Source organism: Oncorhynchus kisutch, linkage group LG26 (genome assembly GCF_002021735.2).
Source record: "Oncorhynchus kisutch isolate 150728-3 linkage group LG26, Okis_V2, whole genome shotgun sequence".
Classification (NCBI taxonomy): domain Eukaryota; kingdom Metazoa; phylum Chordata; class Actinopteri; order Salmoniformes; family Salmonidae; genus Oncorhynchus; species Oncorhynchus kisutch.
The window spans coordinates 29,295,888-29,367,976 of record NC_034199.2 but is presented as its reverse complement, the minus strand read 5'-3'; the positions used below and the strand labels follow the sequence as shown (position 1 = coordinate 29,367,976).

The 72,089-nt window shown below is 43.4% G+C and overlaps 3 protein-coding genes across 5 annotated transcripts; 2 read left to right on the top strand and 1 right to left on the bottom strand.

Moving 5' to 3' along the window:
* Nucleotides 1–19,655: 19,655 nt before the first annotated feature.
* pou1f1 (POU class 1 homeobox 1) lies at nt 19,656–24,011 on the top strand. Its single transcript, XM_031805998.1, has 7 exons — nt 19,656–19,993; nt 21,093–21,254; nt 21,356–21,454; nt 21,550–21,789; nt 21,886–22,050; nt 22,122–22,182; nt 22,327–24,011. The coding sequence occupies exons 1-7, from the start codon at nt 19,855–19,857 to the stop codon at nt 22,532–22,534; spliced, it is 1,074 nt and encodes a 357-aa protein (XP_031661858.1). The 5' UTR covers nt 19,656–19,854; the 3' UTR covers nt 22,535–24,011.
* Nucleotides 24,012–24,102: 91 nt separating this feature from the next.
* On the bottom strand, nt 24,103–38,128 carry LOC109877794 (charged multivesicular body protein 2b). Of its 3 annotated transcripts, none has more exons than XR_004205669.1 (7): nt 37,965–38,121; nt 34,752–34,843; nt 29,443–29,637; nt 28,295–28,397; nt 27,956–28,062; nt 25,250–25,417; nt 24,103–24,988 (listed from the first exon to the last, which is right to left on the bottom strand). XR_004205669.1 is itself a non-coding variant. In XM_020470003.2 (6 exons), the coding sequence occupies exons 1-6, from the start codon at nt 37,996–37,998 to the stop codon at nt 25,304–25,306; spliced, it is 645 nt and encodes a 214-aa protein (XP_020325592.2). In that variant the 5' UTR covers nt 37,999–38,128; the 3' UTR covers nt 24,103–25,303. The 3 variants fall into 3 exon arrangements, 1 of the variants encoding a protein (XP_020325592.2); XR_004205670.1 differs by having other exon boundaries at nt 25,254–25,417; XM_020470003.2 differs by having other exon boundaries at nt 24,103–25,417; nt 37,965–38,128.
* Nucleotides 38,129–51,981: 13,853 nt separating this feature from the next.
* On the top strand, nt 51,982–59,998 carry LOC109877773 (transcription cofactor vestigial-like protein 3). Its single transcript, XM_031806310.1, has 4 exons — nt 51,982–52,967; nt 53,695–54,058; nt 57,438–58,028; nt 59,099–59,998. Exons 1-4 carry the CDS (start codon nt 52,845–52,847, stop codon nt 59,134–59,136), a joined length of 1,116 nt encoding a protein of 371 aa, XP_031662170.1. The 5' UTR covers nt 51,982–52,844; the 3' UTR covers nt 59,137–59,998.
* The last annotated feature ends 12,091 nt before the right edge of the window (nt 59,999–72,089 follow it).

The window sequence follows — 72,089 nt, the reverse complement described above, 5'->3', positions numbered from 1 at the left end:
AGTGGTATTTTTCTAACCTGAAAAGATTCATTTTGTTCACCCTCTAGCCACATCTTCCTAGATCTGACAAAAGCTCCCTCTGCTTTCAGTTTATACATATCATCCAACTTGTTTTGTTGCTCAAACAGAACAGATTTGTCCTCCTCTGAGAGACTTTCAACAGGCTTTTGAACAAGAGAGGTGATCTTTGTAATTACACTTTCGTCTTCAGCTCTCCTCATCTTGGCAAGAATATTCCCATATTTTCCAACCTCATATTTTAAAAGCTCCCAGTTATTACTGTATGAATTGTCAGTTATAGCTTTGTTCCAAAAGTGTGTAATTAAATAGTTTATCTCCATCATGACTGATTCATGTTTTAATAGAGCTATTAATCTTCCAGTAGGATGCTCTGTCAAGGCCATTATCAGAGAGAAAAGTTTCATGTCTATATAAATAGCTCTATGCTCAGTAAGGGGAGTGGCCAGGATGTTAACAGAAATACCCTGTTTATCAAAGCATTTAGACACCAGACAAACATCTATGAATGATTGTCTGGAGCATGCCTCATTACTCCATGTGAAAGACTTGTTATTTGGAAACTTTACTCTCCAAATATCTATAATATCAAACCTTTCCATAAACTGCCTCAAACTTGTATTCATAGAAGTGGACTGTCCTGGAGGTCATCTATCAATGAACTTATTCTGAGAAATATTAAAATCCCCATCTACTATAAGTAAAACATTCAGGAACTTGGTTAGCCAACGGAGAATACGTTTTTCTAAAGATTCAAGTGATCATTTTCAAGTTTGGAATTATAACCATAAATGTTGGTAATAATAATGATGATGTTGTTACAGTTGATAACAAGACAAAGAAAGTGACCAAAAGGGTCACAGTCGGAGTGCAAAATACTTCCATTGAAATGATTCTTTCGAGTGATAACTCCAGCAGAGAGTTCAGAGCCATAAGAGAGCCTTACATCATTACCCCACTGAGATCTCCAGAAATTGACGTCGGTAGCAACTAAATGAAACTCTTGAATAAAACAAATCTGTTTTAAGCTGTTTGGCAAATAAAAATAAATGCTTTGCGCTTTACATTATTTCTTAACCCCCTAGCATTGAGTGAAACTATAAACAACGACAAAGTGGAATATAGGACAAAGTACTGAGCTAAACAACAATCGCAAATCTAAAAATAATGAATAGATCCCTCACTTCCAAGGCAGTTAAAGTCAACAAACTAATCACTGATCATAACCTTGATGTGATTGGCCTGGCTGAAACCTGGCTTAAACCTGATTAATTTACTGTGTTAAATGAGGCCTCACCTCCTGGTTACACTAGTGACCATATCACCCAAAGGCGGAGGTGTTGCTATCATTTACAATAGCAAATTTCAATTCACCCCCCTCCCCTCCCAAAAAATTACTGTGTTTTTATCTTTTGAGCTTCTAGTCATGAAATCAGCCCACTCAATCACTTTTTATAGCTACTGTTTACAGTACTGTTCCCTGAATTCCTATCGGACCTTCTAGTCATGGCAGATAATATCCCATTTTTGGGGGACTTGAATATTCACATGGAAAAGTCCACAGACGCACTCAAAGGCTTTCGGAGTCATCATCGACTCCGGGACCTACTCACTGCCACAGTCATACTCTGGGCCTAGTTTTGTCTTGTGGAATAAATATTATGGATCTTAATGTTTTTCCACATAATCCTGGACTATCGGACCACGGTGCTTCTACGCCTGCATTGCTTGCTGTTTGGGGTTTCAAGCTGGGTTTCTGTATAGCACTTTGTGACATCAACTGATGGCGTGAAACAATGCACCTCACAGTAACGTTAGGCTTACAAAAGACAAGCTTTCTATGGGCACGGCACCGACATGGCTAGTTAGCTAGCCAAACTTCAACAAAAGCCTAAAATGTTTGCTTCCACACAGAGCACAGGAATATAGCTTGCTTACTAGCAAGCAAAGTTAAGTTAGCAAACATTTGCTAAGTAGCTAGCTAGCTAATGCTCAAGCTAGCATGCATGGGTTGTTTGCTAACTAGATAAGATTATCTAAAATTGTCACTGACAGAGATAATATGTGGATAATGGATAATTCGTCATGTTATCTAGCTAGCTTTTTACTCACAGTTTTTGGCCAGCCACAATGCCTGTTGAAAAGATATTCCACTCAGTGCTGACTGCACTGTCTGGTATACTTGCTACACAACTGCAAGAATCCTCATTCACGAGCATCATGATTTTAAAATACAAAGACTGCATGGGGGCATTACCTCGCATTACAACATAATTCAAAACTATCATGTAATACGTACAGAGGGACCTGTTAGCAGAAAACGTATTTTATTAACAAATGGTAAATAAATGTTTGCTTTACTATACTTTTTATTGTTGTTGCAGTTTTACAACAAACGTCCTGCAATTCTACATTTTGCCATGGGGTCGGGAGACATTTTTGCAGTTTTAAAAGCAAATTTCCTGCAATTCTACACATGACTTATGACCATGACTTAGGTCATGTTAATATCTGAGTGAGACTGACTAACAAAGTCAATGGGGGCCCCCTGGGCACATGGCCGGTCTGTAATTTGGCCATGATTACTACAAGTGGCTAGACTAACTAGACTGATTTACTAATCACATTAATTTTACTTTTTTTTGGGCTGAGTGACTGCCAGTAAGTGACATATAACAAGAAGAAAACTGCTGATGCACAACCAAGTTTCAAAATGGCACCTTGTGTATTCTACTATTCTAACTCTCAACAGTAAATAGTTTTTATTCTAAAATAGTTCCGAACCTCAGTGTCCTCATGTAGCTATGGCCTTGCATGGACTCACTCTGTGTGAAATAAAAACATATTTTTGACTACCCCTTCCTCTGCCCCCATACATACAACACCTGTAAGGTCCCTCAGTCAAGTATTGAATTTCAAGCACAGGTTCACTACAAAGACCAGGGAGCTTTTCGGAAGCCTAATAAATTAGGGCAGTGATTGGAGATGGTTAACAGTAACAAATCAGATACTGAATATCTCTTTAAGCATGGTCAAGTTAATAATTATGCTGTGGATTATGTATTAAACCACCCAGACACATCAAAGATAGTCATCCTTCTGATCTGAGCAGCAGGAAAGGATGGAAACCACTCAGGGATGTCACCATGAGGCCATTGATGATTTTAAATTTACATTTTAGTTCAATGGCTGTGATAAGAGAAAACTGAGGATGGCTAAAAACATTGTAATGACTTCACAAAAATGACTTAAATGTCAGAGTGAAAAGAAGAATACAAATATACAGAATACCAAAACATGCATCCTGTATGCAACAAGGCACTAAAGTAATACTGGAAAAAAACACAGCAAAGGAATACACCTAAATGCAAAGCCTTATGTTTGGGCCAAATCCAACACAACACATCACTATGTAACTGCCTCCTTATTTTCAAGCATGGTGGTGGCTCCACCATGGTATCGGTATGCTTGACATCGGCAAATATTGTGGAGTTTTTCAGGATAAAAAGAAATGGGATGGAGCTTAGCAGTCAAAATACTAGGGGGAAACCTGCTTCAGTCTGCTTTACACCAGACACTGGGAGAGGAATTTATCTTTCAGCAGGACAATAATCGACAACAAAATGCCAAATATACACGGACATTGTCTACCAATAAACAGTGAATGTTCCTGAGTTGCCAAGTTACAGTTATGACTTGAATCTGCTTGAAAGTCTACGGCAAGAATTGAACATTTCTGTCCTAGCCACACCTTGACATAGCTTGAAGAATTTTGAAAAGAATAATGAGCCAAAAAATTGCACAATCCAGGTGGGTAAAGCTCTTAGAATTACCCAAGAAGACTCACAGCTGTAATCACTGCCAACATTCTTTCTAACATGTATTGACTCAGGGGTAATCAAGGTATATTTGTGTTTCATTTTTCTTTAAAAAGCCTGGTGAAGCCTGGTGTGTGGAGCTTGCACAGGATGTACTGGGCTGTGAAGGTACACTGGAGACCTGGTGCATATAGCCGGCATCAATTGTACCGGAACTATGACACACTTCGCACGGCGAGTGCGAGGAGCTGGCACAGGGCGTACTGGTCTGTGGAGGTGCACTGGAGACCTGGTGCGTAGAACCGGCGCACATGGCACCAGACAAAAGACACGCTCCTCAAGGCGAGTGTGGAGAGCTGGCACAGGACTTACTGGGCTTTGGATGCGTACTGGAGAGCTGCTGCGTAGAGCCGGCACAGATTTCACCAGACTAATAGCACGACGAGCACGGGGAACTGACTCAGGTGGCATTAAACTGATTACACGCTCCTTAGGGCAAATGTTGTGCATCTTCCACCAACTCAACAACTCTCTCAGCTCTTTCTCCTCTAGTACCTCCATCCACTCTCTGACGGTCTCTGACTCTCTCCTTTCACTCTCCTCCAGTTTCTCCCTCTTCTCCCAGACTGGTACTGGTTCACTTCTCGGCTCCGTCGACCACCCTTTGTGCCCCCCGTCCAAAATACTTTTGGGCTTTTTATGTGGTCGCGAACCCCAGCGTCGTCGCCGTCCTCCCTTCTCTCCTGTCGTCTGTTTCCACGGCAGGCTTTCGTGTCTTGCCAAGACTTCCTCCCAAGTCCAGGATATTCTCTCCTCGATCTCCTCCAAAGACCAGGATGCCATCTCCTCCCGGGCACGCTGCTTGGTCCCGTTGTGGTGGGATATTCTGTCACGATCGTTGGAAGCATAGTCGGACCAACGTGCAGCATGATCTGGGTTCCTCATCTTTTATTTAAAGTAAGTGACCCACACAACAAAACAATAAAGACTAAATGAAATGTGACGACAATGGAGTGCTAACATGTAACTACACATAAACAATATCCCACAAACACAGGTGGAAAAAAGCTACCTAAATATGATCCCCAATTAGAGACAACGATACCAACTGCCTCTAATTGGGAATCATAAAACATCACCAACATAGATAAACAAAACTAGAACCCCACATAGAAATAATAAACTAAACTAACCCCCAGTCACGCCCTGACCTACTCTACCATAGAAAATAAGGGCTCTCTATGGTCAGGACGTGACAGTGGATTTAGATGGGCTGTGTTTAGGTCAAATTAAAGAATGCCACAGATTCATCTTTGTTCTCATATGCTCTGTCACACTGACCATCACACTGCAGACCATGCAGGAGAAGGGCCATTGTCCTATGACTGGTGCATGGTGTCACCATGTCACTCCTACACAACCCCAGTCCTTCCACACAGTATAGACAAGTCACACAATATAAAATCAGAGCTCATGAAGGTGGCTGAAGAAAAGACAGGTGACTGAAAGGCAATATTTTCTGAAAGATTAACCTGAAGCTAACACTCCCTTGTTGGGTTTGGGATACACAGTAATTCCCCTATTAAAATGTCATTTCCATGGTCCAGTGCAGTTACATCTTTGATTTTCTATTCATAACTCCCAACTGAGTAAGGAGTGGGCACATACTGGTAAAATCAACGTTGTTTCCACGTTATTTCAATGAAATGGCATTGAACCAACGTGGACTAGGATTTGAGTTGATGTCTATGCCCAGTGGGTAAGGAGTGGGCGTAGAACAGCGAAGTAGGGCATAGAGACTGCAAAAGTCTAGGAAGTCTACCAAAACAATCTGGGCTCCTTCTACAAAGACTCAGAACTATTTGACAGACAACAATGATGAATTATGCAGTTCTCAATTCCCTTTCAACAAACCCTGCACAAGTTTCCTTGAATTGTAATGAAACTCAGACTTGCCAGTGAGTTTCTTCAGTCAGTTATTCAGAATGTGTGGGTGTTCTGAGCTCCTGTTTAAGGGAAAATCCACTCAACAACTACGTTACATGGCCAAAAGGATATGGACACCTGCTCGTCGAACATCTCATTCCAAAATCATGGGCATTAATATGGAGTTAGTCCCCCCTTTTCTGCCATAACAGCCTCCACTCTTCTGGGAAGGCGTTCCACTAGATGTTGGAACATTGCTTCGGTGACTTGCTTCCATTCAGCCACAAGAGCATTAGTGAGTTCGGGCACTGATGTTGGCCGATTTGAGCTTGGGTCGCAGTCGGCGTTCCAATTCATCCCAAAGGTGTTCAATGTGGTTGATGTCAGCGCTCTGTCATACCGATCGACAAACCATTTCTGTATGGACCTGGCTTTGTGCACGGGGGCATTGTCATGCTGAAACAGGAAAGGGCCTTCCCCAAACTGATGACACAAAGTTAGAAGGAAAAAGGGGGAGGCAAATTAAAAAATATATATTATCTGACTTGCTTAGTTAAATATAGGTTAAAACAATGTAATTGTATGCTGTGGCGTTAAGATTTCCCAGTATGTATACGTGTGTGTGTGTTTCTGTGTGTGTGTGTACAGTATGTATACGTGTGTGTGTGTTTCTGTATGTGTACAGTATGTATACGTGTGTACAGTATGTATACTTGTGTGTGTGTTTCTGTATGTGTGTGTACAGTATGTATACTTGTGTGTGTGTTTCTGTATGTGTGTGTACAGTATGTATACTTGTGTGTGTGTTTCTGTATGTGTGTGTGTACAGTATGTATACGTGTGTGTGTGTACAGTATGTATACGTGTGTGTACAGTATGTATACGTGTGTGCATCCTGCCAACTACATAAGTAATGATGACGATCTGCATAGTGATGATGAGTGCCTCCTGGGTGGAAACATTCCTTCTCTGCAGTCGCAATCCTTTCATCTGACAAACGCACACACACACACACACACACACAAAATAACCTTTCGCATGCCCCTGTTTCATCAGGAAAGGGATACTGAAAAAAGGAACTGAACTGCCACTGCCATTATATTCCATCCCTTTCATTCCTGTCAGTGACTCTGACTGTTAGAGCAGCATGGGGCTTACAGTAACCATATCTACATATGGAACTAATCAGATCAAACAAGCCTCCTCATTTCTCATAAATAATAAAGTGTTATGTGATGAGTAACCTCATCCCCAGGTTCAGTTGCTAGACAGCCAGCTGGGGACAAGTTGATGTGATGAGGGGTGGATGAAGTGTGGTGGTTGGGGTGGAAAACACAACAACATGGCATTCCAAAATGAACAATTAATAAACTAGTAGTAATTTAACAAACAGTTTTATATACTATGGCAGAACATTCTCAAATAACCTACACAAGTGCCCATTTTGTTCCTGTCACGCTCTTCAGATAAATCCTCCTACGACACAAGTGTATTCACTTTGTCAAAAGTAACACTGAAGGCATAAAAATTATTCCTCTCCTTTTGAGTAAAGAACAGAAAATTCATAAAGAAACCTCAACTTAACTACTACTATATACCATTATGAATAAGGCACATCTCTTTAATAGTAATACGGTTTTGAAATATTCATAAATGGAGACACACTGTCAACAGGCAAACCCTCCGCGGTCTGTCTCAGGGGCCACGGGAGGCATGTTTTGAACCATTAGAAACCTGCCCACTCATCTGACACCACACTGGTCCCCTACACAAGCATATGTTGTAAGTCATCCATGCAATTACATGACTTAAAATATTTTTTCCTGTCTACTCTAACATGTAACGATTATGTAGAAATAAATTGATAAAAGACCATTCTGAGCCAGCACTGGAGATAGTTTTGTAAATATTGGCTTAAATGGTTGCCAAACTGTGCCATGGGGCCAGATTCATTTATTGATAGACAAGTTAGAGTGATTGTTTCCTTTCTAAATTCATCATGACACAGAGAGAGACAATATTATGATGTAAATAGACACTACCTCTGCAGCCCGCACTTCAGTAGCTAAATAGGATAATAGCTTGGCTCAGTCTGCTCTCCAAAACACACACATGCACACACACGCGCGCATGGGCACACACACACACACATTGCGCAGGAACCGACACGTTTCTGTCAAAAGGGAAATTAGTCAGAGAGAAGGCCAACTCCAGTCAACTCAGCCAGCCAAGCCATTACACCAGTTCTCACATAGCCAGACTCAGGCAACGAGAACAAGTGAACCCAGCCAAGCGATTATACCAGCAAGCGAGTCCACAGATAGTCAGACTCAGACCCAGCCAGGCAACAATACACCAACATGGACCAGACTGTCAGATGATGGGGTTAAAGATAGAGGCTGCACAAAAAAAAAGCTGCACAAAGAAGCTGCAAAATAACAGAATCTTTTAGAGTTATTTGCTGGATATAGTAACTTAAACCTCGAAACTGACGTCACCCTTTTCCCTCTGCTGGGGAGAAGAGTTGTTGGTGGAAAGATGACGATATTGATTAAACCATGGTGGAGATATGGTAATCTGACAGACAGGAGCAGTCATTCATGTTGACACATTCAGTGAAGGTCATGGCTAGAAGGGATCCAGTTACCTGTTAGTTACTGTAAAATAATAATACAGTATGTTACCGTAAATTCCAACTAAACTTTGTTTTAACAGTACACTATTGAAACGTTTGTTGCATTTTATCTAACCCTAACACTTTTCCTAACCGTAACCTACTTCTCCTAACCTGCTATGTTAATACTCCTAACCTGCTTCGAAAAGTCAACTGATGTTAATTTGACATTTGCTGGAGAGCTTCTAGACATGATTGTCAGTCAGTCAATAGACAAAGAGATATTCAGACACTGTGGAGACAAAGTGTAAGTGAATTAAGTGTTTCATTGTTAGCAAAGCCACATGTATCGACTTTAAAAGCCTTTGTCAGGGTACATAAATGTGAATGCTGTGTGTGTGTGTACATGTAAAGGGGTTGCTGTGAATTTGACAGTAACTTACAAGCAGCTCAGTGGCAGGTAAAATTCTGTATTTCATATTACAGTACACCTACTGTAATATAAATACGGTATCAAAGCAAGTACTGTGTAATGACACACAGTACAATTATGTGAAAAAGTCAATGCTACCGTACTCACAGTGAATTCATCAATGGATGGATGAATGGAATTCATTGGTATATGATATTTTATTAGGATCCCCATTAGCTGTTGTGATAGAAGCAGCTACTCTTCCTGGGGTCCACACAGAACATGAAACATGACATAATACAGAACATTAATGGACAGGAACAGCTCAAGGACAGAACTAGATAAATGTAAAACAAGAAAAATATAACTAAAAGGTTCTATACTGACTCAATACTGATAGAAAAAACACAGAGCTACCATTCTATACCTACATTTATCATTTCCATGTTCATATATTGTATTTTCATTCAGTAGCATTTATCAGTACATTTAGGTCAAAATTGGGGGAGGCGTTGTACTGGGAGGTGTTGTTTTATCTGTTTTTTTAGGTTTGCTGTTCACTTGAACAATATGAAATGGAAAGGAGTTCCATGCAATCTTGGATCTATATACTACTATACGATTCCTTGAATTCGTTCTGCATATGGGGACTGTGAAAAGACCCATGGTTTTATGTCTGGTGGGGTAAGTGTGTGTGTCGGTGCTGTGTGCAAGTCGACTGCAAACCATTTTTAATTTTCAACACATTAATGTTCCTTCTAAAAACATTGGGGGAAAGAAACTTAGAGCATATTATTCATATTTAGTGTTTTATATCACTTACACTTCTAGAGGCCTTAACAAGAGCTTCCACACTGTCAACAACTACAGGGCCAAACAGAACAAAAGGTCATGGCAAAAATACTCAACCATTAAAGGTTTAAAACCTGCTTCCACTCCAATTTGGACCCTATACCTTTTACATAGATGGGGCACTATAACCACATAGGAGTTAAATTGGTACAGCATTCTCACTCACAGGAGCAACAAATATAGCCTTAAAAATATGTTATAATATATAATAATGGTCATAGGGTAAGATAGTGAATTCTGTGGGGTGGAATTACGGTACACTGTAAAAAAAAATATCCTGTTGTTTCTACAGTAACTTACTGACACCCAATATGTTACTGTAAAACCTTGGTATAACAAAGAACGCACTCTCCTCTCCTCCCCTCCCCTCCCATCCCTTCCCTGGACAGACGTGGAGGCTGGTAACAACAGGATAATGACTCAGATATTCTGCTACCGGAGTGGAATAACTGCTAGTGGGTTTATCAGACTCTGAGGGGGGAAAAGAGGGGATTTAGAACTACACAGCACTTCCTGCTTCCTTCCTTCTCACAGGGCAACTGTCTACACCAGCTGGTCCTGGTCCATGATAGAGGGGAATGGAACCTCACCCTCATGTCTGACTACACTAACATCACTCTACAGAGATGAGCACAGAGCCTAAACATCCTGACACACAAGTATCAAATCAATTTGCATCAAATACAATTTCACCTTACAGTGAAATGCTTACTTATGAGCCACTAACAGTGCAATTTAAAAAAAAATGAGGATAAGAAGAGATATAAGTAACAAGTAATTAAAGAGCAGCAGTAAAAAATAACTATATATATATAAGGGGGTGCTGGTACAGAGTCAATGTGTGGGGGCACCGGTTAGTTGAGGTAGTATGCACAGTACATGTAGGTAGAGTTATTAAAATAGTGTGTGTGTGTGTGCGTGCGTGCGTGCGTGAGTGACTAATAGGTCAATAGTACATGTGAATCACGTGTGATGATCAGCAGGCAGTCAGGATGTGACATGTGGATTACGCAAGCTACCTCAATCACAATGATTTTAGCAGGTTATCCAACTGTGATTCCTATATAAACAATGAAACCACATCACCCTTTTCTCTCCTATAGTTTAGCTTTGTTAGTTATTAGTGTGGTGTTAGGTGGAAGTAAGTCTGGTGGACACAGGAAGTTCATGGGTGATAGAATACACTTATTCTCTTGGCAGTCACAGACCTCTGTAAAAAGTATTTCTCCAACACCATACAGGGAGACACAGTTTCACAGCTAATTAAAACTTTGAAACTCTCCACATTCATTATGTTATGATCTCAGTGGGGGACCAAACAATCCCGGATTTCTGTGTGTGAATGTGCATGTGCATGCGTGTGTGTTCACACTAAAGACCTGTGCTAATTGGTTCGAAGTTGGTTGTTGCAGACTAGACATGGGTTGTAGCAGACTGTTAGCAGTATGAAGTGTGATCTGCAGGGACTTTGGGAGGGGAAGGGCTGCATGTTAGCTCAAAAAGCCTCCTGACCCCGTGGAATACATAGTTACATAGGGTGAATGTATGTTAATGAACTGGATTAGCAGTGGCTATAGCCTCATTAACTGGGAATCTGTCCCACATTTGATAAAATTGTCAACTAATGTGAATTCTAAGTGAAATCAACAAAAATGTAACCATCTCATTGGATTTAGAGTCAAAGATAGATGAAAAAAGATTCCTTTACGTTGATGACTTTTTGCAAATCCAAACAAGTTTTCCACGCTGATTCACCGTCATCACATTATATTTTTGTTGTTGTTGAAATGATGTGAAAACAAAATGGATTCAAGCAGTATGTGCCCAGTGGGATGTGTGTTTACAGACTCTTGCTGTTAGAGGTATCCAGGGGGATGTGTGTTTACAGACTCTTGCTGTTAGAGGTATCCAGGGGGATGTTAACATGTTCATACAGTGGCTTACTTTACAAACACAGATGACAGTTTAACCATAATGTTAGACACCTGCTGATACAAGCCATACCACGGAGGCAGTTTCACATCTCTGCTAAAGAGCCCCCCCCCCCACCCCCACGCGTAGCTTAGCGACGTGGGTCTTTTATCAGCGACAAAGAGCAGTGGTCTGTTTGATCTGGATCTCCTGTTCTCTGTCTGAATGAGCCCAGCCCGATTCTACAGTATCAGTCCTGGACCACTAGAAAGAGCCCACCACAGCCCTGTCCCTTATCATCATCCTCAGCCTGACCAGTATAAATACCCAGTTCTCCCATCCCCAGTCCTGTCATTAGTGCTGCCCATGTCATCATTCATCTGCTTCGGCATATTAAAAACCCTAAAGACCCTACACACCACTGATCAACGACAGCTCCCTAATCAGGCTATTTAGTCATGGTTGTCATTCTATACATGCAGCAAGGACAGTCTCTCTCTCTTTGTTATGTGTCCCTCTGGTGGTCAGGTAGGGAAATTGCTCTTGAATCCCCTATTGTTATATTGAGCACTCTGAATGATGTTGTAGTTCCTTTTGAAAACATTTGACCTGCCCATCCATCTATCATATTGCTGTAATAACGACGTACAGAAACCCTAAGCGTATCGTGGGTAGTATGGAGCTCATTCAGCCAGCACACCATGTGGACACAGTTTCCCTAGAGCGCCTGTTGCTTAGCTACAATCAGGCCCGTGAGTGAGTGAGTGAGTGAGTGAGTGAGTGAGTGAGTGAGTGAGTGAGTGAGTGAGTGAGTGAGTGAGTGAGTGAGTGAGTGAGTGAGTGAGTGAGTGAGTGAGTGAGTGAGTGAGTGAGTGAGTGAGTGAGTGAGTGAGTGACTCTCTCTCTCTCTCTCTCTCTCTCTCTCTCTCTCTCTCTCTCTCTCTCTCTCTCTCTCTCTCTCTCTCTCTCTCTCTCTCTCTCTCTCTCTCTCTCTCTCTCTCTCTCTCTCTCTCTCTCTCTCTCTCTCTCTCTCTCTCTCTCTCTCTCTCTCTCTCTCTCTCTCTCTCTCTCTCTCTCTCTCTCTCTCTCTCTCTCTCTCTCTCTCGCCGCCTCTCTCTCTCTCTCTCTAGCCGCCTCTCTCTCTCTCTAGCCGCCTCTCTCTCTAGCCGCCTCTCTCTCTCTAGCCGCCTCTCTCTCTCTCTAGCCGCCTCTCTCTCTCTAGCCGCCTCTCTCTCTCTCTCTAGCCGCCTCTCTCTCTAGCCGCCTCTCTCTCTCTAGCCGCCTCTCTCTCTCTAGCCGCCTCTCTCTCTCTCTCTCTCTCTCTCTCTCTCTCTAGCCGCCTCTCTCTCTCTAGCCGCCTCTCTCTCTCTAGCCGCCTCTCTCTCTCTAGCCGCCTCTCTCTCTCTAGCCGCCTCTCTCTCTCTCTAGCCGCCTCTCTCTCTCTAGCCGCCTCTCTCTCTCTAGCCGCCTCTCTCTCTCTAGCCGCCTCTCTCTCTCTAGCCGCCTCTCTCTCTCTAGCCGCCTCTCTCTCTAGCCGCCTCTCTCTAGCCGCCTCTCTCTCTAGCCGCCTCTCTCTCTAGCCGCCTCTCTCTCTAGCCGCCTCTCTCTCTAGCCGCCTCTCTCTCTAGCCGCCTCTCTCTCTAGCCGCCTCTCTCTCTCTCGCCGCCTCTCTCTCTCTTCTCGCCGCCTCTCTCTCTCTCTCTCCTAGCCGCCTCTCTCTCTAGCGCTCTCTCTCTCTCTAGCCGCCTCTCTCTCTCTCTAGCCGCCTCTCTCTCTCTAGCCTCTCTCTCTAGCCGCCTCTCTCTCTCTAGCCGCCTCTCTCTCTCTAGCCGCCTCTCTCTCTCTCTAGCCGCCTCTCTCTCTCTCTAGCCGCCTCTCTCTCTCTCTAGCCGCCCTCTCTCTCTCTAGCCGCCTCTCTCTCTCTAGCCGCCTCTCTCTCTTCTAGCGCCTCTCTCTCTCTCTAGCCGCCTCTCTCTCTCTCTAGCCGCCTCTCTCTCTCTAGCCGCCTCTCTCTCTCTCTAGCCGCCTCTCTCTCTCTCTAGCCGCCTCTCTCTCTCCTCTAGCCTCTAGCCCTCTCTTCTCTCTCTAGCCGCCTCTCTCTCTCTAGCCGCCTCTCTCTCTCTAGCGCCTCTCTCTCTCTCTAGCCGCCTCTCTCTCTCTCTAGCCGCCTCTCTCTCTCTAGCCGCCTCTCTCTCTCTAGCCGCCTCTCTCTCTCTCTAGCCGCCTCTCTCTCTCTCTAGCCGCCTCTCTCTCTCTCTAGCCGCCTCTCTCTCTCTCTAGCCGCCTCTCTCTCTCTCTAGCCGCCTCTCTCTCTCTCTAGCCGCCTCTCTCTCTCTCTAGCCGCCTCTCTCTCTCTTAGCCGCCTCTCTCTCTCTCTAGCCGCCTCTCTCTCTCTCTAGCCGCCTCTCTTCTCTCTAGCCGCCTCTCTCTCTCTCTAGCCGCCTCTCTCTCTCTCTAGCCGCCTCTCTCTCTCTCTAGCCGCCTCTCTCTCTCTCTAGACGCCTCTCTCTCTCTCTAGCCGCCTCTCTCTCTCTCTAGCCGCCTCTCTCTCTCTCTAGCCGCCTCTCTCTCTCTCTCTAGCCGCCTCTCTCTCTCTCTAGCCGCCTCTCTCTCTCTCTAGCCGCCTCTCTCTCTCTCTAGCCGCCTCTCTCTCTCTCTCTAGCCGCCTCTCTCTCTCTCTAGCCGCCCTCTCTCTCTCTCTAGCCGCCTCTCTCTCTCTCTAGCCGCCTCTCTCTCTCTCTAGCCGCCTCTCTCTCTCTAGCCGCCTCTCTCTCTAGCCGCCTCTCTCTCTAGCCGCCCTCTCTCTCTAGCCGCCTCTCTCTCTAGCCGCCTCTCTCTCTAGCCGCCTCTCTCTCTAGGCCGCCTCTCTCTCTAGCCGCCTCTCTCTCTAGCCGCCTCTCTCTCGTAGCCATGACTATAAATGAAAGGCACCGCTTCAGTTCCCCATAAATGTTCAGTGAAAATAAGGCAGCTGAAAGCAATAAGTCTGAAACGATTAAAAAGTTTCCTGTGCATGTTTATTTTAAAGTATATAAATATATGACCCTACACTGCACTCTTTGCATTATCATGATATCATTGTTAGCTGTATTTGTGTATGTAGACGACAGAGAGAAAGCCTATCAGTAAAGTATAGCACCCAGTCAGCTATGACTATGGAGGGAGAGAGGGGGGACTCGGGTGTGTTCGTGGTGTATATTGATAGTAAAATACTTGTATCTTTAAACATTCAGCATTGAGTCCGATAAATATATTTACCAGTCCGATAAATATATATTACCAGTCAGATATATATATATACTACCAGAGCCGTATTCCAGAGGGAGAAGAGAGAGTGTTCAGACTGATGAGGTGCAGTGTCTGGGAGGTCTGGAACTGTAGCTACAAAGGAAAGAGAAAAAGAAAGAGAGAGATAAAATAAACCAGATTGACCAGAGAGATATGCCCTGATGGACTGGTAGGTCATATTCTGATAACTTTCTACATTTCTCCAGGGGAAATTTTCTTTAAAAAGCAGGCTATAACTGAATCGTCTCCTTGCTCACAAGGTTTCTGTGGTAATAGAGAATTTCATGTTCTCAGTAACCAATAGAGCAGTGATCTTCTTGTTTGTTTAACAACAGTATGCGCTAACTGTAGCAGGATGCACATACAACAAAAAGAGGCTAAGATTACATTTTCATGTTGATAATTATCCACAAACATGACTTTCTTTACGTGGCTCACCTTCACTCTACTATATTTGAACCTTTTTCCTCTTATTGTCCAAGTCTTACCGTAGTGACAGAAGGACAAATCCAACAGATATGACACCAGTAAAATGTAAACTGACCAAGGAATCACCACCAATGCACTTCCTGTAATCTGTGCAGTTGGGGACAAACAAACAAACAAAAACATGCAATCTCGTTTGGCCGGAAAACATTTGGCTGTGACATTTACTAAATGAGAGCAGATGAATGGAGCAGAGTTGTATATCCAGGCTAACCTTTAGCTTGTTGAATATGTTGATGAAATTAGCCTCATGCCCTGGTGCTGCGTGTTTATGCAGTAGAGCTCAGAAGCAATGAGCGCTCAGGGCAGATGCTGCATGATGGAAGCATAGGGTAGCTCTCTATATTCATCAGTTGGCGAGGCGCTCTGCTATAGTTCAGGTTTGCATAATGGAAACAGGAGTTAAACATGACTCTGCTGTTTGGCCTCGTAGGGAAACCACTGAAACCACTTCAGTTTCAGGTGACATTAATGTCCCAGTTCAATATAATTAAGTTTTGCTTGCGTAAAGAAAGTACCATTTTTATGTAAACTACGTACGCTTCATCTGCTTTATATAACTGTACTGTATGAGATGACATTATAACGTCCCAGGAAATTATTTTGTTACTTCATTGTAAATTGTATGAAAGCTACCAACATCCTTAACCACACACAAACAACCACACACACACCTACCCACAGATCACCTGGCCTCAGTACTGTACGGGTGCATGTGTGTATATGATGTGATACCTGTGAGAAGACGTGTATGTGTCCTGTTCCCACTGCTCTGGTAGATCAGGCTGTGTGTGTGTGTCTCAGTGAGGGGTCGGAACAGGGCAGGTGCTGGGGACAGGTCCCTGCCGGCTCATGGTCCAATCACTAATTAGGTTGAGGGTCTTTGTTCCTCCACCATGGGAAAGGCTCCTCTTCACAGCTCCCTAACCCCTCTCTCTTTCCCCCCTCCCTAACCCCTCTCCTTACCCTGCCTAACCCCTCTCTCTACGCTCCCTAACCCCTCTCTCTCCCCTCCCTAACCCCTCTCCTTACCCTGCCTATCCCCTCTCTCTACCCTGCCTATCCCCTCTCTCTACCCTGCCTAACCTCTCCCTCTACCCTGCCTAACCCCTCCCTCTACCCTGCCTAACCCCTCTCCTTACCCTGCCTATCCCCTCTCTCTACCCTGCCTATCCCCTCTCTCTACCCTGCCTAACCCCTCCCTCTACCCTGCCTAACCCCTCGACGCTCCCTATCCCCTCTCTCTCCCCTCCCTAACCCCTCTCCTTACCCTGCCTATCCCCTCTCTCTACCCTGCCTAACCCCTCCCTCTACCCTGCCTAACCCCTCCCTCTACCCTGCCTAACCCCTCCCTCTACCCTGCCTAACCCCTCCCTCTACCCTGCCTAACCCCTCCCTCTACCCTGCCTAACCCCTCCCTCTACCCTGCCTAACCCCTCTCCTTACCCTGCCTATCCCCTCTCTCTACCCTGCCTATCCCCTCTCTACCCTGCCTAACCCCTCCCTCTACCCTGCCTAACCCCTCGACGCTCCCTATCCCCTCTCTCTTCCCTCCCTAACCCCTCTATCTACCCTGCCTAACCCCTCTCTACCAACCCTAACCTCTCTACCCTCCCTAACCCCTCTCTCTACCAACCCTAACCCCTCTCTCTACCCTCCCTAACCCCTCTCTACCCTCCCTAACCCCTCTCTACCCTCCCTAACCCCTCTCTACCCTCCCCTCACTCTACCCTCCCTAACCCTTCACTCTACCCTCCCTAACCCCTCAACTCTACCCTCCCTAACCCCTCAACTCTACCCTCCCTAACCCCTCAACTCTACCCTCCCTAACCCCTCACTCCACCCTCCCTAACCCCTCACTCCACCCTCCCTAACCCCTCACTCCACCCTCCCTAACCCCTCACTCCACCCTCCCTAACCCTCACTCACTCCACCCTCCCTAACCCCTCACTCCACCCTCCCTAACCCCTCTCTCCACCCTCCCTAACCCCTCTCTTTGCCCTCCCTAACCCCTCTCTTTGCCCTTCCTAACCCCTCTCTTTGCCCTTCCTAACCCCTCTTTACCCTCCCTAACCCCTCTCTTTACCCTCCCTAACCCCTCTCTCTACCCTCCCTAACCCCTCTCTCTACCCTCCCTAACCCCTCTCTCTACCCTCCCTAACCCCTCTCTCTACCCTCCCTAACCCCTCTCTCTATCCTCCCTAACCCCTCTCTCTACCCTCCCTAACCCCTCTCTCTACCCTCCCTAACCCCTCTCTCTACCCTCCCTAACCCCTCTCTCTACCCTCCCTAACCCCTCTCTCTACCCTCCCTAACCCCTCTCTCTACCCTCCCTAACCCCTCTCTCTACCCTCCCTAACCCCTCTCTCTACCCTCCTCCTCTCTCCTGTGTACCAGTATTCTTTCTCTCTGCTCCAAGAATCCAGCTCGTTCCGTCCAGACATTAATATTTACAGTAGGGGACATTACCGAGACTATTCACTGTGGTTAAAGGGCCTGCTCCTCTGGAAATGGTTAGACAGCTAAACACCTTGCCGAGGACAGACACACATTTGAACCGCAACTAAGCACCTTGCCAAAGGCATAGAGATAAACCATGATTTATCAATTTTGACCGTTTAAAATGGCATTGCAGTGTGTTCACTGCTTGTTTTATAAGCTTTACAAATCAATTTGATCTATTAGGGTACATCAGTATGGCTTGTGGTGTTGTGAGGCAGGTTGGAGCGTGCCCACATGATGCTCTGACTTCTGGCTAGGTGGTGACATCAGCTCACCTGCTGCCCACCTACTCTCCCTACAACTACAGCTTATTGTCTCTTAAACAACAGTGTGACTTCACTGGTTTAACTCACTATAATCACCACAAAAACAACAGCTGGACTTAAGTCTTTTCACCAGGAGAGTGACTCAGGGCCAGAGAGAAACTCATGCAGGCACGCGTCTCTAGATGAACTACTAATCAGAGATGATGACTTCTGTTGTCTTTCATGCGAACACAGTTAAACACACATAGTCCACACAATACACACCCAATACCAACCTACTTGAAACAATGCTAACACAATACACACCCAATACCAACCTACTTGAAACAATACTAACACAATACACACCCAATACCAACCTACTTGAAACAATACTAACACAATACACACCCAATACCAACCTACTTGAAACAATACTAACACAATACACACCCAATACCAACCTACTTGAAACAATGCTAACACAATACACACCCAATACCAACCTACTTGAAACAATGCTAACACAATACACACCCAATACCAACCTACTTGAAACAATACTAACACAATACACACCCAATACCAACCTATTTGAAACAATGCTAACACAATACACACCCAATACCAACCTACTTGAAACAATGCTAACACAATACACACCCAATACCAATCTACTTGAAACAATACTAACACAATACACACCCAATACCAACCTATTTGATACAATATTAACACAATACACACCCAATACCAACCTATTTGATACAATACTAACACAATACACACCCAATACCAACCTACAGATACAATACTAACATAATATAGACACAATGCCAGAACAATGCCAGGCACATCCTCTCCACTTCCCCTCCTAATCCTGCCAGACAGATGGTTAGAGTACAAACACACACACAAACACACACTGCTTCTTTCACTACAAACCAGGTCAATCACATAAAAAAAGCTTAAAATGTATTGCTAGAAGTTTTCTTAGTCTAGTATTCAGTTCTGCAGGGAGGGACATTGCTAGAAAGCTCATAAAGAAAGTATAAATGAAGTTTAAAACCTATAGATGTGAATGTTTGATACTATTGATGTATGTAGTGTGCCTTCTTTTTCCAGCAGCTCTCATGACTATTCTGTCTTTACACATGTTACCCTAGCACAGTTTCTTCTCATAAACAGAGTTTGAAATGGAATCCGATGGGAATATCTGTTCCCTATAGAGTCTGGTGCTCAGAATATCCATCCACATCATAAAGATAGCATGGAAATAGAGACAGACACCCAGAGAGAGAGAGAAATAAATGGATTGAGAGAGAGGGGGGGACCCAAAGAGACCCACCTAGAGAGAAGATTAAGTTACCCAATTCTCTCTGCTACTAATCCAGGCTTTTCCCGGCACTGGCTGGAGGGGGGGGTCAGATACAACCACAGCTATGGGGGGTTGGGTGGCGGGGCGGGTATTCACAAGGATGAGGTGGCGGTGGTGGGGGGGCAGAGAAGGGTGGGGTATAAATACCTGCAGTAGTGAGGCGGGCGTCACTCAGGTGGGCTCACAGGGAGGCCAGGGAGGAACACAGAGCAGATACTGGCCAGGTGACAGACACATAGGAAGCAGAAGGAGAGGGGACCAGCCAAGCACAGCAGCTTTTACCTGTCCAGGGAAGAAACGACAAGAGGTCAGCACCTGAGTGTCTACCTGAGAACAGCTAAGTGCAGGGAAGGTCATTCTTCCTGATCCTATCCAGGTGAGAAGGAGGTCGTGAGATCATCGTGATGTCGTGCCAGGCGTTCAGCGCGGACTCCTTCACCACCCTGGCAGGAGACTCCCTCCCCCTCCTCATGCACCACGCCTCCGCTGCCGACTGCCTGCCCTCCTCCGCCTCCACACACACACACAACATGGTGTCCGCAGGTAACCTCTCACGCCGACCCCTAACCCCTGATCACACATTATTTCTATCCCTCTGAACCATTTCCAGTCTTCTAACAGTTGTGCTGCTGTGGTGTAACTGTGTTAAAGGATGTATTTTTCCTGTGTGTGTGTGGGTGGATATTAGCAGAGCTGTTATAGCTGAACCCTGAAGATCTCTATTAGATGTTTGTAGATAGAACATCTCCAGCTCTTGGCCTTGGAGAGATTCCACAGAGGTGAATAGAGTTGTGTGTGTGTGTGTGTGTGTGTGTGTGTGTAGAGAGCGTAGGTGGGGTGTTTGTGTGACCCCCACTGCTATCCAGGCTGCAGACTGGATGTATTAACTAACACCCTCACACTGGCACGCGATTGTGTACACACACGCACAGGTAGCAGGTAGCCTAGCATTTAGATCGTTGGGCCAGTAACCGACAGGTTTCTAGTTTGAATCCCTGAGCCGACAAGGTGAAAAATTGGTCAATGTGTCCTTGAGCAAGGCACTTAACCCGAACTGCTCCAGGGTCGCGTTGGCAGACACTGGCCGTGACTTATCTCTCCGAAGGGGGTCTCAGGGAGAGTTGGAAAAAACACTTGAAATAGCACCCACCAAATTATTATTATTATTATTATACGAACACACATCTTACTTTACAGCTGAAGATTAAGATTTTGGACTGCATCTGAACATTGTCTGCACAGTTTCTTATAAGATTCACAGTTTCTCCCTGCTGTGTCTGTCTGTAGAGAAATATTACTGTAGTATGGAGGACAGTAGGAGTGTTATTAGCCTATCCAGTTTGAGAGCTAAATTAACAGTCCACATTCACCATGAGAAAGGACTTCACCAGAAGAACAAACCTGCTAACTGAAGTCCAATGTTCTGTCCATCGTCATTGGAAAGGAACCTACACTACAGCTAATTCAACACAACAGCTTTTACAACGAAGAATGTAAATCAACCACCATTCTATTGCTATCACTCAATACAGTTTCTTCCACAAGCAGGTGCACCCATAGACAATTACACAAGTACAGCAAAAAGCCATGTCTAAACTGATCTACGGTCTCTCTCCCTCGTTCCCCCTCACCCTCTCTCCAGTCCCGTCAGGTCTGTCTCTCCTCCAGTCCTCCAAGCGTTCCCACATGCACCTCTCCACCTCCACCCTTGGCAACGCCCTCAGCAACGGTCCTCCCGGCCTGCACTACCCCGTCACACCCTGTCACTATAGCAACCAACAGACCACTTACGGCATGATGGCAGGTCAGTGATGATGGTGGTGGTGGTGATGATGATGATGGTTGTGGTGGAGATGGTGATGATGGTGGTGGGGATGCTGCTGATGATAAAGGTTTCCTCCCTAGCTCAGGAGATGCTGTCTGCCAGTATATCTCAGACCAGAATCCTCCAGGCCTGCAGTGTCCCGCACCCCAACATGGTCAACGGAGCAAACACACTGCAAGGTACGCACACACACACACAAACACCCTTCATACAGCTACACTCCCCTCTAGTGGCTGTAGCTGGTATCACAGTTGATGTTTCTCCATCTATTTAGGTTCATTGGCCCCTTGTCTGTATAAGTTTCCAGAGCATGGTCTGGGTGGGGGGTCGTGCTCTATGAGCCACAGTTTCCCCCCACTGCCCCCTGCCGTGCTGTCTGAGCCACCCCTGGGGTGCACTAAGGACCTCCGCCTTAGGAGCCGGCCACCAGATGACCCCCCCGACATGGACTCACCTCAGATACGAGAGCTGGAGAAGTTTGCCAACGACTTCAAACTCCGCAGGATCAAACTGGGTGAGTTAGATAGCAACTGTCTTTCTGTCCTGAACTGTTTAAAACAGTTACACATGCACACCCACAGCTGACTGTGTGTGTATGTCTGTTTCAAAGGGTACACCCAAACTAACGTTGGAGAGGCTCTGGCTGCGGTGCATGGCTCAGAGTTCAGCCAGACAACCATCTGTCGCTTTGAGAACCTGCAGCTGAGCTTCAAGAACGCCTGCACGTTAAAGGCCATCCTGGCCAAGTGGCTGGACGAAGCAGAGCAGGCCGGGGGTGAGTGGACAACCATGATCTTATCCTGGGAGAGAGGGACAGCCATGACCTTAATGTTGTTCTTTCCACAGCTCTGTTTAATGAAAAAATGGGCATGAATGAGCGTAAGAGGAAACGAAGAACCACTATCAGGTAACTACCCTCTTCTGCATCAGATACCTACAACATATTTTTCCATCAGGTAACTAACTACACATTACAATTACAGAGATGCTTAAAGCGGTTTGATCAAACACCACCTCCCTCTTTAAACACTGCATCCCTCTCCTCCTGTAGTCTGGGGGCTAAGGAGGCATTGGAGCGTAGTTTCGGGGAGAAGATCAAGCCCTCATCTCAGGAGATCGTCCGTATGGCCGAGGGGCTACACCTGGAGAAGGAGGTGGTCCGGGTCTGGTTCTGTAACCGTCGGCAACGAGAGAAACGGGTCAAGACCAGCCTTCACCACAGCTCCTACCTGATCAAGGACAGTCCTACCTATAGATAACCCTAACCCCTATCTGTCCCCCAATGCCATAAACCCTTGAGTTCGGGTGTGACCTCATTCTTTAATTGGACTAAAAGCCTTTTGATCTTCAAGTGCCTGCAGCCTCTAATACAATTTCTCCCAGAAGTGGCTGGTCGTTGTAAAAACAAATGACACTAATACATTCCCATGTGTCTTTATCATCTATTTATCTCAAATGTAATATATAAACTGAATGATTATGAATGTGAACATCTAATTTATTGACAGATTTGTGTTTTCAAGTCAGAGACATCTTCAACCCAGAGAGAGAGAGAGAACTATATAGAGACATTCTGATATGTAAGAAATCAAAACGTCCCAGTTGCACGTGTCATCTTTCATACGTACTGATTTCATGATGCGTTTCCCATGAATAAATACATACAAACCAACAGTGTGTTGAGGACAGGAGATGATTTAAGTGATGAATATACAAGCACCTGTGTCCCTGTAGCATACTGGAGACATTATACTGCATCAGTGTAGAGCTGGGCTCAAAAGCAGGCCAGAAGTGCCAGTCATCGTCTTACAATCAATCATTCAGTACAGGGTAGATGTATACAAATAAAAAAAGAGTGAAAAAAATATGATTTAATGAAACATTTATCAGAGATGCAATTAATTAATTCATGGATTGTGCACTGACATGCATTTAATGTAATGATTTGTTGATTCATTTATTAAGCAGTTGGTGTTTCCGAGAGCCCAACAAAAGGGAGCTGAGCAGCCTGCACTGTATGACAGTGACATTATTCCCTGATTTATTGACGTGTTTCTGTGAATACAAACATCCGGCCTACTAGTCAACATGTGCATACTGTGCTAAACTCACCCGGTCATTATAACTGTAGAGTGGCTCCTGTCTTACAGCTGCCTGGTGGAGGAACCTCTGAATTCATCTCCATAGCCCCTTCCCCCAGGATCCATTCACTCTCCCATGTCTTCATTTGGATGTACTGGGAGAGCAGAACTGTAGGAATCTAGACAGAGTAATCTCAATAGGACAGGTATGAAATAAGGATAAGATTAGAAGGGAGCTCTGTGGTCTGAGAAAAGGTGGGATGCACTGTGGCACTACTGATACTGAGGTCCCTACATAATGAGCTCTATATGCTAATTCACAGCCTGTGGTATATGGCTGCGCTCTCCAGCGGGACAAAGCGCTGCATGAGTGTGTCAGGGATGGGGTCAATTCAAATTGAAGGCAGTCAATTCAGGAAGTAAACATAAGTAACCATTACAAATTTGAAAAATCTGCATCTATTTTCAATGACTTCTCAATAAACTGAGGAGTAGAAGCTATTTATTTCAACAGTTTTTCCTTTTTCAATTTAAATTAAAATCACTTCCTGAATTGACTCCCTTCAATTGAAATGGTCTCATTGCAGCTCTGGGCCTCCATGCTTCTAATGCGGACTGTCCTCTTCAATGCCTGAATAAAAACACCATTGATATGAAGCAGGTGTGGTTGGCATAGGTCATTGTTTGAGCAGCCGCTAGTAAAACAACATATTTCACTGTACCGATTCAGTGTGACAATAAAACCATTTTTTTGGTACATGATGCTATTTTATTCATTATAAAAGTCATCAAGTCTAAACAGTACAACTGAATAGATAGAGGATACATACATGGTAGAGAAAAAGTGTGACAACAACCTTCATTTATTCACCTTTCCTCTCTGGAGAATTGCACCACAAAATCAAGTTGAAAAGAAACTGCTGTAACAATAGTAAGCCAGTCAATGTTTTCCAGTAACAATCTTTAAGACAATTATTTTAGTATACAGTGATATACTAGTTGACATTAGAAAACCAGAAGAGAACCATGAGAGGGAACATTCTAGAATGCATTAAATGTTTAGTTGATAATGCACAATATGTCATTGTCTCCTTACCTGCTCTTACAGCATGGTAGAGTGAAACAGAGCGAGCGTCAGGAAGACAATGATCCGTCTTCTTCACAAACCCATTGTACACTCTAGAATGTGTGTGTGTGGTGTTTAAAAAAACCAGCTCTAACAACAGATACGATAACTGCACAGCAGCCGAGATAAAAGGAGAGAGATGAGGAGACACAGAGATCAACTAAGACACATAGACAACATCTTCAAATTAGAGTACAACTCTACAGTACAAAACAAGCAATTCAAAATGAACCATTCTTTGAAATATCAAGTTAATGATTATTAGTTTGAATTAGCATTAATTACTCTTTCACACATCGTTTTAAACTGAATCTATTTACGTATCTGACATCCAGCTTGATCCTGCTAATTCCATAGATTCTCATGCAAAATGTTTATTAGTGAAAAAGTCAAGCCCTTACCCTACTCGTAGGGGTTAATGTCAGTAGTTCCTAGAGTTAATGTCAGTGGTTCTAGACAGACACCGTGTCAGTAGGTTGACACCAGCAGCGTCTATAGTACTGTACCTAAAGATGTGAGAGCACAGAGAACAGTCATTACCTCACTCTGTTTCTTTGACTTCATCCTCCTCCCACAGGATTTGTACTCCCAGGACTAATGGAGAAGCCATGAACAAAATATAATGTGAACATAGAGGTCACTTTTCCAGAGTCGACAGTCTGTATGTACATAAAGAAGCCAACCCCTTCAGCAGGCTGCAGCAGAATGTAGTGTGGGTCATAATATTATATTAATCCTTAATTTAGTCATTACATATTCATAATCACCCACACATGGACCACCAGCCTGCTAGTACACAGGCCTAGCCCATGGTGTGTGTGTTATTCCACTCCCAGGGCTCGGAGTTGTCGCTCTATCTCGTCGTCAGAGATCTGCGTTTTGCGTTTAGGAGAAGCAGTAGGGAGACTCTTCCCTGCTGCTGGGGCTCTCACCATCTGAAACACACACACACACACACACATCCCAACAGGTTAACACTGGCCTAACAACACACAGTAGAGTAGCCCTTCTGCATAGAAAGCGGTGGTGTAGTAACACATGCTGTCCCCCAGGGGGAGTGGGTTCCCTGCCAGATGGACAGTCACTGTAACTGCCTTATTTATCGCCACACACAGGACACCTACAGGCACAGTCTACAGCACGTGTCAAACTCATTCCACGGGGGGCCGGGTGTGTGCAGGTTTTCGCTCCACCCTTGTACTGATGGATGAATTAAGGTAACTAATTATTAAAGAACTCCCCTCACCTGTTTGTCTAGTTCTTAATTGAATGGAACAAAATAAACCAGACACTCGGCCCTCAGTGGAATGAGTCCTGGTCTACAGGCTGTCATCTCATAAAGACAGGCAGGCTACAGGCACAGACTGTCATCTCATAAAGACAGGCAGGCTACAGGCACAGACTGTCATCTCATAAAGACAAGCAGGCTACAGGCAGACTACAGGCTGTCATCTCATAAAGACAGGCAGACTACAGGCTGTTATCTCATAAAGACAAGCAGGCTACAGGCAGACTACAGGCTGTTATCTCATAAAGACAGGCAGACTACAGGCACAGACTACAGGCTGTCATCTCATAAAGACAAGCAGGCTACAGGCAGACTACAGGCTGTCATCTCATAAAGACAGGCAGACTACAGGCTGTTATCTCATAAAGACAAGCAGGCTACAGGCAGACTACAGGCTGTTATCTCATAAAGACAGGCAGACTACAGGCACAGACTATAGGCTGTCATCTCATAAAGACAGGCAGGCTACAGGCACAGGCTGTCATCTCATAAAGACAGGCAGGCTACAGGCAGACTACAGGCTGTCATCTCATAAAGACAAGCAGGCTACATGCAGACTACAGGCTGTTATCTCATAAAGACAAGCAGGCTACAGGTAGACTACAGGCTGTCATCTCATAAAGACAGGCAGACTACAGGCTGTTATCTCATAAAGACAGGCAGACTACAGGCACAGACTATAGGCTGTCATCTCATAAAGACAGGCAGGCTACAGGCACAGGCTGTCATCTCATAAAGACAGGCAGGCTACAGGCACAGGCTGTCATCTCATAAAGACAAGCAGGCTACATGCAGACTACAGGCTGTTATCTCATAAAGACAAGCAGGCTACAGGCAGACTACAGGCTGTCATCTCATAAAGACAGGCAGACTACAGGCTGTCATCTCATAAAGACAAGCAGGCTACATGCAGACTACAGGCTGTTATCTCATAAAGACAGGGAGACTACAGGCAGACTACAGGCTGTTATCTCATAAAGACAAGCAGGCTACAGCCACAGACTAAAGGCTGTTATCTCATAAAGACAGGCAGGCCCCAGGCACAGACTACAGGCAGACTACAGCAGTGCTATTGAAACTTTTTCAGCAGGGACCCTAATTTTTCCACCGGAATTTCCATTCATTCTCACTAGCAGTCCAAATCAAATGACAACCTTAATCTATGAATTTACATTTTTATATTAACAAATAACCTCTAAATCATTGCATTCATCTCTTATTCAAATTAATAGAAACCAATTAATGCATTTACTCAAAATTGTTTTTCAAATCTTTCTTAAAACCGTTTGTATATCGTCCCACACAATAATCTGTACACACACACACACACTTATTTTATTTACATTTTGGCAACCCCACTGCAGTTCAGGCAGGCTACAGGAGGTCTACAGCAGTGTTCCCCAACTGTACACATTGTTGTCGTAGCTCCGGACAAACACCCGATTCAACTTGTCAACTAATCATCAAGCCCTCAAATGAGTTGAATCAGGTGAGTTAGTCCGGGACTAACAGAAATGTTAGGTAGGGCTGTGACGATACCAGTATTGCAATATTTTTTCCATGACAAAAATGAAAACATGAAGCAGTAAGAACACGTTGGTCCTTTAAAAACCTGCTATATGTCAAATATTGTGTTGTATATCTTGGAATATAAATAAATGTAACTCTGGAAGACAACATTATGTTTCCAACATTAGGGCTGTTTTCTTAAAGAAATTAAATCCACTTTGTGTTTCATTTTCTTACCACGATACTTACGAGTATTGCAATACTGGTATCGTCCCAGCCCTGCTGTTGGGTACTCTAGGACTGGAGTTGGTCTCCCTCCCATTAAGACAGGCAGGCTACGGGCTATCCTGCTACTGTCTTTGTCTGCTACACCTCAAAGCATCCAGATGGGAGAGGGCTTTGAGGTGATACAGGACCCTCTTACCTTTCCAGAGGACTACTTATGGGGAGAAGTGACTGGGGAACGGCATTGGGCAGTAAGTCTTACCTTTCCAGAGGACTACTTATGGGGAGAAGTGACTGGGGAACGGCATTGGGCAGTACGTCTTACCTTTCCAGAGGACTACTTATGGGGAGAAGTGACTGGGGAACGGCATTGGGCAGTACGTCTTACCTTTCCAGATGACTACTTATGGGGAGAAGTGACTGGGGAACGGCATTGGGCAGTTCTTCTTACCTTTCCAGAGATCTCGATCCCGATCTCATCCAGAACCTGGTTCACAATGTCCTGAGATTCTTCCTCATCTCCTGATTCCACAAATATCTCATCTAACGTATCGTTGACTGGAGGGAGCAAGAGAGAGGGGTAGAGGGGGAAAAGGGGCAGACAGAGAGTGAGAGGCAGCGAGACAGAGGTCCTAGTCAGTTTACCGTTAAAAGGTCATTGAACCACAAGGCAAACACACTGATCTGCATGATGTTTTTGGTTCTGACAGTTTTTTTTTGTCAGGCACTATTGTCATTCTTTTAAAATGTTTAAATCCTAGGCTAGGGAGCCAATGATAGTAGGTCTTACTCATGTCCTCGGTCATGCCCATCTTCATGTTCTCTTTCTGGAAGTCCTGCATGGTCTGGAGGGTCTTCTGTGGATCCATCTTCTTGTTCACCGCCTGCATTGTCTGGACAAACAGAGACAGACAAGACTTTCACCACCAAAACTGTTATATTACACAGACACAATACACAACTCCCAGAGCATGTACGCGCATCATAAATACATAGAGGGATTCTGCCTCTTCTTCCTGTGTGTTATCAGCCATGGCCTAGTTTCACGCCGGAGCCTCAAACTGCCAAATGAGCTGCAGACGTCACATGTAATTAGATGTCATTTTTGTATTGCTTGAAAACCTTTTCAGAGCATGTCCCTGTTGTTAGTGGGTCTCTCTGCAGCCCCATAGTCTAGATGAAGCTAGAAGTGGGCTGTTTGGTGAGACTTTAATGTTTTCCCTCCACACTGAAGCCGTGGTAACACAAGCATGGTAACACACAAATGAGCAGCGCTCCCTAAACACATTCCTTTTTCTGTTACAGATTGGCTGTTCTCAGAATTAGACCTATCAGACATCCTGGTCATGACTAATTAACTACCACACAGAGAAAACACTCCGATCAGAAACAATGCACTGATTAGAAACAGATTAATACATGAATAACTACATTAATAAATACTTTCAGACTGTAACTAGTTCACATTCTTAGCTCTAAACATCACGGGCTTATAGTCCTATAACCAGGCTAATTAGATATGCTACTTTATACATTACCAGAAGACTAATTGATAATAAACTAAGATGTGTAAGGATGTCATCTGATCTGTGTCTCTGAGCTGTGAAAGGGTATAGGATGGACGAGGGTGAAATGAGAATCTCTACCCAATCAGACAAACATTACCATCCTGAGGGGATGACAGGATACATAACAGACTAATTATCACACACTCAGAGTTGGAGAGGAATCCTTTGAACTGTTTTGGAGAAGCTGTTTTAATGTTAACTGGGTTAGTCGGTCTGCTTTTGGGCCTCATTTACACAGACACATATAAATGTATGTGTGTGGAGCAACAATACAAATTTAAAACATGTTAAAAACTGATGACTTTTAGAGGCCCAACATCCAAAATGTGATGGTCTGCGTGCCTGTCAGAATGTGTGTGGTGCTCTTTACCTTAGCCGTAGTGGACATGGCTCCAGCCATCTTCATCTGAGAATTCATGACCTTGGTCTGTGTGGACATGGAGGTGACCTTTGAACTGACGGCATAGGTCCGGTTCTTCTGCTTCCTCAGCTGGACCAGCTGCTTGGCCAAGATCTTACACGCCTCACGGTTCCCAGACTTAGCCATCTTCTTTATCTCCATCTCCTACAGGGGGAGGGAAGGAACAGGAGGAGGAGGATCAGCTTCTGACTGGCTTTGCATATATTTTAGATTCTTCAAAGTAGCCACCCTTTGCCTTGATGACAGATTTGCACACACTTGCATTCTCTCAACCAGCTTCATGAGGTAGTCACCTGGAATGCATTTCAATAAACAGGTGTGCCTTGTTAAAAGTCCAGGATATGTAAGGGCTATTTGACCAAGAAGGAGAGCGATGAGTGCTGCATCAGTTGACCTGGCTCCCACAATCACCCGACCTCAACCCAATTGAGATGGTTTGGGATGAGTTGGACCGCAGAGTGAAGGAAAAGCAGCCAAGTGCTCAGCATATGTGGGAACGCCTTCAAGACTATTGGAAAACATTCGATGTGAACCTGGTTGAGAGACTGCCAATAACGTGCAAAGCTGTCGTCAAGGCAAAGGGTGGCTACTTTGAAGAATTTAAAATATATTTAGATTTTTAAAAACACTTTTTGGTTACTACATGCGATCCTGAGTGGCCCAGCGGTCTAAGGCACTGCAGCTCAGTTCAAGACGAGTCACTACAGAGCCTGGTTCGACCCTAGAGCGGCGCACAATTGGCCTAGCATCGTCCGGGTTAGGGGAGGGTTTGGCCGGGGTAGGCCATCAATTTAAATAAGAATTTGTTATAAACGGACTTACATTAAATTAAAAAATGATTCCATGTGTTATTTCATAGCGTTGATGTCTTCACTATTCTACAATGTAGAAAATAGTCTAAATAAAAGACAAACCCTTGAGTGAGTAGGTGTGTCCTAACTTTTGGTACTGTACAGTCGAGGCCAAAATTTTTGTGAATGACACAAATATTAATTTTCAAAAAGTTTGCTTGCTTCAGTGTCTTTAGATATTTTTGTCAGATGTTACTATGGAATACTGAAGTATAGTTAAAAGCATTTAATGAGTGTCAAAGGCTTTTATTGACAATACCATGAAGTTTATGCAAAGAGTCAATATTTGCAGTGTTGACCCTTCTTTTTCAAGACCTCTGCAATCCGCCCTGGCATGCTGTCAATTAACTTCTGGGCCACTGATGGCAGCCCATTCTTGCATAATCAATGCCCTGAGTTTGTCAGAATGTGGGTTGTTTGTCCGCCCACCTCTTGAGGATTGACCACAAGTTCTCAATGGGATTAAGATCTGGGGAGTTTCCTGACCATGGACCCAAAATATCTATGTTTTGTTCCCGAGCCACTTAGTTATCACTTTTTCCTTATGGCAAGGTTCTCTATCATGCTGAAAAAGGCATTGTTCGTCACCAAACTGTTCCTGGATGGTTGGGAGAAGTTGCTCTCGGAGGATGTGTTGGTACCATTCTTTATTCATGGCTGTGTTCTTAGGCAAAAATGTGAGTGAGCCCACTCCCTTAGCTGAGAAGCACCCCACACATGAATGGTCTCAGGATGCTTTACTGTTGGCATGACACAGGACTGATGGTAGCGCTCACCTTGTCTTCTCCGGACAAGCTTTTTTCCGGATGCCCCAAACAATGGGAAAGGGGATTCATCAGAGAAAATGACTTTACCCCAGTCTTCAGCAGTTCAATCCCTGTACCAGCAGACTTTGTGAAAATTAATATTTGTAAAACGTTGAAAACTTTTGGCCACGACAGTACACATCAGTTTCCCCAGGGAGCACTATTAGATTATACACAGTGTAAATACTGTGATTTGGCTATGGTCTAAACACCTGAGAGCTAGCAGCCCCTCTTAGCTTTGGTAAAACAGCCTATTGCCCCGAGGGAACACACACTGCAAGGCTGTAAAGCCATGGCCCCTGGGAAACGATACAGCTGCAGCCCTGTGTGTCTCGGGTTATTCTGAAGAGCCAGTCCTCAAAACAATTATTGATTCATTATCATTTTTTACAGGAATAATACTCCCATCCCTCCACCCATTCCCTCTGTCAGAGTGTAGTGAGGGTTAAACTATCATTAGGCTGATCAGTGCTATGTAGAGTGGAGAAGAGCTGAGTGAAGGAGATGATTATTCAGCAGAGCCAGTCTCCTCCTCAGGTAGAGCGCTCTGCTAAACAGCTGAGTAGGCAGATTTCCATTACAGGACCATTACATTACCCCTCAGACACACAAACAGGTGCAGTCAGTCTCTGCCTGCTAAACATATTAATGATCAGAATAGACAGAACATCTTAATAATGAGGCTGCTATCTGCCATAAAGCAAAATTACATTTAAAGATGTAACAGTGATTTAGGATGGGATGACAAGTGGTGCTGATGTGAGCTTATTACTGATATTATATTAGGAAATTAGGAAATACCATGGTTGATTAGGAAATTCCATGGTTGAACATGACCAATGGTACAACTACCTGGGACAATTTGTTTTTAATTCAAATCAGCCCCTCTGTTGGATTTGGTCTCGGAGTGAATGCACGAAAGAAAAAGCCTGCAAAGCATTCTCCCCCCCCCGAAAAAAAAGCATCTAAAAAGAAAACAAATATTCCTATTAAAATCTGGTACAAAATATTCAATAGTGTAATTTTACCAATTGCACTATATGGAAGCAAGGTTTGGGGCCCACCTGTAATTACGATTATAAGCAATGTACAAAAAACCCACATACAGAATTCTGATTACCAAAGCCCGAGGAACATCTCATGAACATTAATTCCTTAGTGTAACCATCATACATGTATATTTTGTTATTTATTAGCCATTATTTTTAATAATCTTATTTTATTTAATTCAATGTATCAACCAAAGATTACACTATACAACAGCAGTAGTGTTGTACCTGTAGACATGATCATGTGACCTAGGCATATGTCACACGTCACAACTTCATAGGAGTGTCATTTGAACGTTTTTTATTTTAATCAAAATGCATTTTGGGGCAGAAATTACTTCTGGAACATGTGAACATTCATGTACCTTAACAAAACGTGTATGCCATCTGTAAATATGAATAAATGTGTTAAATTATGAGCCTAGTTGGTTTAGCCATGGAAAAATACAGGAAACTTCCCGCTAGCCATGAATGGCTGAGATAATGGGTGGGCTGGACATGCCGGGAGATAAGTTTGGATTGGTCTGCCATGTAGAATGCTTCTGTCTATAACATGAGCTGCTCAGTATGTGTAGACAACCCTTTCTACCGCGGCGTATTTTGACATAGTGTTGCATTGCTGCAATGAGGTTAATAGAGCTATCGACAAAAATCTGTGGGAAAAAGTAGTGATGGAGTACTTTCTGGAGGACGATCGTGCCATGCTGACTCTCTCAGACTCTGAAAATGAATCAGACGATGAGGAAATCCCTGATTTAGGTAAAAACATGTTAATTGAACCAGACGTTGTAGATTCTTCCCCCATCACTGTCATCAGAAGAAACGGCGCTCAACAGTGTCGTCTCGGAAGAAGTTGAGAGTTTTGAAATCAGTGGAATGCCCGGTGGAAGCAGAGATATGATTACCAAATGCAGAGAGTCCAAAAGAAAACCCATGAGGATGTTATATAAAACACCTGTGACCAGATTACATCTTCAAACTAAGGGAAACCATGGTATCCATGACAGAGGGAGAAGTGTTCATCCATATATACAGGCAAGAATCTAGCTCCATGTTCAGATATTATACGTTTCTAATTTTGTCAGAAATCTGTTGTCATTGCAAGTTAAAGCGTACTGTTAGCTAGCTAACATTAGCTGGCTGGCTCACTCGCTAACATTACGTGTATCATCTGTGTAGTAATATTATTTGTATCTCAGAAATCCATTTACATTGCTAGTTATAGCCTAATGCTAGCTAGCTAACATTGAACCTAATTGGTTAGCTTTAGCTACCTGCAGATTCATGCATGGTGCATGGCATTTTGAGTTGGGATTATGGTTCATTGTTTAGCTAGCCTGCTACATTTCTAAACACAAGACTCCACTATGCAAGTCACCATTTCACTGTACCGTTTACACCTTATGTATCTTGTGCATGTGATAAATAAAAGCTTCCATTTAATCTGATATAGTATGACAGAGATGGTAATGTGAAGAACAGCATGACCTGCACCAAAATCAGATGATGATACAACCCAAGGACTAGATAAAGTGTATTTTGACTAATACTTTCTGCTACTACTTTCACCACTTTTAATCTTTGTTTACTACTATCTTATTCACTCTGTTCAGCACATGGCCTCACATGTGAATCGTTAAAGAGATGGGTGGGGCTAAGGCATAAGAGGGTTAGACTATGCTGAATAGTGTAGACAAAGAAGGGCTCTCAAGTTGGTGTACAAAAACTTATATGGGTCATTTTTCTCAAAAGTGGGGTTAGAGGTTTGTCAACATTGAAAGCAGAATGACTTTACCATTGTTCCTCAACTGCAGGTTATGATATTAAATTTTCTAGCTCTGAGTCTCTACCTTTATCCAACGTAAAAAACACCATTTCAATTTTTGCTACATTGGACCGAATCCAGGTGGTGGGTCACATACAGTATGTACTATTATTAATACTGAAATTAACTGTGTTTCATTATCCTCATTGCACTATATTTACTGAAATGCTGTACCAATATACTGCTTTGGCAATATGTACAAATTGTATTTCATGCCAATAAAGCAATCTGAATTTGAGAGAGAGTGGAGAGGATTCGGTAAAACTGACAGATGAATGATGCTATCAAATAACAATGTACATAGAGACAGACTGATCTAATGCTCACTGGACCAGGGCAATAATTCAGCTAGACAGATGTGACAAAACATGCTCTTTTTCATCTGAATAATGAACCAAGTTGTTCTATGGAATAAAGTGGCTATAAATTCAAATCATGGGCTATCCCTGGATCCATGCCAGTACACACACACACGGGTTCTACTTCCTCTTTCCCCTGTAGCTATTCTACCTGTCCAAAGTTGTCTTTCTATCCCAGTGGTTAGGTAAGCAGCTTGTAGGCCTAACAGACAGATCAGGAAAGGGATGTGAGTGTAGGTAGGTAGGATGGAGCAGGATTCACCTTGAGTCATTTACACACATTTGATGAAATCAGCAGAAAAGGTTCTACTGAGAAACTAAAAACCTGCTGCCGTCCTACAGCACTTCACAGGGTGAGGGGGTCTCACCATTTGTTTCTCTTGTTTCTCCAGAGCAGCTCTGTCTCTAGTGATCTGTCTCTGAGTACCACGAAGCTCCTTAGTCTGTTCCTTTATAATGTCTGAGAGAGAGAGAGAGAGAAAGAGAGACATTAGAAAAACATTTACCCTACGAACATAGAGTTATTGAATCAAACTGTTTTTTTGTAGACAGACCTGCTGGACATTGGTACCATTCTGTTCACACGGGTAGATAGACAGGGACAAAGCTCTGGAAATTCCTCATTCACAGGGCTGAGCCTGGACTCTAAACCATTCCTGCCTCACACACTACCCATTACCCTGACATGATGTGTGTAACACAGTCCGACACACGCTATGCTCCAAATACCAGACTCAACTGTACACAATAAAACTGGGTTCTTTATTAAATGGATAGGTGGACCAACACTAAAGAGAGCTCAGGATTGAACTCTTATTGAGATAATTCATACTTCAGATGGACCAGACTAAAATAATTCCTTAATAACATATTACTTTTAGAAATATTGGCAGGGTAAACTATGTGATGAGTCTTGTTTCAAGGGTTTCCAATAACAATACACCAGGCTCCTGCCTTCATATGTACAACAGCAATAATGTAGCAAAAATAATAATCATTTGAATCAATGTTTTAAGGCAGGATAAAACCCTTGAAGTGTAGCATCAATGGGAACAATATAGGCACAAGCGTGAGGCGAACTGAATAAGTGAAGGCATTCACGGAGAGATGGTCACACAGCAGCAGTTCCTAATATAAGGCTGTGGAGTATGAGTTTGGAGAGCAGTCCCAGAGAGAGACCAGGCATGTCTGTAGGCAAGGGTACACTGTTCTAGCCATTTCATCCAAACCGCCTCACACATTCTCTCTCTTACACACACACACACAGCTGTGAATGTGTCCCGGCCATCCCAGCTCCCATATTTGGGTAAAGGACACGATCCCCTACACTGCTATTAGCTCTAAGGTTACCACAGACACATACAGTGAGCCAGGGCACTCCACCAGCTGATGCACTAGACCATTGCACTGGACTCCATCACTAGAACGAGAGGATTCCCAGAGATTCTCTCTACAGTGGAATAGGTACCAGAAGCGCTACCAACAACCTCTAACACAACATCTAAATTGAGCCGGTTTCATTGCTGGATCAAAACGCGAAATATTCAACAGAAAATGTATCTTTCTTTCCACAAAACTATAAAAAGGTATAAATAAAACATTTAAAAACAATAACAGGAAAGTATTTGTTTAATGTTCAGGTAATTCCTGCAGTGGAAGTCCAAAACTGAAGCATACAGCAGTGAAGTTGTGTTGTTGTAAAGCACCTCAAACTTTTAGAAGAAAATACATGAGGAAAGTGAAAGAAATATTTTTTTTTCTCCCCCGCCCCCCCCAAAAATACTGCAGTAAAGTTCTTACAGATAAATATCACAGAATAACAGGCTCTCAAACTCTCAAAAAAATGACCATAATGTAAAAATAAAACATTTAAAAAATGACCTGAAAGTGAGAATCCTTGCTATAGGTACCTATGGTGCCCTCATCACCCCAACAACTCCAGAGAGAGAGAGCTGGACCACTTGTGAGAGTGAAGCGTAGTATCTACGTGCAGGGTGACGTATCGACAACGTCTACAAGAGGGTGGGGTATTGTCTACAAAACTCCACCAGCTATTCTCTGCCCGCCATCACACCCGCACGCCCTACCATGGGATACCAGCGCTCCTCGACACCGGGCAACCTTGGCACCCCACGCCCAGAGAGAGGAGAGAGAAAGAATGAGAGAAGGGGCAGAGACGCTGAGATATCCTATCAACTATCTGGCCTTGAGTAAACGTACAGTACAATCACAGTAAGTGAAAATAGATTCTCCATCAATGAGACCATGGTCATGAAATATAACTTGTTAATATTGAATTAGGTAGAAACTTGAAATTGATTATATAAAATTGTACAATATGTTTTTGTTTAATAAAGTTTAGTGATTCAGAAGTAATGTATTGATGTATTCTGAATAGTTCTGTTGCATTCTGACCCTGTAAGACCAAGACATTTTGACTGATAAGGCCCAACATTTCAATGGCTCAAGGAAATACACAATAAGATGGAGAAATGTCTTACTCTTCTTAACTTTTCTTTATCAAGAGACACCTGAAAATCAATATTTGAGGTTCTTCTTTTAACATATTGCTACATTTTCAAAGTATCAGCAGCAGCAAAATGCTGCATGGCACGTGCTGTGTTATCTTTACAGGCAGTTTGAACTCACACACACACACTTCACTGTTGACTTTTGGTTTCCCCTTGTGTCATGTTTGACTACTATGAGACAGGAAAACTGAGAAGTGTTTTACAGTCAAACATAGCCTAATTGAAATCTTGACATGATCATTACTAGTGTTGGGAATTGCCAGGGACCGCACCATATGATATTATCACGATACTTTGGTGCCCAAATTATTAAGATTGAGAACAATTGGAGTGTTGGTGCAGCAGGTACAGACAGCTAGCGCAAAAAATAATATTGCGATATTGTCAAAACGATACATCAAATTATTTCCCGATATGTAACTGTATTGATTTTTAGAGAGTAGCGGGAATGGATCGCGCAGACAGTGTGATAAACCTTACATCTGTCTTTAACTGAACAGAGTGAAGTAACAGGGTCTCTGGATGACATGTTTCTCTCGTGTGAACAACGCTTTCTTACAGGTCCTACACTGCTAGAGGCTGTTAATCATGGAATTAATCTGTTCCAGTCAGCAGGTCAATTACAAAGTAACCATTAAACATACTAGGCAGCATCATCAAATCAATGTAACAATGTACTAATTTAGCCTAATACAACTACACTGTTCACACGATGGTCAAATTGTGACCATTTTTTTTTTTTGCATTTAGCAACTTCACAAGGAACTTTCACTGATAACGTTACACAGACAAGTGGAATAGTAACGTTATATTGTCTAGTTTCAGACTGTGACACAATCTAACTTGAGGGGATTCCACGTTGACCAATGTCATTGTTGATTTTGTAACAAACATGCATCTTCACTTTTTAAACTGGTGTCAGGTGAACTGGTAAAACAGTTCAACTGGCTCGTTCAGTAGGCAAGTCTATGTTCGTTAGTGGCAGAGTCTGGGTCACACCAATTCAAACAACTTTGCTACAAGCCTACTAGCAGCGGAAAACAAACTTACCGTCGACTGTCTTCTTCTTGAATAGAGAAGCCATGGCGCACAAATTAAAACCAAATACTAGGCCTAAATACAATGTATGTGCTTCCAGGCCGTGGGCAGCTAAACTGTAGCTCTAGCAACAAGCTGAGACTTCCTGGTCGAACTGTTCCAGCCTTTCACATGACATCCCAGACTCACCGCCGACTCTCTGACGTCACCACGGGACTCTCACAGTTCCCCTTGTCTCCCATAGAGAGCGCTACTGTTCCAACGCAAACGGAGCTCTTTTACCATATCAACCCGCACAGTGATTTTTTATTAGTTATCAGTGATTATTTTATCAACTCTGCTCAGAAATTGCAGAGTGAGTAGAAAACGAGGACGGTAACTTTGAGAAAAACGCCCTCTACGGAAAAGTTTGGTAAGATTTAGATATATGCATACTGGCTATCCTTAGACAAACACTCTTTGAAGGGAAATAATATTTATTTTGTTCTTTAATAAAAATAGAAACCCAAACATATTCACTTTAAATTGTACTACTTTATTAAAAACTGATTACAATTCTTCTCTCTAACCAAGTGGATTATTTATCTTTAGGCTCCCCAACTGGTATATATAAACACGTTTATAGATCTAACTTCGTAATATTATATATACATAACGTTTTTTCTAAATGACAAAATATTAGATCAATGTACCTCAAAATCGTTTTATTGAAGTGACTTAAAAAGTTGAGATGAGACAGATGACATTTTTAGTTGAGCAAGACAAGTGGCATCCAGGCTAACAGTTGGTGACACCTGTGAAATGACAGGATGGGGGCGTTTAACCTCAAGACACCAGACCAGTCACTAGAAAGCAATAAATAGTAGCTCAAGCACAGGCCATTTACATTAGCATTTATGATTTTTATTTTTGCATATTGGATTATGCCCCCATAAAAAAAATGGTTGGAGGTATTTTCTATGCACATGAAAATATAGCAAATGCTCGGGATTGTTATGTCTGTGTGTGTGTCCCCCTCTGTGTGCGCTCGTGTGTGTGTGTATTTTTTTTTTAAGAAGCTATGAAAATGTAAAGTACTACATCCATAAAAACAACCACATAGGCTAGATAGACATAAAATAACTCCCTACGGCTTTACACCGCCATCAATTATTTTGTTCTCATTTCATCCTCATCTCACTGGATAATGTTACCACTGAGGTCAGGGACCTGCTATATTAAAGAATAAATTCAAAGGATGGTTTCTCTTCATATTAATGCTGCTGTGAGAAACATTGCAGTCTGCTCACTTGAACCGTAACCAACTCAATTCAATGAAAATTCTGAGTTCCCTCCATTTGGTAAAATGGAAAAGGAGGGAGTAGAGAAGAGGAGAATAGGAGAGGAAGAGAGGGGGAGTTATGGCTCAAAATGAGAGGATGGGACCAAGTACAGAACGAGGAGAGGAGAGGATAACAGATGAGAGGAGACAGAGGATAGTGGGGTGACTTTGAGAAGACAGAGGAGAGGAGGATTAGTAGCTCTCAGCTCATACCCCTCTCCATCCCAGTGGAGGAGTGCAGTGTCCTGGGGCGTTGTTCTAGTTAAGGTTATTAGGGAGATGTTAGGTCTAATCAGTAGTAGACTACAGGGAACGGTGCTAAACGCTCTCATCACTACTACTACCACATGCCCTGAGGTGATCCATCCATCCAGCCAGCCCCCAGCACACAGGCCCTCTACAGCCCCCTTCATAATGACACTAGCCACAGACTCCTGTATTTGCTGTGGAGGTTGTTTTCAAAGTATATTACATATCTACATCTCATATTGGAGGGAAGGGAGGGAGGGACATGTTGACGACATTAAATGAGAATTCCCTCTGAGGTATTCTAAAAAAAATAATACCTCTCTATTTTCTCTATCTCTGTTGGTGGTCTTGCCTGAGGCGAACAGACGCTTAATGTTAACATGCTGCTAACTAACTACACAGACAGACAGAAGACAGACAGCAGAGAGAGATGTCATGTGTGAAATTAGATCCCAGTACAATCACTGTGAATCCCTGAGAATTATAACAGAACAATCTAACATTTTGCTTTGAGGTCTCATTCTACACGTAGACTCACTGTAGTGCAATCCATCTGCAACACATAATAACATATGTTTCCCCATCAGCAATGCTGAAGGGTTGAATGATGACTTTAGTTAGAAGATATTGGATTTGATCTTTCTTTGTCAATTATTCTACGTATATCTGTCAAAGTGTTTCCGATTCCTTTACAATATGATGCATGTGATTTGTATTGCTCTATAGCAGGGATCATCAACTAGATTCAGTCGCGGGGACAATGTTTTCTTGAGCGGATGGTCGGGGGGCCGGAACATTATAAAACACTTATTTGTAGACTGCAAATTGACCGCAAGAAGCCTAAACAGATGTAATATTTGACTAAAACATAATAATTTCAAACCTTGATTACATTTGGGGACATTGCCCTGCGTAGGGTGCCGTCTTTCGGATGGGACGTTAAAACGGGTGTCCTGACTCTCTGTGGTCATTCAAAATCCCATGGCACTTATTGTAAGAGTAGGGGTGTTCACCCCAGTCATGGCTCAATTCCCAACCTGTCCACATTCCTTCATGGCCACCTAATCATCCCCCTCATTCCTAATTTCCATACATCACTCCTCACCTCTCCACCTGATAGCTGATGAGTGGTGAGGGTTCTGGCACAGAAAATGGTCGCCGTGCATCACTGAGGTTGGTGCTACACATTGATGGTAGATGAGGTGAGTTTCCCCCTAGTATGTAAAGCACTTTGATGACCTAATTTGGTAGAAAAGCAAAGGTACAAATCCAACCAGTTATTATTTATTATTATTATTTGTATACAATCACATACAGTATGTCTCTCTATTATACTTGGGAACCGATTTTCAAAATTAAAATCACTTAGAGCTGATTCCCTGGTGGTTTTAAAGTATTTTATGTCCAACAATGAAAATTAAAAAACAACAATTCAAAATATATATACATATTACAATTTTTACTCAGAAAACTCCGGAGCCAAAATAAAACCACCCGAGGGACAAATTTGGCCCACAGGCTGCCAGTTGGGTAACCTTGCTCTATAGTGTTGTTCATATTCAGCATGTATTCAAGCAGGAGTAAATTATGATTTAATTACCATGATCATCCACCAATCCTGAGTTCATGGCTGGTATAATATGTGTGATATGTGACATGTAACAAGGCAGAGTTATGGTGCAATGATAACAGACAGATGCAGGCGGAGATAGGCCCAGGACTTCGAGTGGTAGCAGGGGATTTAAACAGCAACATCCTCTAGCTGATGGATGGATGCTCTCAACTAGAACGAGACACATAGAGGGGAGGGTGGAGAGAGGGAGGGGTGGGTGGGAAGATAGGTACAGGGTCAGAAGGGGTAATATATCGAGTGAATGACTCCACTCCTTTAGCCCGTGGGAAGAATGAGAGAGAGGCGTGTTGCTCTCAGGCACAGGGCAGCAGGGAACGTGGGTAATGAAAGATTATCTCCCCTGGTGGGTTAGCTCATCACTAGCAGCCTGGAGCAGGGGACACACACGCCAACATGCGCGTGCACACACACACACACACACACACCTTTCACACAGAAAATTAAGTTAATTGACATGTCTGTGAGTATGAATGTGCCTAATAATCCATTCATTCAGCAGAGTTACTGACTCCAGTGATAATGTAACATAGGTCAAAGTGGGATGTGGTACTATTGTTTAAACCTGCTCTCTGCTGACATCTCACTGGGGAGTCAAGGGATACAAATGAAGACACTCATTATTCCAGCCAATGACAAGCTCTTATCCACAGGTATGTCTAGCCCGAGGAAGACAATCTGGGCCAGGTATGGAACATGTGTAACATCAGGTTCCTCCCGTCATTCCTCTGCTCTCCCCATCCTCCCTCAGCCCTGCATCACATGCCCTTCTCCTGTCCCCTCCTGGTTTCTATCTCCATTACATCCTACATATGTCTCTCCTCTATCCTTGTCTCCTGAAAAACAAGCACTGAGGGTCAGATGACAAACCCTGCTGCCTCCATTCTCCTCTCTTCCCCAGTCTCATCTCCCCTGTCCATTCTACCACCCCACCGCCCTGGGGCCGGGCTGAGCCAGTATCAGTGAGGGGAGGGAGGCTGGTGAATATTATTAGCATGGGGAATTAGACTCACTAAGTCTGGAAGGGCAGAGAGGACGAGTCCTGTGGTCAGATTCGAGAGGGGATAGCCAGACACACCCCATACAGTCGCACACAAACATACACATGTACATACAGTGGGGCAAAAAAGTATTTAGTCAGCCACCAATTGTGCAAGTTCTCCCACTTAAAAAGATGAGAGAGGCCTGTAATTTTCATCATAGGTACACTTCAACTATGAAAGACAAAATGATTTTAAAAAAATCCAGCAATCACATTGTAGGATATTTAATGAATTTATTTGCAAATTATGGTGGAAAATAAGTATTTGGTCAATAACAAAAGTTTATCTCAATACTTTGTTATATACCCTTTGTTGGCAATGACAGAGGTCAAACGTTTTCTGTAAGTCTAACACAAGGTTTTCACACACTGTTGTTGGTATTTTGGCCCATTCCTCCATGCAGATCTCCTCTAGAGCAGTGATGTTTTGGGGCTGTTGCTGGGCAACACGGACTTTCAACTCCCTCCAAAGATTTTCTATGGAGTTGAGATCTGGAGACTGGCTAGGCCACTCCAGGACCTTGAAATGCTTCTTACGAAGCCACTCCTTTATTGCCCGGACGGTGTGTTTGGGATCATTGTCATGCTGAAAGACCCAGCCATGTTTCATCTTCAATGCCCTTGCTGATGGAAGGAGGTTTTCACTCAAAATCTCACGATACATGGCCCCATTCATTCTTTCCTTTACACGGATCAGTCGTCCTGGTCCCTTTGCAGAAGAACAGCCCCAAAGCATGATGTTTCCACCCCCATGCTTCACAGTAGGTATGGTGTTCTTTGGATGCAACTCAGCATTCTTTGTCCTCCAAACACGACAAGTTGAGTTTTTACCAAAAAGTTATATTTTGGTTTCATCTGACCATATGACATTCTCCCAATCTTCTTCTGGATCATCCAAATGCTCTCTAGCAAACTTCAGACGGGCCTGGACATGTACTGGCTTAAGCAGGGGGACACGTCTGGCACTGCAGGTTTGAGTCCCTGGCGGCGTAGTGTGTTACTGGTAGGCTTTGTTACCTTGGTCCAAGCTCTCTCAGGTCATTCACTAGGTCCCCCCGTGTGGTTCTGGGATTTTTGCTCATCGTTCTTGTGATCATTTTGACCCCACGGGGTGAGATCTTGCGTGGAGCCCCAGATCGAGGGAGATTATCAGTGGTCTTGTATGTCTTCCATTTGCTAATAATTGCTCCCACAGTTGATTTCTTCAAACCAAGCTGCTTACCTATTGCAGATTCAGTCTTCCCAGCCTGGTGCAGGTCTACAATTTTGTTTCTGGTGTCCTTTGACAGCTCTTTGGTCTTGGCCATATTGGAGTTTGGAGTGTGACTGTTTGAGGTTGTGGACAGGTGTCTTTTATACTGATAACAAGTTCAAACAGGTGCCATTAATACAGGTAACGATTGGAGGACAGAGGAGCCTCTTAAAGAAGAAGTTACAGGTCTGTGAGAGCCAGAAATCTTGCTTGTTTGTAGGTGACCAAACACTTATGTTCCACCATAATTTGCAAATAAATTCATTAAAAATCCTACAATGTGATTTTCAGGATTTTTGTTCTTCTCATTTTGTCTGTCATAGTTGAAGTGCACCTATGATGAAAACTACAGGCCTCTCTCATCTTTTTAAGTGGGAGAACTTGCACAATTGGTGGCTGACTAAATACTTTTTTTGCCCCACTGTATATGCCAAGGCAAAGCCCACACCAGTACATTAAGGTAGGAAATTATATTCAGACAGACAGAGATGTGTTAAAGACTTTCTAATTCCTGACGGTGCTGGCACAGCAGAAACTGTTTCTCTGTCTGCTTGTATTCGCATTATCCTTTTCTGTCTGTGCTTTTTAAAACGACTCACTTCAGAAAGACGCCTCTTTTCCCTCTCTCCCACTGTTCTACAGTAGTCCTTCAAGACAACTTAAATCTAATCTACACTTCAGAAAGACACCTCTTTTCCCTATCTCCCACTGTTCTACAGTAGTCCTTCAAGACAACTTAAATCTAATCTACATTATATTCAGTATTTCTATTGTTTGACGGAGGCATATCGTCTAAACAGGGGAGGAAAGAGGAAGCAGAGCAGACAGTGATTACATGATGTGCTTTATTTAGGGGATAATATGCTGATCTGGTATGTTAGGAAAAATAACAGCACAGACAGAAACAATTACTGTTTAGACCAAGTTGGATGTTAAATGTAACATACTAGATGCATTGCAATATGAAATGTACTCACTTCTTTCCCTCACTTTCTCTCTCTGACCTGACCCTCTCCAATTACCTCGTTGTCTTGACCAATAACCCCATTTGACATTCCTGTCAGACCAGTCAAGGAGGGTCCTCTATCAATCCAGACAGTCTTTGAGTCTCCAATACCTCATTAAATAACTCTCATTATTCACGCCTGTCTCTATTACCATCTCATTTGCAAACTGGTGATTTTTAATGGAGCAGGAGTTATATTATTATTGTTGTAATTATCTGGTTATAAAGGCCTGGTCCGTCATTCCAGAGAGATCTGAGTCCTCCACTGGTCAGTTCATTAACACACTACAGACACATATCACCCCACCACCCCGCTCTGCCACCACGGAGCAGGACACACACACGTGCGGGATTCCCTTTGTGAGATCCAATTAAATGTTCCATTGACATTCTGGTTCTGCGTGGCAGTATGATATCAGTATGATAGCTAAAACAGCAGGAACAATTAAAAATGTGATTATCTTGGACTATGTTACATTATATTGTGATTAAATTAGTCACAATGTGGGATTAGACTGGATGGTCATTGAGCCTTTTGTTAAAACGTGGTTTTGTCATTTTACATAATAATTATATATTTTATTTAAACCACCACCCACAATTAAATGACACATGACGATGTATTAAGGTTATTGACTGAAATGAGCCCACATATAACAGCCATGTACATACTGTACCTATTCCTTTTAATAGGAAACATATTATAAACAATACAGTCTCTGTCTGTCTGTCACGACTTCCTCCGAAGTTGGTCCCTCTCCTTCTCTCCTTGTTCGGGCGGCATTCAGCGGTCGAAGTCACCGACCTTCAAGCCATCGCTGATCCACTTTTCATTTTCCATTGGTTTTGTCTTGTCTTCCATCACACCTGGTTCCAATTCCATCAATGACATGTTGTGTATTTAACCCTCTGTCCCCCCCCCCCATGTCCTTGTTGGTAATTGTTTATTGTAGTGCTCATGCATGGTATGCTGGTATTTACCTTTTTTTTTACCCATTTATTGTATTGTTCTGTTGACGGTGGTTTGTGGATATTAAACGACACCGTTGTAAATCAGTTTTCACTCTCCTGCGCCTGACTTCTCTGCTGCCAGTACGCACCTCACTACACTGTCTGTCTGTCTGTCTGTCTGTCTGTCTGTCTGTCTGTCTGTCTGTCTGTCTGTCTCTGCCTGTCTGCAGCGAAATGCTTATGTTTCTATCTATGTATGTGAATGGTGCGTATAGACAGCATGGACAGTATATGAATTGAAAAGGTGTGTACAGCAGTAGTTATATAGGATGAGTCATGACTAGAATACAGTATATACATATGAAGTAGGCAAAACAGTATGTAAACATTATTAAAGTGACCAGTGATCAATGACTGTATTTATTTTTTATTTCACCTTTATTTAACCAGGTAAGCCAGTTGAGAACAAGTTCTTTACCTAGCTAGGACTTATAGATGACCTGGAGCCAGTGGGTTTGGCGACGAATATGAAGTGTGGGCCAGCCAACGAGAGCATACAGGTCGCAGTGGTGTGTAGTTTATGGGGCTTTGGTGATGAAACGGATGGCATTGTGATAGACTGCATCCAATTTGCTGAGTAGAGGGAGTAGTAGGGAAAGAGTCTCTGGCTCACTAACATATTTTAAGGCATGTATGAGGCTATATTTGTTGCAGCTGTGAGTGAGAATGTTCTACCCCCACAGAATACAGTAATACAGTATACTGTATTTTAGGAGTTCTACAAACTTTGTCCTGAAACTCTACAGTAATTTACTGTCATTCAGAATACAGTACCATACTGCATTTTTGAAGTAAGTGCCAAAAACCATTTGAACTAGTGGATGCATGGTATATTAACGTATTTTAAGAGGCTCTATTTGTTGCACCCGTTGTAGTGGTTCCCTAACAATGACCTTTATATAGGGTTCAGATCAGAGTGGCAGCAAGTCTCAAACCTTTAATGGTTGTTTAGAAGCCTTTGTTAAGGCCTAAAGTACAAGGGATATAAAACACCAAACATAATTTTCAATACAAGTCAACAATAAAGTACTGTATTGCTCTTTTGCTATACATTTACTGCAGCATTCTGTAAACAATGGTGCATTGTGACGAAGTATTGTGGGAGGAGAAGGAATCGCTGGGTCATTAGCATATTTGACGGTGTGCTTTGTAAGTGGTCATATTTGTTGCACCCCTTCGTGAGAGTCCTGTACCAATTTATTAAGTGAAATGTGATAGTAGTTCCCTCTCAAAAGTATATATGGAGCAGATCAAAATGGTAGTGTCTTAAACCTTTTAATGGTTGAGTATTTACACATGTCCATTTGATCTGTTTGGCCCTGTAATCATGGCCAGTTTGGAAGCTGTTGTTAAGTCTTCCAGAAGTGCAAGTGATATAAAACACCTAGTATTCATTCATATGCTGTAATATGCAAACACCTACAGACGACCTGCTTTCTCTAATCCCTTATAATTACAGTAAAATACAGTAGAAACAATTGTATTACAGTTTAATTGTCACTTTCACTATATTGTACTGTGTTTCATTAGTCTGGAATCAAGTTACCGGTAATATCTCAGTATTGTATTGGCAGTATCCAGAGATAGTCAGAGATATCATACGATATCTTGTTGTAATTACAATTATTTTGAAGACTAATGTATCCTTAGCTAAAACATTTTCAGTAACACTTACAGAAAAGCTTTACTTGCTATGACTGTGATATGTTTTTTTAATCAACCTTGGTTAAATCTAATGACTGGTAGTTACTACGTATAAGAGCCAAAATATTAATGTAAATGTTCAAATGAAAACTTGCAAAGAACACTGGTTAATATGTTGCTGCATGGGTAATTCCAGTAATATACTGTCCATTAGATTACAGTAACATGTTTGGTGCCATACAATGAATTGCTGTGAGATGAATGACAGTAGCTGTACTGTCAAATAAATAAAAGTAAGTGCTGCCAGTAAGTTACTGTAGAATTGACATGAAATGTTTTACAGTGTAGGGTAGCCAGCTAGTGACAGTCTTAGGTTCAGAGGAGGGTACTGGGTGGAGGTCGGATCTTTCTCGGTCCCAGCTTTGATGCACCTTAACTGTCTCCATCATCTAGAGGGTAGCGGGGTGAACAGGCCGTGGCTCAGGTGGCTCAGGTCCTTGATGATCTTCTTGGCCTTCCTGTGACACCTGGTGATGTAGATGTCCTGGAGGACAGGCAGTGTGTCCTCGACGATGCGTTGGTCTGGCCGCACCACCCCCTGTAGAATCCTGCCATTACGGGTGGTGCAGTTGTCGTACCAGGCAGTGATCCAGTGATCAGTATTAGTATGTTACAAAACTGTATTAAAGCTGTATTAATGGCTATTTAATTGGCTATTAATGTATTTCGCTCCCCTCTCCTTTCCTCAGTCAGCACACTGACACATGAGTTTGTACTGTAGCTGGGTGATTACAGAGGTGATATGAACCATTAGAGCATCATGGTCATCAACATCATCAGGTGTTGTAGACAGACTCTGGAGAAACCTATAGGGGAAGGTGTTCTTTAGAAGGGATTACAATAGAGCAACATCCATGTTACAAACTCCAGACTCTGCAGTTCTTATGATGAAGGAAGTCATCCTTATTAATCACGTATTACTACTAATAACACTCACAGGTGCAGCTTATCACATTCAGCAGTTACTCACTACTAATGACTAGGATGGTAATTATGTCCAGTGATACGGCAACTACTGTACTGGAGAGAGACCGTAACGAAAGAACATCTAACAATATGCTCTATTTGTTTTCTGTTGTGAATCAGAAATGTGTTTTCCACAAGGCTAAAGACAAGATTTTAGACCAAAACACTACAGCCCTCTGAGATCTAACCCAGTGGATGAGTTTCATTCTTTGAGCATAACATGGGCAGAAAACAAACAACTGTGTAACGAGTGCGCTGAGAGTCGGGACGCAAGTTCAGGGAGTGAGAGTTTTAATAAATAAACGAAACAATGAACACGAACCACAAACAAAACACCGACATGAAAACAGAGTCAATAACACCTGAGGAAAGAACCAAGGGGAGTGACAGATATAGGGAAGATAATCAAGGAGGTGATGGAGTCCAGGTGAGTGTCATGAGGCACAGGTGTGCAAGACGATGGTGACAGGTGTGTGGGATAATCAGCAGCCTGATGACCTAGAGGCCAGAGAGGGAGTATACGTGTCAGCACCCCCCCCCCCCCCCCCCCCCCCCCCCCCCCCCAATGCACGGCTCCAGCCGCAGGATGCCGTCAAAGGGGACGAACCTGAGGGATCAGGAGCGGACGGGTCACCCCTGCTGATGCACGAGAACCTGTCACGCCAGCTGAGGTACTGGAACCTGTCGTGTCAGCTGGGGCGCGGGAACCTGACAGATCGGTAGAGGCAGCGGAGCCTGGCGATCCGGCTGAGGTACTAGAACCTGTCGTGTCAGCTGGGGCGCGGGAACCTGACAGATCGGTAGAGGCAGCGGAGCCTGGCGATCCGGCTGAGGTAGGGGAGCCTGGCGATCCGGCTGAGGTAGGGGAGCCTGGCGATCCGGCTGAGGCATGAAAGCCCGACGTGCCGGCTGAGGCAGGGGGCCTGGCGATCTGGTTGAGGCATGAGGGCCTGTAGCAGTTCCCGGACCCAACGTCATTACTCTGACACAAAAAAATTACATGTAAAAACACACCCTGATACTTAGGTGAGGTGTTATTTTGTAACAAATGTGCTGAGAGTCGGGAAGCAAGTTTTGGGAATGAGTGTTTATTTTACTTATTTATTCACTCCCTCAACTTGCTTCCCGACTCTCAGCGCACTTGTTACAAACTGCTTTTATCCCTGCATGTCCGCCTCCTCTAATCCCTGCGATTTTCCTCACCTCCCTTCTAAACATCCTCTAATAATGATCTCATTAAAGCGAGAAGAGGAGAGAAAGGAGAAGAGAGGATAGGATAGGAGAGAGGTGCACCTCCAGATGTGACTGAGACCCCGAGAGGAATGTGTTTAGTGAGAGACCCTGAGGACTGAAGCATCTGTGTGGGGTCTGTAGCTCTGTGTGTGTGTGTGTGTGTGTGTGTGTGTGTGTGTGTGTGTGTGTGTGTGTGTGTGTGTGTGTGTGTGTGTGTGTGTGTGTGTGTGTGTGTCCGTCTGTAACACTGCCTCTCTTCCACAGCCCAAAGACACATCATCAAAACGTGCCTCTGACTATGCCACAGTTCCAGACCTAACACATCATCAAACCAAGACTGAATAATTCAGCTTCCATCTGCAGCGTGCGGCATCATCAAAGTGAATGGAACAGTTACCCCCTGTCTCAGCCTCAGCCCCTCACACAGCCTCATCATATCTGACAGCTACAGGGAATAGGGCTGAATCAGGAAATCAATAATATAACCACCATATTGTCTTTCCTAACTACCGCCCTGTCAGAATGGATCAAATGTCAAAAGCATAATGTGGCATACTAACTGTGTATGTGGAAGAGAGAGCTAGAGAGAGAGAAAGAGGTAAAGATTTTTTTTTAAGAAAATAGGGAGAGTGATAGAGCTTTGCCCCATAACCTGTATAGCTCTTATAGTCAATAATACACACAGGATTTGATGTTCCTACATCTCAGATGTGTGACCCCTTTTTCTAAAACTGGGGGAAAACAACACACACTGATATCAATAATAAATAATATCAAGATCGCATTCATTTATACATCACATACATAAGTTTGAGTATCACAGGGATTATAAAACAGCAGTATTACGAACATTTAGACACTTTACACAGAGTCCTTCTGTAATGAGATGACCAGTGCGAATGAGCACCTCAGGATATACACACTGATATCTTCACCCCTGAGTGTGTGTGCGCGCGTGTGTATGTGTGTGCACGTCATTTCTCCGTGTGTGCGTGTATGTGTGTGTGTAGGGCAGCTGCTCCTCCAGCGTGTATGAACAGCAGCGTGGGACGTCAGGCTTCATCATGGAACTCACTTGAGAGACAAGTGGACTCAGCGAACTCAGACATCTCTCTGTTATCTGTAGTCCTCTCATTATCCTGCTCTCCTCTACACTGAGGGTCTGAACCAGACCAGGCAGCGCCTGAATATGCTCTGCAGGCTCACCTCTCTTCTCCCAAAAATATCCCCATAATAACCGTCATCATCATCACCATCATCCTCAGCAGCACTTCTGTTGTTTACAGCCTCTGATCTCTTTCCCTCTCTTCCCCTCCCCTCCCCTCCCATCTCATCCACTCCCTTCCCCTCTCCTCTCCTCCCCTCTCATCTCCTCTCCTCCCATCTCCTCTTCCCTCCCCTCCCCTATCCTCTCCTCCACTCCCCTCCTCCCCTCCCCGCCTGTCTCTTCTCTCTTCCCCTCTCGTCTCCTCTCCTCTGCACATGCCATTCAAGAACAGCTGTCTATGCTCTACAAAAACTGACACGGACACACCATCTACAGAGTTTGGGCTGAAATCACAGGCCAGGACCATTTACAATCTTTATTCAGGTCTATAGCTCGGAGCCTGGGACAGAAGAACCAGCCATGTGAGAAACACAAGGTTTACTCAGGGTCAGAGAGGAGTGGTGAGACCCACAGAGATCCTATTCAATTAAGTTATATGTAATTCTTTGGTGCAATTCTATGGTGAGACCTGTCGATCTGAGAGCAGTGATCTCTGTGATGTCACCAGCAGGTGGAAGCAGATCACTCATTGACATCTTCCACTGAGTTCCTCACTAGCCAAAGGACCAAAGACAGCTAAGGGACATGTTCCAAACCAAACCCTGGCCCCTTCACACAGGTTCTTATTATAGATCTAAGAGGAGTGGGTGTGTGGAAAAGCAATGTATTCCTGATTCCTATTCAAAATCTTTTGATTTGGAATTGGGAAGAGAATATCCTAGTCAGGTGAATGCAGTCAGTTAGTGTGGTTCAGTTCCTTGGTTCCACTGGTTTATTCAGTGAAGTATGAATATAGTTATATAAGTACATAATAATGTTGACATCCCTCTGTTACAGAATTTATGGGAGTCTTTTATACTACAGTCTAACCTGCCTCTTTCTTTTTTCTCCCTTTGTTGGGGTCATGTCAGAACCTGCCAAGTTTACTGGAAAACTATGCCAAATGTTCTACTATAGGTTAGTACACTCGATGGACTACACTCGATGTACTACACTCGATGGATAGACTACACTTGATGGATGGACTACACTCGATGGATGGACTACACTCAATGGATACACTACACTCGATGGATAGACTCCACTCGCTGGATAGACTACACTGGATAGATACACTACACTCGATGGATAGACTACACTCGATGGATAGACTACACTTGATGGATGGACTACACTCGATGGATGGACTACACTCAATGGATACACTACACTCGATGGATAGACTCCACTCGCTGGATAGACTACACTGGATAGATACACTACACTCGATGGATAGACTACACTCGATGGATAGACTACACTGGATAGATAGACTACACTCAATGGATACACTACACTCAATGGATACACTACACTCGATGGATAGACTCCACTCGCTGGATAGACTACACTGGATAGATAGACTACACTCAATGGATACACTACACTCGATGGATAGACTACACTCGATGGATAGACTACACTGGATGGATAGACTACACTCGATGGATACACTACACTCGATGGATAGACTACACTCGATGGATGGACTACACAATGGATACACTACACTCGATGGATACACTACATTCGATGGATACACTACACTCGCTGGGTTAAAATGACAATCAACATACAATGAAAGATAGTCTATGACACAATGCTAAATATTTACATTCACTTATCTGAAGATACTTACAATTACATTTCACTGAAACTCGAGGCCAAGTCTTGAGGTTTTATGCTTGGTATCTGTAGACCACGTTGTGACAACTGCTGATGTAAAACGGGATTTATAAAATTAAATACATGTGATTGATTGAATGAATCTTCAAGTGGCAGCTACACTCATCATACCTCATCATACCTCTCCACTTCGAGCCGCGTGTATGAGTTCCATGGGCGTGTGCACGCAGAGTCCTATCCCTCCTCTCCCTCTATATACAGTACCGTTAAAACTTTCCTCCAATCAGTGTAGCTCTAATAACCAAGTGGAGTTTGTCCCGTACCTTTTGTTCACTTTCACTCGGGTTTGGTTTGGCACAGTATGAGGTGTTGGTCCTAGTGATTCGGTATTGTCTTTATGCAAACAGTTCCTTTCACCGACAGCATGCCTATTGTCACAGTCATGGTTTATATGGAGGCAGCGGTGGATGTGAGGATTACATCAGTTTGAGGAGCGCTGATACAGGCTGTGTTTCTCTCTGAGCCCCTGACAGCGCCGTCTCAGCCATGAGTTGTCTGGATGTGATGTTTTACCAGAGTTATGGAGCTCACTATCTCCCTGCGTCTTCAGCAGCAGCGGCAGCAGCCTACAAAGCGGCATACTACCATCATCAACAGCACCAGCAGCAGGTGGGTATCCAGACACACTGCACTAAAATAGTTTGTAATATATATATATATATATATATATATATATATTTAATACTATGCTGTTTTAGTGTTCCCATAATTGTCCGGGTGCTTTAGGCACGAATACACTCCGTGCTGAAAGTTTTGGCCCGTCGCAGATGTCAGTTCACAGCGAAAAGTCCTGACTCCCGTGTACCACAGAACTCATAAAGTTACAATTCGAAAAGTTGAAGCGGTCATTTCTCGCCGGGCATTTCTCGCAGGTATAATGACTAGGATGATTCATCTCCTCGTTTCGTCAGAAGGGTGTCGGCTAATGACAACTCGTCACTGTCTCTCAGGAATGTTGATGATGATGGTTCTTTTGGAACGGCAACGAGCATTTTCATAGTTGACATACTTTCACCAGAACACAAGCTGAGAAACACCCTACAACTTCTTGAATAAACTTCGGTCTGTAAAAGATGATTCGTTTTCCTTTCAAATGGAGGTCATAGAAAATTGAAGTTTGTAACGGATAGTATGACTTTTAACAAGGGCATTGATGTAGGCTATTTTGTTCAATGTATGTGGCACACACGTTTAATCATGTGGCTTGATCGTTGTGGGCAAAATAGACAGACAGATGGTGCTCTCATGGCTGAACCTTTGAGATGAATTTTTCGTACTTTAACCTTGTCTCTCGTGCACTCTCTCTCTCTCTCTTTCTCTCTTTCACTCTCTGTAGAAGAAGCTGGGTGTGTACAGCAGGATGCAGCAGGACAGTGAAGAGCAGCAGTGTCCAGGGGGGAGACTGCAACAGCAGCGTGGGGGAGGAGGGGGGAGACAGGCTGGGGAGCATTGGGTCCAACGGGGCCTGGAGGGTTCTGGGCTGAGGGGCTGTGGGGGTACTGGGAAGGACAGCCAGCCTGCTGAGGCAGAGTACCTGAGCTCCAGGTGTGTTCTGTTCACCTATTTCCATGGTGACATTGGGGATGTGGTGGATGAACATTTCTCTAGGGCTCTGAACCAAACCAGTGCCTTCACTGGAGAGATGAAGACGTCTAGGACCACCCCCATGCACACCTCTGCCTCGGTTGGACTGTGGAAAGGTAGGAACACAGAGGGACTTTCATATCATTACTCATAGTTTGAATTATGTCATCTGAAAACAGTCTTATTCGTATTATCTTTCACTGTAACAAATTACTGTACATTTACAGCAAAAAAACGTTTTATACTGTAATTCCATACAGTACAGTACTGTAAAGATCAATGCAATTTTACAATAATATACTGCATTACCTGTTCTACTGTATATTTACAGCAGAGTACTGTGTTATGCTGCATAGTGGGGAAATGTTTTGGTTGGCAAAATAATGTATGGCTCATTAACATATTTCAAGGCAGGCCTTGTAAGAGGCTATATTTGTTGCACCCCTTAGTGAGAATGCTGTACCCCACAGAATACAGTACCATACCGTATTTGTTTTTATTTTTGTCTTGTAAATCTACAGTAATTTACTGGTCTCTGTGCCACCAGTAATTTACATAATTGAGTTCCACCCCCACAGAATACAGTACCATACTGTCATTTTGGAGTGCCAAACCATTTTGTGGGTGCATGGTATTGTTGTGGCTCATAAACACATTTGAGACTATACTTGTTGCACCTGTTAGTGAAAGTGCTGTAACAATTTAAGTGAAATGTGGTAGTAGTTTCCTAACAATTAAATGTATATAGGGGAAAGATCAGAGTGGCAGCAAGTCTCAAACTTTTAATGATTGAGTGTTTAGCCATGTCCTTTTGATCTGTTTCACCCTGTAGTCACTGCCAGTTTAGAAGCCTTTTTTAAGGCCTCTACAAGTGCAAGTGAAATAAATCACCAAATAGTCACTGGTATGCTGTAATATACAACTACCTAGCAGCCAACCTGCTTGCACTGATCTCATGTAATTACTAGTGATGTTACGCTTGATATTGGAGCTCCGAGGCATGTGTCAAAAGGGCTAAGCAGCTAACTTCGAAGCAGTGTGCCGATGCGTGTATCACTTTATCAGAAGTACGTCATCAATGACGTCTGACGCTTCGTTCGATGATATGCTTTTTCACTCTTACTGACAGTTGTGGCTGCTTTGCGTGATGTATTGTTGTCTCTAACTTCTTGCCCTTTGTGCTGTTGTCTGTGCCCAATAATGTTTGTACCATGTTTTGTGCTGCTACCATGTTGTTCTGCTACCATGTTGTGTTGCTACCATGCTGTGTTGTCATTTGTTGCTGCCTTGCCATGTTGTTGTCTTAGGTCTCTCTTTATGTAGTGTTGTCTCTCTTGTTGTCATGTGTGTTCTGTCCTATACAGTGGGGCAAAAAAGTATTTAGTCAGCCACCAATTGTGCATGTTCTCCCACTTAAAAAGATGAAAGATGCCTGTAATTTTCATCATAGGTACACTTCAACTATGACAGACAAAATGAGAAAAAAAATCCAGAAAATCACATTGTAGGATTTTTAATGAATTTATTTGTAAATTATGGTGGAAAATAAGTATTTGGTCAATAACAAAAGTTTATCTCAATACTTTGTTATATACCCTTTGTTGGCAATGACAGAGGTCAAACGTTTTCTGTAAGTCTTCACAAGGTTTTCACACACTGTTGTTGGTATTTTGGCCCATTCCTCCATGCAGATCTCCTCTAGAGCAGTGATGTTTTAGGGCTGTTGCTGGGCAACACAGACTTTCAACTCCCTCCAAAGATTTTCTATGGGGTTGAGATCTGGAGACTGGCTAGGCCACTCCAGGACCTTGAAATGCTTCTTACGAAGCCACTCCTTCGTTGCCCGGGCGTTGTGTTTGGGATCATTGTCATGCTGAAAGAGCCAGCCACGTTTCATCTTCAATGCCCTTGCTGATGGAAGGAGGTTTTCACTCAAAATCTCACGATACATGGCCCCATTCATTCTTTCCTTTACACGGATCAGTCGTCCTGGTCCCTTTGCAGAAAAACAGCCCCAAAGCATGATGTTTCCACCCCCATGCTTCACAGTAGGTATGGTGGTCTTTGGATGCAACTCAGCATTCTTTGTCCTCCAAACACAACGAGTTGAGTTTTTACCAAAAAGTTCTATTTTGGTTTCATCTGACCATATGACATTCTCCCAATCTTCTTCTGGATCATCCAAATGCTCTCTAGCAAACTTCAAAATGCCATAGATTCCTTTTTAGAAAAATAGTAAACTTGTTGGCAAAAAATGGAAACATGATGTAAGATGCAAACCTGGCAATCCATTAAAGCCAACGACTTACTGCTGCGCTACAGAGTTTTGATGAAATCAGTAGAGGGAAAAAAACCTAGCTTATAATCACACGTTGCTATTTATTGCTGACCAGCAGAAGTCACTAATGTGCATTGTGAACTTTTTTATTTATTTTACCTTTATTTAACTAGGCAGTCAGTTAAGAACAAATTACTAACCCAACGCTCTAACCACTAGGCTAATGACACGCCGTTTAGTGAACCTATTTTCAACACAATTGTCTGGAAAGGAAGCTTTGTTTCCGCATCACTAGTAATTACTGTAAAAAACTGGTTACAGTAGCATTTACAGTAGCATTTCCTTTGTTACAGTATAGTAGGCAAATTTTACAGTATTGTACTGCATCATTGCGCTGCATTTTCCTTTAAGTTACAGTAAGCTATTGGCACGTTACTGTGAAAATGACCTTATCACACTTTGCACTAGCCAAAGATGGGCAAAGTTGTTTCCAGAAGTTATCTTGTTACAAATACAGGATATTTTGAAGATCAATGTATCCTTAACTACAACAACATTCCCAGTAATGGTTACAGAAACATTTTACTTGCTATGACTGTGATATGTGTTGTTTTTCTAAATCAATGTTAGATGAATGCACTGACTGTAAGTCACTCTGGACAAGTGCATCTGCTAAATGACCAAAATGTAAATGTTTAAAACATTTGCAAAGCACACTGCTGGGTATTATCCTAATGACATGGCCTTGTTTAGGGGGGGAGGTCATTATAATTATACCAAGCAGTGTGCCTAGCAAGTGTTCATTTTTACATTCACATTTTGGTCATCTAGCAGATGCTCTTAACCAGAGCGACTTACAGTCAGTGTATTAAAATTAGGGTAAATAAGAATATACCACAGTCACAGCAAGTAAAGAGATAGCTACCTGCACTGTAAGTCTGCAACAGTATACTAACCACTGTTCTTCCAGTAATGTGCTGTAAATTCTAGAAATACAGCATGTTATTATAGTCAGGTGTTCCAGTAATATGCTGTGCATTTGTTACAGTAAATTTCCTGTAAATCTACAGTAATTTACTGACTTCTGTGCTGCCAGTAATTTACTGTAAATTTACATTTTACTGCTACTTTTTATCTAGAATTAATACAATTACATGGTAGAAACTTGTGTCCATAACAACCTCTTCTCATACAAATGACTTCCCTCCCTCTCACAGACAGTGTATCTCTCTCGGAGGCCCAGTGTGGTTCCCTGTCCTCCTCTCTGTGGGGTGGAGGTTACCCGTCCCAGACCAGCCCCTGTCTCTCCGTCCACCCAGACTTCTCCCCCAGCCCAGCAGCCTTCCATGCCCCAGATAGTGCACTGTGGACGGGCCACGTTCTGCCCCAGCCCAGCCTCCCTCCTACAGCTTCTCTCCCAGACCCCTGGGCCTACAGCCGCAACCCTCAGACCTCCGCCAGTTACACACATGCCCACAATGTCTACACACACACACATCCTCACACACACATGCACCCCCACCACACCCACCCAGTCATACATCCCCACCCGTCCCATGACCCAGGCCTAGACCCCAGGTTCAGCCCTCTGCTCCTGCCTGGTGTGAAGACTCAGAGCCCCCTAGCCCACAGCCCTGCTGGACATAGCACACACAGTAACACACACAGTAACACACACAGCAGCCAGAGCCCAGGGATACACAGTGGTGTGAAGATAGAGGTGGAGCAGGCCAGCCCCAACCCCCCCACCCTGACCCCCTCAGCCTGGCCCGCAGCTCTACACACACCCTTGGATACCTACGACTCAGGTAAGCCCGGACTTGGAGCATTCATACACACACATGCACTCTCTCTCTTGTATGTCTGCCAGTGGTGGTCAGTGCCATTTAAGAAGAGAGATAATTTTTCTTTCATCCGCATGGCCTTATTTTTATTACAGCATATTGAATGGCTGTCATTCATATTCCATTCACCCAGTTCGATGTAACATCGATAGGTTTAGGCTACTACATGATACTTGAATTTTTCTGCTACAACCTAGCCTATGAATGCAAGTTTTTTTAACGTAGGTACACACAGGTTAAGAGAAAATTGAGGTGACAGACAGTGACACATGGACAGACACATTAAATACTGCCTTGCACACTCTTGCCTGAATCTATCTGATTTAGTGTGTAATCATTAGTCCAACAGTTGTGTTTGAGTAGGCTAAACTAGCTAGCTAGCTGCATTTGCTAGCAAAGTGAAAGTGAAAATAAATGACTAAATATCTCTCTCTCTCTGTGTCTCTTGCTTCTCCTTAATTTTTCAAATTAATTTGTTAAAAACTGTTAAACTATTGTCTTTTTCTCTATTTGTAAACTACTCACCACATTTTATGCACTGCAATGCTAGCTAGGTAGCTGTAGCTTATGCTTTATGAACTAGTTTCATTCTTTGATCCTTTAATTGGGTGGACAACATGTCAGTTCATGCTGCAAGAGCTCTGATTGGAGGACGTTCTCTGGAAGTTGTCATAATTACTGTATAAGTCTATGGAAGGGGGTGAGAACCATGAGCCTCCTAAGTTTTTTATTGAAGTCAATGTACCCAGAGGAGGACGGAAGCTAGCTGTTCTCTTGCTACACCATTATGCTACCCTACAGAGTGCTGTTGAGGCTACTGTAGACCTTTATTTCAAAACAGTGTGGTTGAATCAATTATTTTGTGACATGTGAATATATTTAGTATAGTTTAATCTAAAAAGGATAACTTTTTAAATGTTTTACTATTTTTATTTTTATGAAATTCACTGAGGAGCCTCCACTGATGTCTACATGCATGCTAAGTTTTTATTTAATCTAAAAGTTGATGTTGTGCTCTCTCACGCTCTCATCAGGTCTGGATCAGAACAAAGTCAATACTGTTTGGTTCTGAGAGAGAGGATACATCACTGTGACATCACCCTGGCACTGAGCTGTGACCAGCTCTAACAGAACCCCCTGGAATCACAACACATTTCCTGTGTACTCACTCTCAAGTAGAAGACTCTCCGCTCACTAGAAAAAGTCCAGGGTGGGTTTACAGATGTAGGATCTTAATTTGATCATTCTTTTATTGATGAGAATTTTACTGCAAAGCAGGAAATGCAAACTTGTAGAGTATTTCAGTTTTAAAAAGGCTTCTAAAGTTTGTAATTTCCACTTTGAAGTTTTAGACTTAATTTTCCCAAATGAATGAAATGTATAAATCCCTACAAAAATGTCAATTTATTATAATCCACATAATAATTCACATTTCCTGTTGCTGCAGGATTATTTTACTGCTGTAGCAAACTTTCTCAAATTAAGATCCTACATCTGTAGGTCTCTTAGAAAGCACTCTGGAGAAGCCTAGACCACTCTCCATTCCTCACACCACTCACCAGGGATACTTCTGATCACTTCTTGGCCAAATATTTTTCAAATTTGTACCAAAAGTATTAGCTGGCTGTTTCAGACCTAATATACCACATGATCGTTCTGTTTAAAGAACTTCGTTTGTGGGAACACTGCTCAGCCAAGCCTCTTTCTGATATTTTTTTTACTTCGTGCTATGTGTGTAACTATGTGTGTAATTGACTGTAATATATTTTGTATATAGTACTTTGATTTGATGTGATTGTCATTTCCTTAAAGTGTTTAATTGTTGCTAATTGTTTTTCACCAACCCTGTGTTGTCATGTTGCCTAGTGTTCTATATGTGCGGAGAAATCATGTAATTACTGATGTGTAATAAATTGCTAAGTTCTATTGGCAAACATTTCCTCATCTTTAAGAACGGACTCAAAAGTATCTTATTTTGTATCAGATCTGATAATTGGACATCACTCAGCATGGTTTAGCAATGACCTGCCCATAGGGAAAAGTAATATATGGCAATACACTCAGTGGCCAATTTATTAGGACAACATTTTGCCTCCAGAACAGCCTGAATTCTTTAGGGCATGGAAACGTTACGGAATTGGTATCAAGGGAAAAATTCTCCACACCATTACACCACCACCATCAGTCCTTACCGTTGACACCAGGCAGGAGGGGGCCATGCTGCTTATGCTAAATCCTGACTCTGCCATCAGCATGACGCAACAGGAACCGAGATTTGTCGGACCAGGCAATGCTTTTCCATTCCTCAATTGTCCAGTGTTGGTGATGGTCGTGCCCACTGGTACTGCTTTGTCTTGTTTTTAGCTGATAGGAGTTGAACCCGGTGTGGTCATTTGCTGCAAAAGCACATCTGTGACCAGGACCAATGATTTGTGTGTTCTGAGAAACCTTTCTGCACACCACTGTTGTACTGTGCTGTTATTTGCCTGTTTGTGGCCTGCCTGTTAGCTTGCACAATTTTTGCCATCCTCCATTCTCCTTCGACTTCTCATCAACAAGTTGTTTTCACCCAGGACTGCCGCTGACTGGATGTTTTTTGTTTGTCGCACCATTCTCGGTAAACCCTAGACACTGTCGTGCATGAAAAGCCCAGGAGGCCGGCCTGTTCTGAGATACTGGAACTGGTGCATCTGGCACCGATGATCATACCACAGTCAAAGTCGCTTAGGGCACTTGCTTTGCCCATTCTAACATTCCATCGCACAGTAACTGAATACCTGGTGGTGTACCTAATAAACTGTGTATATTACTCACATATGTGGATACATATACAAGATTTGGCCATTTTCATATGTGATATATATTTATGCCTTATATACACTTACAGTGCATTTGGAAAGTATTCAGACCCCTTGACTTTTTCTACATTTTGCTACGTTACAGCCTTATTCTAAAATGGAATAAAAAAATGTTTTCCCTCATCAATCTACAGACAATACCCCATATGACAAAGCAAAACGAGTTTTTAGATATTTTTGCAAATAAAAAAAATAAAAAATAATTATCACATTTACATAAGTATTCAGACCCTTTACTCAGTACTTCACCTTTGGCAGCGATCAAGTCTTCTTGAGTATGATGCTACAAGCTTGGCACACCTGTATTTGGGGAGTTTCTTCCATTGTTCTCTGCAGATCCTCTCAAGCTCTGTCAGGTTGGATGGGGAGCGTCGCTGCACAGCTATTTTCAGGTCTTTCCAGAGATGTGAAATTGGGTTCAAGTCCTGGCTCTGTCTGGGCCACTCAAGGACGTTCAAATACTTGTCCCGAAGTCACACCTGCATTGTCTTGGCTGTGTGCTTAGGGTCGTTGTCCTGTTGGAAGGTGAACCTTCACCTCAGTCTGAGGTCCTGAGCGCTCTGGAGCAGGTTTTCATCAAGGATCTCTCTGTTCTTTTCTCTGTTCATCTTTCTCTTGAACCTGACTAGTCTCCCAGTCCCTGCCGCTGAAAAACATCCCACAGCATGATGCTACCACCACCCTGATTTACCATAGGGATGGTGCCAGGGTTTCTCCAGACGTGATGCTTGGCATTAAAATCGAATCAAAATCAGTTCAAATAGTTCAATCTTGGTTTCATCAGACTAGAGCATCTTGTTTCCCATGGTCTGAGAGTCCTTTGGGTGCCTTTAAAAAAAATCTACCTCCAAGAGGGCTGTCGTGCCTTTTACTAAGGAGTGGCTTCTGTCTGGCCACTCTACCATAAAGGCCTGCTTGGTGGAGTGCTGCAGAGATGGTTGTCCTTCTGGAGGGTTCTTCCATCTCCACAGAGGAACTCTGAAGCTATGTCAGAGTGACCGTCGGGTTCTTGGTCATCTCCCTGACCAAGGCCCTTCTCCCCCGATTGCTCAGTTTGGCCGGGCGGCCAGCTCTAGGAAGAGTCTTGGTGGTTCCAAACTTCTTCCTTTTATTAATGATGGAGGCCACTCTGTTCTTGGCGACCTTCAATGCTGCAGACATTTTTTGGTACCGTTCCCCAGATCTGTGCCTCGACACAATCCTGTCTCTGAGCTCTACGGACAATTCCTTCTACCTCATGGCTTGGTTTTTGCTCTGACATGTACTGTCAAATACGCCTTATGGAACAGCAGGGACTGTGACGCAACACAAAAATAGGCACAGACACATGCATCCACCCCAGGAAGAGTAGCTTCAAATACAACTGTGGGACCTTATATAGACAGGTGTGTGCCTTTCCAAATCATGTCCAATCAATTGAATTTACCACAGGTGGACTCCAATCAAGTTGTAGAAACATCTCAAGGATGATCAATGGAAACAGGATGCACCTGAGCTCAATTTCGAGTCTCATAGCAAAGGGTATGAATACTTATGTAAATAAATTTATAAATAAATATATACATTTATATAAATTTGCTAACATTTCAAAAAACCTGTTTTCACTTTGTCATTATGGGGTAGATGGATGAGGGGAAAATATATTTAATCCATTTCAGAATAAGGCTGTAACATAACAAAATGTGGAATAATTGAAGGGGTCTGAATACTTTCTGACCCCTTGGGCGGCATGGTAGCCTAGTGGTTAGAGTGTTGGACTAGTAACCGCAAGTTTGAATCCCCGAGCTGACAAGGTACAAATTTGTCGTTCTGCTCCTGAACAGGCAGTTAACCCACTGTTCCTAGGCCGTCATTGAAAATAAGAATTTGTTCTTAACTGACTTGCCTAGTTAAATAAAGGTAAAAAAAAATAATATATATATATATATATGTGACACGTAGTATTAAAATGTTTATTACATATGTGCCTTATATTTCACAATACATGTTAACAATACAGTTGAAGTCGGAAGTTTACATACACCTTAACCAAATACATTTAAACTCAGTTTTTCACAATTCCTGACATTTAATCCTATAAAAAATTCCCTGTTTTAGGTCAGTTAGGATCACCCCTTTATTTTAAGAATGTGAAATGTCAGAATAATAGCAGAGATAATTATTTATTTTAGTTTTCATTTCTTTCATCACATTCCCAGTGGGTCAAGAGTGTACATACACTCAATTAGTATTTAGTAGCATTGCCCTTTTGGCCCATTCCTCCTGACAGAGCTGGTGTAACTGAGTCAGGTTTGTAGGCGTCCTTGCTCGCACACACTTTTTCAGTTCTGCTCACAAATTTTCTATAGGATTGAGGTCAGGGCTTTGTGATGGCCACTCCAATACCTTGACTTTGTTGGCCTTAAGCCATTTTGCCACAACTTTGGAAGTATGCTTGGGGTCCATTTGGAAGACCCATTTGTGACCAAGCTTTAACTGTCTTGAGATGTTGCTTCAATATATCCACATAATTTTCCTTCCTCATGTTGCCATCTATTTTGTGAAGTGCACCAGACTCTCCTGCAGCAAAGCACCCCCATAACATGATGCTGCCACCCCCGTGCTTCACGGTTGGGATGGTGATCTTCAGCTTGCAAGCCTCCCCCTTTTCCTCCAAACATAACGATGGTTAATATGGCCAACAGTTCTATTTTGTTTTATCAGACCAGAGGACATTTCACGAAAAAGTACGATCTTTGTCCTCATGTGCAGTTGCAAACCGTAGTCTGGCTTTTGTATAGTGGTTTTGGAGCAGTGGCTTTTTTCTTGCTGAGCGGCCTTTCAGGTTATGTCGAAATAGGACTTGTTTTTCTGTGGATATAGATACTTTTCTACCTGTTTCCACCAGCATCTTCACAAGGTGCTTTGCTGTTGTTCTGGGATTGATTTAAAAAATATATATAATATTTTTTTTTTAAATGCCTTACTCACCATCTTAAATAAGCATGCCCATTCAGAACCAGGAACAGATATAGCCCTTGGTTCTCTCCAGACCTGACTGCCCTTAACCAACACAAAAACATCCTATGGCGTTCTGCATTAGCATCGAACAGCCCCCGTGATATGCAACTTTTCAGGGAAGTTAGAAACCAATATACACAGGCAGTTAGAAAAGCCCAGGCTAGCTTTTTCAAGCAGAAATTTGCACCCTGCAACACAAACTCAAAAAAGTTCTGGGAGACTGTAAAGTCCATGGAGAATAAGAACACCTCCCAACTGTCCACTGCACTGAGGATAGCAAACTCTGTCACCACCGATAAATCCACTATAATTGAACATTTCAATAAGCATTTTTCTACGGCTGGCCATGCTTTCCACCTGGCTACCCCTACCTGGTCAACTGCACTGTACCCCCCACAGCAACTTGCCCAAGCCTTCCCCATTTCTCCCAAATCCAGTAAGCTGATGTTCTGAAAGAGCTGCAAAATCTGGACCCCTACAAATCAGCCGGGCTAGACAATCTGGACCCTTTCTGGCCATGGGTGCACCTCAGCCACGCTCAAGGTCCTAAACGATATCTTAACCGCCATCGATAAGAAAGAATACTGTGCAGCCGTATTCATTGACCTGGCCAAGGCTTTTGACTCTGTCAATTACCACATCCTCATCAGCAGACTCGATAGCCTTGGTTTCTCAAATGATTGCCTCGCCTGGTTCACCAACTACTTCTCTGATAGAGTTCAGTGTGTCAAATCGGAGGGCCTGTTGTCCCGGCCTCGGGCAGTCTCTATGGGGGTACTACAGGGTTAAATTCTCAGGCCGACTCTTCTCTGTATACATCAATGATGTCGCTCTTGCGGCTGGTGATTCTCTAATCCACTTCTACGCAGACGACACCATTCTGTATACATCAGGCCCTTCTTTGGACACTGTGTTAACAACCCTCCAGACGAGCTTCAATGCCATACAACTCTCCTTCCGTGGCCTCCAACTGCTCTTAAATGCAAGTAAAACTAAATGCACGCTCTTCAACTGATCGCTACCGCCTGTGCAGCATCACTACTCTGGACGGTTCTGACTTAGAATATGTGGACAACTACAAATACCTATGTGTCTGGTTAGACTGTAAACTCTCCTTCCAGACTCACATCAAACATCTCCAATCCAAAGTTAAATCTGGAATTGGTTCCTAATTACGCAACAAAGCATCCTTCACTCATGCTGCCAAACATACCCTTGTAAAACTGACCATCATACCAATCCTCGACTTCGGCGATGTCATTTACAAAATAGCCACCAATACCCTACTCAATAAATTGGATGCAGTCTATGACAGTGCCATCTGTTTTGTCACCAAAGCCCCATATACTACCCACCACTGCGACCTGTACGCTCTCGTTGGCTGGCCCTCGCTTCATACTCGTCGCCAAACCCACTGGCTCCAGGTCATCTACAAGACCCTGCTAGGTAAAGTCCCCCCTTATCTCAGCTCGCTGGTCACCATAGCAGCACCCACCTGTAGCACGCGCTCCAGCAGGTATATCTCTCTGGTCACCCCCAAAACCAATTCTTCTTTGGCCGCCTCTCCTTCCAGTTCTCTGCTGCCAATGACTGGAACGAACTACAAAAATCTCTGAAACTGGAAACACTTATCTCCCTCACTAGCTTTAAGCACCAGCTGTCAGAGCAGCTCACAGATTACTGCACCTGTACATAGCCCATCTATAATTTAGCCCAAACTACCTCTTCCCCTACTGTATTTATTTATTTTGCTCCTTTGCACCCCATTATTTTTATTTCTACTCTGCACATTCTTCCACTGCAAATCTACCATTCCAGTGTTTTACTTGCTAAATTGTATTTACTTCGCCACCATGGCCTTTTTTTGCCTTTACCTCCCTTATCTCACCTCATTTGCTCACATCTTATATAGACTTATTTTTCTACTGTATGTTTGTTTAACTCCATGTGTAACTCTGTGTTGTTGTATGTGTCGAACTGCTTTGCTTTATCTTGGCCAGGTCGCAATTGTAAATGAGAACTTGTTCTCAACTTGCCTACCTGGTTAAATAAAGATGAAATAAATCAAAAATAAAATTTGCACTTTTCGCACTGAAGTACGTTCATCTCTAGGAGGCAGCGGTATGACGGCTGTCTGGTCCCATGGGGTTTATACTTGCATCTCCTTCCTGAGCGGTATGACGGCTGTGTGGTCCCATGGGGTTTATACTTGCATCTCCTTCCTGAGCGGTATGACGGCTGTGTGGTCCCACGGGTTTATACTTGCATCTCCTTCCTGAGCGGTATGACGGCTGTCTGGTCCCATGGGGTTTATACTTGCATCTCCTTCCTGAGCGGTATGACGGCTGTGTGGTCCCATGGGGTTTATACTTGCATCTCCTTCCTGAGCGGTATGACGGCTGTGTGGTCCCATGGGGTTTATACTTGCATCTCCTTCCTGAGCGGTATGACGGCTGTGTGGTCCCATGGGGTTTATACTTGCATCTCCTTCCTGAGCGGTATGACGGCTGTGTGGTCCCATGGGGTTTATACTTGCATCTCCTTCCTGAGCGGTATGATGGCTGTGTGGTCCCATGGGGTTTATACTTGCATCTCCTTCCTGAGCGGTATGACGGCTGTGTGGTCCCATGGGGTTTATACTTGCATCTCCTTCCTGAGCGGTATGACGGCTGTGTGGTCCCATGGGGTTTATACTTGCATCTCCTTCCTGAGCGGTATGACGGCTGTGTGGTCCCATGGGGTTTATACTTGCATCTCCTTCCTGAGCGGTATGACGGCTGTGTGGTCCCGTGGGGTTTATACTTGCATCTCCTTCCTGAGCGGTATGACGGCTGTCTGGTCCCATGGGGTTTATACTTGCATCTCCTTCCTGAGCGGTATGACGGCTGTGTGGTCCCATGGGGTTTATACTTGCATCTCCTTCCTGAGCGGTATGACGGCTGTCTGGTCCCATGGGGTTTATACTTGCATCTCCTTCCTGAGCGGTATGACGGCTGTGTGGTCCCATGGGGTTTATACTTGCATCTCCTTCCTGAGCGGTATGACGGCTGTCTGGTCCCATGGGGTTTATACTTGCATCTCCTTCCTGAGCGGTATGACGGCTGTCTGGTCCCATGGGGTTTATACTTGCATCTCCTTCCTGAGCGGTATGACGGCTGTGTGGTCCCATGGGGTTTATACTTGCATCTCCTTCCTGAGCGGTATGACGGCTGTGTGGTCCCACGGGTTTATACTTGCATCTCCTTCCTGAGCGGTATGACGGCTGTCTGGTCCCATGGGGTTTATACTTGCATCTCCTTCCTGAGCGGTATGACGGCTGTGTGGTCCCATGGGGTTTATACTTGCATCTCCTTCCTGAGCGGTATGACGGCTGTGTGGTCCCATGGGGTTTATACTTGCATCTCCTTCCTGAGCGGTATGACGGCTGTGTGGTCCCATGGGGTTTATACTTGCATCTCCTTCCTGAGCGGTATGACGGCTGTGTGGTCCCATGGGGTTTATACTTGCATCTCCTTCCTGAGCGGTATGATGGCTGTGTGGTCCCATGGGGTTTATACTTGCATCTCCTTCCTGAGCGGTATGACGGCTGTGTGGTCCCATGGAGTTTATACTTGCATCTCCTTCCTGAGCGGTATGACGGCTGTGTGGTCCCATGGGGTTTATACTTGCATCTCCTTCCTGAGCGGTATGACGGCTGTGTGGTCCCATGGGGTTTATACTTGCATCTCCTTCCTGAGCGGTATGACGGCTGTGTGGTCCCGTGGGGTTTATACTTGCATCTCCTTCCTGAGCGGTATGACGGCTGTCTGGTCCCATGGGGTTTATACTTGCATCTCCTTCCTGAGCGGTATGACGGCTGTGTGGTCCCGTGGGGTTTATACTTGCATCTCCTTCCTGAGCGGTATGACGGCTGTCTGGTCCCATGGGGTTTATACTTGCATCTCCTTCCTGAGCGGTATGACGGCTGTGTGGTCCCATGGGGTTTATACTGGCATCTCCTTCCTGAGTGGTATGACGGCTGTGTGGTCCCATGGGGTTTATACTTGCATCTCCTTCCTGAGCGGTATGACGGCTGTGTGGTCCCATGGGGTTTATACTTGCATCTCCTTCCTGAGCGGTATGACGGCTGTGTGGTCCCATGGGGTTTATACTTGCATCTCCTTCCTGAGCGGTATGACGGCTGTGTGGTCCCATGGGGTTTATACTTGCATCTCCTTCCTGAGCGGTATGACGGCTGTGTGGTCCCATGGGGTTTATACTTGCATCTCCTTCCTGAGTGGTATGACAGCTGTGTGGTCCCATGGGGTTTATACTTGCATCTCCTTCCTGAGCGGTATGACGGCTGTGTGGTCCCATGGGGTTTATACTTGCATCTCCTTCCTGAGTGGTATGACAGCTGTGTGGTCCCATGGGGTTTATACTTGCATCTCCTTCCTGAGCGGTATGACGGCTGTGTGGTCCCATGGGGTTTATACTTGCATCTCCTTCCTGAGTGGTATGACAGCTGTGTGGTCCCATGGGGTTTATACTTGCATCTCCTTCCTGAGTGGTATGACAGCTGTGTGGTCCCATGGGGTTTATACTTGCATAGTATTACAGATTACTATGTACAGATGAACGTGGTACCGTCAGGCATTTGGAAATTGCTCCCAAGTATGAACCAGACTTGTGGAGGTCTACAATTTGTTTTCTGAGGTCTTGGCTGATTTCTTTAAACTGTTCCATGATGTCAAGCAATGAGGCACTGAGGCTAAAGGTAAGCCTTGAAATACATCCACAAGTACACCTCCAATTGACTCAAATTATGTCAATTAGCCTATCAGAAGCTTCTAAAGCCATGGCATAGTTTTCTGTAATTTCCCAAGCTGTTTAAAGGCACAGTCAACTTAGTGTATGTAAACTTCTGATCCACTGGAATTGTGATGCAGTGAATTATAAGTGAAATAATCTGTCTGTAAACAGTTTTTGGAAAAATGACTTGTGTCATGCACAAAGTAGATGTCCTAACCGACTTGCCAAAATTATAGTTTGTTAATTAACAAGAATTTTGTGGAGTGGTTGAAAAACGAGTTTTAATGACTCCAACCTAAGTGTATGTAAACTTCGGACTTCAACTGTATATTAATAAATTCATACCAGAGTTTTAACTTCGCCATTTTGTCTTATGTTATTCTATGGGCTAGCCTAGATTAGCCGCAAACCCAGTAATCTCAATGTCAAGATCGCTAACAGTTTTCACACAATAAATTTAAACTTTTAAACTTTACAATTTCAACATAAAAGGCAAGTATCACTCAGGTAACCCTTTCTATCATCATTAGTCATTTAGGTCAACATTGGATCATTCAGAGATCCTCACTGAACTTCTGGAGAGAGTTTGCTGCACTGAAAGTAAAGGGGCTGAATAATTTTGCACGCCCAATTTTTCAGTTTTTTATTTGTTAAAAAAGTTTGAAATATCCAATAAATGTCGTTCCACTTCATGATTGTGTCCCACTTGTTGTTGATTCTTCACAAAAAAATACAGTTTTATACCTTTATGTTTGAAGCCTGAAATGTGGCAAAAGGTCGCAAGGTTCAAGGGGGCCGAATACTTTCGCAAGGCACTGTATATAAACCTTTATATACATAATTAATTACGACCATATCCAGTCATTTATTACAACGACAATATCTAAACCATGTTTTACAAAACAATGTGATTCCATAACCAATTGGCCCAGCTTCGTCCGGGTTTGGCCTGGGCAAGCCATCATTGTAAATAAGAATTTGTTCTTAAATGACTTGACTAGTTAAATAAAAAGGGATATACAATGTCTGCCTTTCTACTTTTTTATCCATGTGAGGCATTAGAAAACCTCCCTGGTCTTTGTGGTTGAATTGGTGTCTAGAATTCACTTCTTGACTGAGGGATCTTACTGATAATTGTATGTGTGGGGTATGGAGATGAGGTAGTCATTCACAAATCATGTTAAACTCTATTATTGCAATTTATAATGTGACTTTTTTAGGACATTTTACTCCTGAACTTATTTAGGCTTGCCATAACAAAGGGGTAGAATACTTATTGACTCAAGACATTTCCATTTTATTTTTTATTAATTTGTACAAATTTCTAAAACATAATTCCACTTTGACATTATGGGGTATTGTGTGTAGGCCAGTGACAAAACAATCTACATTTAAACTATTTTAAATTCATGCTCTAACACAACAAAATATGGAAAAAGTCAAGGGGTTGGAATATTTTCTGAAGATACTGTATGCCCATTTATTACTTTTTTGTATGGGTGTAGGACAGCCATGAACGTCTTCTCAGGAATCCACCTACATTACAAAGTCTAGAAAATCCTCAGAGATTATGGAAATGAACCTACACCATCCAAGGTTTCAGTCTCATACTCAGACAATTGTTGAAGATAACATGACATGTCTGTCGCCTGTCTGGTACTCTAGACCATGCTTAGGTATCTATTTCCTGTTTCTTGTCTGGACAGGAAGTCCACCAGTGAGAGGAGCAGACATCACACGCACAAAAACCACTCCCAATTACACACACTGCAGACATGTCTTCATGCAGAGTTAACCTCTTGGAGGTCAACCCTAATCTACTCCTCTTTAAGGAATGTATGGAGCACAAGCTGCTGTATGTGCTGTAGTGTGAAATCAACTTTATTTTGGAAAATAACAGCTTTAAAATGTCAGCGTAACTCTGGTGTCAAGACTGGCATTATTCTTTTTCAGGACGGACAACTGTGTGTGTGTCTGCACGTGTGTGTAGAATGTGTGTGTGTGTGCGTGTGTGTGTGTGTGAGTGAGCTATCTAACCAGGTGGTCTGTGTTCATCTAACATTCCAGTCTCACCCTGAACTTAAGGATCCAGCAATCCCCTCAGCTACACGCTTGAGCATGTTGTTTTCTTTGCTGCTTAATGTGCTGACAAACAGAAATAAAACTGATGATCACGACAGTGAGCCTCTGAGTCCCTCTAGTCCCACTCTGCTTTAGATGAGGAGGCCTCTCCTGGTGTAGTGAGGGCATGTAGAGCACCATGGTTACTGGGTCATTCTACAAAATGAGTCCCTTTCCCGTCCCTTTGATATTTTAAGTAGAAATTGTGCCATTTATTACAGACCACAGGGAAAATGCAATACATGTTGGTTTGGGAAATAGGGAAGGAAGGAATTATCTATACTACAATGTCATTATATTCCTTTATGTGACTTGCAAACCTGTTGTGAAATGAATAAGAGTTCTGGACAAATTAGGAGAGGAGTTCAAGTTATTATTATTCATTGTTTACCATTCTAGTTACGATCCAATGGTGTTAATTGGCGAGAGTGGAGATGGGCTCTATACGAGGGATCGGGACGGGGGAGCTGGAAGGGCATCAGACACTTTCCTGAAGTATATGTGGCGACTCCACTCATCTCACTTCGGTCTCTCGGTGGGCCCACTAGCCACTATACTAGAGGTTGACCGATTAATCGGAATGGCCGATTAATTAGGGCCGATTTCAAGTTTTCATAACAATCGGAAAACTGTATTTTTGGGAGCCGATTTGCCAATTTTTTTAAATGTTATTTAAAATGTATTTTTTATACTGTTATCATCTATGGGGCGGCAGGGTAGCCTAGTGGTTAGAGCGTTGGACTAGTAACCAGAAGGTTGCAAGTTCAAACCCCCGAGCTGACAAGGTACAAATCTATCATTCTGCCCCTGAACAGGCAGTTAACCCACTGTTCCTAGGCTGTCATTGAAAATAAGAATTTGTTCTTAACTGACTTGCCTAGTTAAATAAAGATAAATTTAAACAAATGTAACTAGGCAGGTCAGTTAAGAACACATTCTTATTTTCAATGACGGCCTAGGAACGGTGGGTTAACCACCTCGTTCAGGGGCAGAACGACAGATTTTCACCTTGTCAGCTCGGGGGATCCAATCTTGCAACCTTACAGTTAACTAGTCCAACGCAATAACGACCTGCCTCTCTTGTTGCACTCCACAAGGAGACTGTCTGATACGCGAATGCAGTAAGCCAAGGTAAGTTGCTAGCTAGCATTAAAGTTATCTTATAAAAAACAATCAATCATAATCACTAGTTAACTACACATGGTTGATGATATTACTAGATATTATCTAGCGTGTCCTGAGTTGCATATAATCT

Coding starts and splice junctions, on each gene's coding strand:
- LOC109877773 (XM_031806310.1), top strand. CDS start 52,845: ATGAGTTGTCTGGATGTGATGTTTTACCAGAGTTATGGAGCTCACTAT. Junction 52,968..53,694: donor ATCAACAGCACCAGCAGCAG/GTGGGTATCCAG, acceptor CACTCTCTGTAG/AAGAAGCTGGGTGTGTACAG. Junction 54,059..57,437: donor CTCGGTTGGACTGTGGAAAG/GTAGGAACACAG, acceptor TCCCTCTCACAG/ACAGTGTATCTCTCTCGGAG.
- pou1f1 (XM_031805998.1), top strand. CDS start 19,855: ATGTCGTGCCAGGCGTTCAGCGCGGACTCCTTCACCACCCTGGCAGGA. Junction 19,994..21,092: donor ACACAACATGGTGTCCGCAG/GTAACCTCTCAC, acceptor CCCTCTCTCCAG/TCCCGTCAGGTCTGTCTCTC. Junction 21,790..21,885: donor ACTCCGCAGGATCAAACTGG/GTGAGTTAGATA, acceptor TCTGTTTCAAAG/GGTACACCCAAACTAACGTT.
- LOC109877794 (XM_020470003.2), bottom strand. CDS start 37,998: ATGGCTTCTCTATTCAAGAAGAAGACAGTCGACG. Junction 28,063..28,294: donor GGGCATGACCGAGGACATGA/GTAAGACCTACT, acceptor TGCTCCCTCCAG/TCAACGATACGTTAGATGAG. Junction 25,418..27,955: donor GGATCGAGATCTCTGGAAAG/GTAAGAAGAACT, acceptor TGTGTGTTTCAG/ATGGTGAGAGCCCCAGCAGC.